The sequence below is a fragment of the Oncorhynchus masou genome, chromosome 15, assembly GCF_036934945.1.
Source record: "Oncorhynchus masou masou isolate Uvic2021 chromosome 15, UVic_Omas_1.1, whole genome shotgun sequence".
NCBI lineage: Eukaryota > Metazoa > Chordata > Actinopteri > Salmoniformes > Salmonidae > Oncorhynchus > Oncorhynchus masou.
Window position 1 is genome coordinate 19,967,974 of NC_088226.1, and position 72,089 is coordinate 20,040,062.

At 42.5% G+C, this 72,089-nt stretch overlaps 1 protein-coding gene and 1 non-coding gene across 3 annotated transcripts; both read right to left on the reverse strand.

The window, feature by feature from the left end:
* Positions 1-3,637: 3,637 nt before the first annotated feature.
* On the reverse strand, positions 3,638-45,195 carry LOC135555841 (sodium channel protein type 4 subunit alpha B-like). Of its 2 annotated transcripts, XM_064988602.1 has the most exons (26): positions 45,007-45,185; positions 35,078-35,264; positions 34,734-34,871; positions 34,284-34,404; positions 30,523-30,610; positions 30,254-30,382; positions 28,412-28,503; positions 27,746-28,030; positions 24,143-24,206; positions 23,818-23,959; positions 23,394-23,606; positions 20,218-20,320; positions 19,485-19,723; positions 18,846-19,019; positions 15,652-16,008; positions 14,419-14,868; positions 12,322-12,430; positions 11,606-11,760; positions 11,344-11,517; positions 11,057-11,179; positions 10,088-10,369; positions 9,755-9,808; positions 9,519-9,656; positions 9,266-9,370; positions 8,628-8,898; positions 3,638-8,494 (listed from the first exon to the last, which is right to left on the reverse strand). In XM_064988602.1, the coding sequence occupies exons 1-26, from the start codon at positions 45,102-45,104 to the stop codon at positions 7,221-7,223; spliced, it is 5,565 nt and encodes a 1,854-aa protein (XP_064844674.1). In that variant the 5' UTR covers positions 45,105-45,185; the 3' UTR covers positions 3,638-7,220. The 2 variants fall into 2 exon arrangements, with proteins under 2 accessions (XP_064844674.1, XP_064844675.1); XM_064988603.1 differs by lacking the exon at positions 3,638-8,494 and having other exon boundaries at positions 8,691-8,818; positions 45,007-45,195.
* On the reverse strand, positions 13,462-13,516 carry LOC135556970 (U7 small nuclear RNA). The gene has a single exon (XR_010458100.1). It is a non-coding gene; the product is annotated as a U7 small nuclear RNA (small nuclear RNA).
* Positions 45,196-72,089: the final 26,894 nt, after the last annotated feature.

A 72,089-nucleotide genomic window follows, 5' to 3' on the forward strand; every position in this document is an offset into this window, starting at 1 on the left:
TACAGTGCCTTGCGAAAGTATTCGCCCCCCTTGAACTTTGCGACATTTGCCACATTTCAGGCTTCAAACATAAAGATTTAAAACTGTATTTTTTGTGAAGAATCAACAACAAGTGGGACACAATCATGAAGTGGAACGACATTTATTGGATATTTCAAACTTTTTTAACATATCAAAAACTGAATCATTGGGCGTGCAAAATTATTCAGCCCCTTTACTTTCAGTGCAGCAAACTCTCTCCAGAAGTTCAGTGAGGATCTCTGAATGATCCAATGTTGACCTAAATGACTAATGATGATAAATACAATCCACCTGTGTGTAATCAAGTCTCCGTATAAATGCACCTGCACTGTGATAGTCTCAGAGGTCCGTTAAAAGCGCAGAGAGCATCATGAAGAACAAGGAACACACTAGGCAGGTCCGAGATACTGTTGTGAAGAAGTTTAAAGCTGGATTTGGATACAAAAAGATTTCCCAAGCTTTAAACATCCCAAGGAGCACTGTGCAAGCGATAATATTGAAATGGAAGGAGTATCAGACCACTGCAAATCTACCAAGACCTGGCCGTCCCTCTAAACTTTCAACTCATACAAGGAGAAGACTGATCAGAGATGCAGCCAAGAGGCCCATGATCACTGTGGATGAACTGCAGAGATCTACAGCTGAGGTGGGAGACTCTGTCCATAGGACAACAATCAGTCATATATTGCACAAATCTGGCCTTTATGGAAGAGTGGCAAGAAGAAAGCCATTTCTTAAAGATATCCATAAAAAGTGTTGTTTAAAGTTTGCCACAAGCCACCTGGGAGACACACCAAACATCTGGAAGAAGGTGCTCTGGTCAGATGAAACCAAAATGGAACTTTTTGGCAACAATGCAAAACGTTATGTTTGGCGTAAAAGCAACACAGCTCAATACCCTGAACACACCATCTCCACTGTCAAACATAGTGGTGGCAGCATCATGGCTTGGGCCTGCTTTTCTTCAGCAGGGACAGGGAAGATGGTTAAAATTGATGGGAAGATGGATGGAGCCAAATACAGGACCATTCTGGAAGAAAACCTGATGGAGTCTGCAAAAGACCTGAGACTGGGACGGAGATTTGTCTTCCAACAAGACAATGATCCAAAACATAAAGCAAAATCTAGAATGGAATGGTTCAAAAATAAACATATCCAGGTGTTAGAATGGCCAAGTCAAAGTCCAGACCTGAATCCAATCGAGAATCTGTGGAAAGAACTGAAAACTGCTTTCACAAATGCTCTCCCTCCAACCTCACTGAGCTCGAGCTGTTTTGCAAGGAGGAATGGGAAAAAAATTTAGTCTCTCGATGTGCAAAACTGATAGAGACATACCCCAAGCAACTTACAGCTGTAATCGCAGCAAAAGGTGGCGCTACAAAGTATTAACTTAAGGGGGCTGAATAATTTTGCACGCCCAATTTTCACATTTTTGAATTGTTAAAAAAGTTAAGGGGGCCAAATACTTTCGCAAGGCACTGTATTTTCTTTCACATCGTCCTTTCCAGCATGGTTCCAGCAATTATGATAGATCTGTGACCAGGCTGGTGCACTACAGCTCGGTTTGGCTTGGTCTGGCTTGGTCTGGCTCAGCTCAGTAGTTGGTACAGGATGTGTCTCCTGAGTGGAGGATGAGGGTCAGATGGGTTCATGGGAGAGGCAGGCAGGCAGGCAGGCGCCATGCAGTGTGGCAGACACCCCATGTACACTTGGACCCAGAGGGTGTGAGAGTTTGTTAGGGAATCAGTTCTCTCTTCTGGTCAGCTCCACAAAGAAAAAGAGGAATCTGAGAATTGTTTTACCAACTGAAGACGAGGTCTAAATCTCACACCTCCTGTACTGTGTACCTGTTTATGAATGGCTCTTCCTTCAATATCATCTGCACTCCACAAACATCATGGCGTTACCTTGCATACTCAACCACGTGCTATTCTCATTATTATTTTTGAAATGTGTATGTTCTGTTTATGACTGTGATACCTGTTTGAGGTTTATGTTATTACACATTTCTACAGGCTTTAGATTTGCTGGAACCAGGCTGGAAAGTACAACATCGTTGAAGAGGCCAGAAGGAACTTAGTATCTCTGGTGAGCAAGGGTTTGAGAACGGTAGGCAGCTTCCTTCGTGTCCTCTGGAGCTGGTTGTTCAGTTTCAGCTAGTCTAGATTAACACATTCTGTTGGGTGAAGAGGCTGAGTGGGGTTGACTCAGAGACGGGCAGCCCTATACGCTCACTAATCAAGTTGCATAGGGCCACACAAATTACGCAAGGGCCCTGCCTCCCCTAGTGTCAAAGTGTCAATGTTTTCAACTTCGATGAGAAGATGAAGCGGAACTGTCCTTCTGGTCACAAAAACAGAAAGAAAAACACCATGAGAGTGAATTGCGGGAACAGCAATCGGATAAATTTTGTTCTCTCCTCTACAAGTTTGATGTCAGCAAATAACAGTAACAGTTAAGTTGATGTGCTAGCTTGCAGTGCATCTCTCTCTAGTCTGTCTGTCTTGCTAACCTAGCTGGGCAGTGCATCTCTTGGTCTGTCTGTGTCTTGCTTGCTTTTGATTTCTTGCCAGCCACTTCCTGGGCTGTGTTCTGTGACTTTGTGTCTGACAAAAGTGAGATTGAAATACAACTATTTATTACATTTGATAAACTGCAGTTCGGAAAAGATAACCGCGTCTCGCGTGAACATACGTTCATATGCGCTTGCACGAAATTAAACTCGCGCTTTCCAGCAACATCCTCTGTGGGGACCAGTCCAGACAATATATGGGCGTTTTTGGCACTCCTCATAGGCGTACATAATTTAAAACAAGACAATGATTATCTAGTCTCTCAGTCAAGGTTTAGTTACAACTCTGGACTAATACAAGATAGAAAGCAATGGATTGACATTGACTATTGATTTATATATTGAATTTAAAACATTGATTAGCTGGGCATACTGGGCAATATGGATGCACATCTCTCAGTAAATAATAACCATCAAGTGTTCAGTCAAGCCATAGTATAAATAATATTTTATATTTGGAAATGTATAAAAGGGAATCTGGGGGAGCCAGTTTGAATGGGCCTGATGCAGATGATAAAATTAGTAATAGTATTGTTATCTATAATTTACAGGTGCTATGCTTAAGTTTGTCAGTAGAGGAGATGCTGGATCATTAGCCAGTACAAGCACAGACTCAGTTGATCCACATCCAGTACTAACACAGATCCAGTACTGGCAGCTTCAGCAAGCACTAACACAGACCCAGTTGAAGTACAGGCAGCCTCAGAACATACTAGCTCAACAAGAGGTGTACAGCCAGCATCAGATACAAGTAGCTCAGACCCCAATAGAACAGTTGCTGCTCCACCAAATGACCCAGCAGATTGGCCCCCAGTCTTAAAATACTTCATGAGGACTGGGTTAGTGTGCAGAGGTCCATTCAAACCAGGACTGGATTTTTCTTAGCCTGAAGACAAGTCTAGAAGAGGTTTCCATTCAGGTTTATTACAGAGACAGCTGTCAAATTGGGGAAAAGATGACCAGGACCTGGCTTTCATACTCAATCAAAAACAACACAGTTGTAACGGTTTTCTTGACTTGAAGGAGAGGCGGACCAAAACGCAGTGTGGTTATATTGATTCATGTTTAATAAAAAAAGATAAACACGAACACTACAAAACAATAAACGTGGAAAACCAAAAACAGCCCTATCTGTGTGTGTGTGTGTGTACGCTCGTGAAGAGGGGAGGGATTGTGCTTGGTTATTGGAGGGCAACTGCTCCAAACCCAACGGGTTCTGATTACAGTACGGCTGCTGCGGCAGTCATATGCCTGCTGGGTGAGATGTCCTGAAGGCACAGCTTGTTTTTTGTGTGAAGTGAACACAAAAAAGTGCAGCACCTGTAACACAGCACTCTGTTTTTTTTTTGGAAACGTAGTGCTGCATTGACGGCGTTGGCAGGAAACAAACAAAATGTTTTACCACTGTTTAATTACAAATCCTGTTTTCTCTTGAGTGTAATTATACATTCATCATTGAACAAATAAATTGTTTCGCTTTTTACCATACTGTATTCAGGTCTTACCGACAGCAGCATGAGGGAATTTTACGACATTTAGTGCATGATATCCTTTATACTGTAGTATTTTACATCACAGATAAAGCTATGGTATGGCTGTGAGAACTATCTAATCGGTATCTTTGAGGCACGATAATAAGATGAGGGAGTATTTATGGACTGGGAACTAAGTCCTAACACCATAGAAGGTTTAAATAGCTATCTGACTGCTGGTTAAGCACCGCCCACAAGAAATAGAAAGATTAACTAAATCTAAAAATTCCGAAATGCGAAAGATATTGCGTATACTCTTGTACTCCAGGGGAAAAAATGTCACATCTGGAAATTGTTATTGGGAACAAAGGCGCCATGACTGGTAAAAGTGAGATACTTGAAAGCTACTCATGTTTGGCAGGAACGTTGTGGCTTGTATAGTTGTCCAGCAGATGGCATACAGCATGCTTGTGAACAAATACATCATAAAGATCAGGTACTTTTTGTGAAACAATACAACTGGCAGAGCATCCAAACACATCTATCTTTTTTTTAATTAGAAATGTATTAGAATGGTTAGAAAGTAAAATTGTAAAGCATAATATGTACTTCTGTGTATTTGCCTTTATAGTCTATCATTACATGAATTAAACACTATTCAGATCAATAATACCAAGTAATAATCTCCAAACTCCTCCATAGTTGAGCAGTGAACTTACAATGTTTACAGGCTACGCTGACAGCACACATTCAGCCTCAGTAAAAAAAAAATGCAATATAGCCGTCCTTCTCTATCACTTTTACACAGTATTCGTTTCATAAACAATGGTGCATGACATCTATGTTATTTCCATTTCACAATTCCAAGGTCCTCAGCAGAGATTGTGTAAGATACTGTACACATTTAGGTGAGATTGATATTAAAGTATAATTAAAAAGTAGTTAACATCACACCTTTTAATGAATAAACTGCGTTCCTAACAAGGCTTCAAAGTGCTTTCACACCGTATTCCCATGATTAAGACATTTCTGTGTTAAGACTTGTATGGCCATTTTAGCTGAAGCTTTTATCCGAAGTGACTCAGTTAACACATGTGGTATGTGCCCCTTGTGAAAACCAAAAACAACAACTCTGGTGTTACAAGCCCCATGTTCCAATAAACTGACCAGTACATTTTCAGCACATTGTAAAAATATGTCATTATTCATTTCTATCATCATACTGCTTAATAGCACAAATAATTGCAGATTAAAAACCGAACAATGTTAGTAGTACTTGTATTACTACAGTACTTGTGTTACTACAGTAGGTTAGTTGTGTTACTACAATGAGAAAAACTCATAAGGAAAGTTAATTTCCTTAAAAATATAATCAAAGGAAAATATACCGAAAATTAAGAAATTCGACAATAAAAGAATACTTGACAGTGTAAAAAATTTGACAAATGAGTTGTTATTCAGCAGAATTAGTTGGGATAGGTGTGTGTGTGTGTGTGTGTGTGTGTGTGTGTGTGTGTGTCGTGGAACGGTTGATTGAGCTAATGTAGGCTAATGTGATTAGCATGAGGGTGTAAGTAACAAAAACATTTTCAACATCTAAAATGCGCCTGGGCTGGTAAAATACATCATGGCATTTCAAAGACGATAGTACAAAAAATACAAAAAAAACGCATGTTTTTTTCTTTGTTACATCTTTTACCAGATCTAATGTGTTATATTCTCCTACATTACTTTCACATTTCCACAAACTTCAAAGTGTTTCCTTTCAAATGGTATCAAGAATATGCATATCCTTGCTTCAGGTCCTGAGCTAGAGGCAGTTAGATTTGGGTATGTAATTTTAGGCGAAAATTGAGAAAAAGGGTCCGATACTAATTGCAAACGCAAATCCTTTCTCAATCTGTTTTCTAAACCTGTTTTTTCATTAACGTGTTCTCATTTTCAGATGTTAAAGGCACAGGTCATATTTGTAACTAAATATTGTTTGGGTAAAAAAAATATAAAATACCTTGTATATACTCTAAATCCCAGTGTTGGTATTTTCTTTAATACCTTAAAAAATGAACACACAAAAGTGTTGGCCGAATACGTCAAACCAAACTCCAGACCAATAATAACTTCAAAATAGAATTGTATTCAATAAAACATATTTTTAACATTTTTCTTTGACATTCTTGTACTGGTATTTGGAAAATTATAGGGAAGTCATAAAAGTTTAGATTAAAATGACATATGTACCAAAAGTCAGATTCCATATGAAAAATCTATAATATTCTTGAGAATCCTGTTTTGAAGTCATATTTCAACTTTGAAGATACAGATGAGATTATTGCTTGCCTTTGTCGTTGCAATTAATACTGCAAGTGCAGTAGAATATGTTATATTTATTTAACTAGGCAAGTCAGTTAAGAACAAATTAAGAACAAATTCTTAATTACAATGACAGACTAGGAGCAGTGGTTTAACTGCCTTGTTCAGGGGCAGAACAACATATTTTTAACTTGTCAGCTCAGGGATTCAATCGAGCAACCTTTCAGTTACTGGTCCAACGCTCGAACCACTAGGCTTCCTGCCAACCCAACAAACAGTTGAATAAAAAAGGTATACAAAATACGAAAAGGAACATATTTATTAAATTACTTTCAGGGGACTGAAAGTATATTTTTGTGTTAAGAGTAAAACCATAGGAGTCAGGTCCCTACTCACTTGTGAGATGGAGTTTAATTCACTTATTATTATCTTATACATTGCTAACTATCTCTTAGGTTATTTAATTCTCAAATGATCTCAACTATATATTACAAGGGGTCTGCTACCACAACTGGGCTTGCATCCATGAATGGGCCCAAACTTTCAACTCAGGCTTTGGTGATTGTCTTGCCAACAATAGCTATGATTTCTCAGTCAATACATTCCAGGTTATCATCAACATCAATTAACATTGACTGCTATATTCGTTATACCATCATCTCTATGCAATCGCTTAGATTCAGTGGGGGTGGGCTCAATGTGTCCCTCAAAGACTTAGTTAGCAAGAAACTCAGACTCTGACCCAAGCCAAACATACCAAAGTTGGACTTTGGAGATGAAGAAGCGGTCTCATCGTCAAAGGCAGAAGACCATGATGATGAAGTGTTTATCCATGCACTAGCTATTCAAACATGGGACTCTTTGAGCTGTGAGTTATGGGTTGAGGCCGGGATGACAAAGGGGGCAGAGTGCGAGATGATCTCGTTCTGAAGCTCCACAGGCGGTGGCGTTTCAGTAGTCACCACAGGAGGTTGTGTCGCTGTCAGTTCTTTTCCCTCCAGTTTTACATAAGAATCCACATCTACAACGGTTTCATCCACTCCGAGTGATTGTTGGCTTTCATACAGTTTGCTCATTCTGATGGCAATCATTCCTTCCTGCTCTGGCGGCGCTTCGTCCTCCTTGGTTAACTCTTTCTTCTCATGGTACTTGTAGGAAGCGAGTTTCATCGAACTTCTCAGCAGATGCTTACAATAGGCTCTCTGAATAACAACAGCTGCTACCTCCTCCTGCTTTCGCCTCAGGGTGGTGGTGATTGGCTTGAATGACACTTTAAAGGGGTTTTTGGCCATGAACTTCTCCTCCATGCTCTCCTTCATGGCATCCATCTCCCCTGATTCTCCCAGCACCTCTGTGGTCAGTGCCAGCAGGATGTCCAGACAGTGGATCTTATCCCCAGGGACAATGGGAAGGTCCATGGTGATCAGCTTGATTGCGTTGGGTTTGGGGATCCTGAGCGGGTCTTTAAGCGTGTCACAGAACTCCGACAAAATGTTGAAGGCGATGAATTGTGACGCGTCAGGGTCGAACTTCTCCCAGGTCTCATAGAACATCTCAAAGTCTTCCTCACACAGCGGGTTGCCGCTCTCCTCGATGACAACATTGAAGTTCTCGAGAATAACGGCAATGTACATGTTGACCACAAGAAAGAAACACATGATGATGTAGCTACAGATAAAAAGAATTCCCCAACCAAGGCTGCTGCAGTTGCCTCTTACATCTGTGCCTGGATTTTCAATGTACAGGTCACAGTTCGGAGGTGTACTACTCATCATGGGTGAGAGGACACTGTCCCAACCGGCTGAGGTTGTGATCATGAACAGACAAATGATACTGTTGCCAAAAGTTTCAAAATTGATCATATCGTCTATTCCGGCCTCCTTTTTGACATACGCAAAGTTGGACATTCCAAAAATGGAGAAGATAAACATGATGAGGAAGAGCAGGAGCCCAATGTTGAAGATAGCTGGAAGTGACATCCTCAGGGAAAACAACAGTGTTTGGATGCCTTGAGCTCCTCGGATGAGTCTCAGAACTCGACCAATCCTGGCCAGTCTTACGACACGGAAAAGTGTAGGTGAGACAAAATACTTCTCTATGATGTCTGCCAGCAGTACACCTGGAATGGAAAAAATAATAATAATTCAGTTTTCATTCTTATTACTATGTTCTTCAATCATGTTTCATTTCAGCAAAAATAAAGAATTCTGTAGCTACACGACTAATGTATACAGTCTTTTCCTCATATTCACCAAGGATGGAGAGAATGACGACGACAAAATCTAAAATATTCCATCCGACGGTAAAATAATATTGCCGCAATCCGATCAACTTGAGGATACACTCTGCGATGAAGATGAAGATAAACACCAGGTTGATGAAGAAGAGGATGCTATTCTTCTCCTCGCTCTGGTCATCCGTGTCCACCATCATCGTTACCATGCTGAGGCAGATCAGCACAAAAATGAAGATCTCGAAGAATTGTTGGTTGATCAGGTCATAAATAATGCCTGCAAATTTGTTCTTCAACCGCCAATCAATAGAGACCAAGAGAAAGATAGGACAAAACAGAGTGAATTAGAGGTATGTTAGGTCAATGACATGGTCTCTATACTTTGGAGGGAAAGTTATCTTCATAAGGGAGGAACAGAAGCGGACAAGAGCAGATAGTGATGAAGCCTGGCCAATACCTTCTCATTGAGTGGTCCGTATTTAACTTAAAATGTTCTTCTTAAACGTTGCTGATGATACACTTCTATTTGAACTAAGAACACTGTCACTTAACTGATGTGTAAGGGCTGGTATAGCATCTAGAGTAGATGGTATGGAATACACACTCTTTTGTTCTACATCTTTAGGCAATTTGCCAGTAACTCAAGCAGGTGCTTACCTTGGGTCTAGGAATGGGTTTCTGTAGCTTCTTGGAACCAAGCTTTTTCATGGCATTGTAGTATTTATTCTGTTCCTCTGTCATGAAAATATTTTTCCCTCCAAAGTATAGAGACATACAGTTATTTTCATGTGCATGTCATCTAAAATACTTGTAATTTATATGTGTATAGTATTGTTGTGATAATGTTTTAGAAAGGCTTGCATGCTGTGTTTGCCATTTCGTGATATTATGCTTTAGGAAGGCTACTTATCTTCTTTTTTTGCTGGTTGAAATTGTCAATAATGACACAAATGAAGAGATTCAGCATGACGAAGGTCCCAAAGATGATGAACATGACAAAGTAGATGTACATGTAAACATTATCCTCATACATGGGTTGCTCTCCCACCTTGTTGACAGAGAGGATCAAATCATACGAAATTAGGTTGTTTTCATACTCATTTCAAAGTGTATAATTATTATTACAGTATTGAGGAATTGTCTTACAGTACGTGAATCCACAGCGCTATACATTATATCCAGCCATCCTTTAAATGTTGCCTGAGAGAGAAAAAAATGAAAAAAATGTATGCTGTAAGAAACAGTAGGCTGTTTCAGTAGGCATACATTACAATAGGCATACATTACCACTTTAAACAACTTCAACTATACAACAGAACTTCAACACCTGCATTGCTTGCTGTTTGGGGTTTTGGCTGGGTTTCTGTACAGCACTTTGTGACATCAGCTGATGTAAGCTGAAGGTTTTATAAATACATTTGATTGATTTGATTGACTAGTAGGCTATATGATTAGTAAGCAACCTGTTTTGAAACTCACTACTTGCAGGAGGGAAAGGTAGCCCATAGCCACGTTGTCAAAGTTGATCTTTGAGTTCATCCAGCGCACGTCGGCATTACCCTCTATTAGTTGGACGCATTCGGTCCTGTTGTTCACAATGTCAGCAGAGAACATCTCCTCAGACGTGGTATTGAAGCAGTAGTAGTACTTCCCAGCAAACAGGTTGACTCCAATGATGCTGAAGATGAGCCAGAAGGTGACGCACACTAGAAGCACATTGAAAATGGAAGGAATGGCCCCCACCAGAGCGTTCACCACCACCTGTGGAAAGGAAATGATATGCCCAAATTTGAGAGAACCTGCCAATCAAATCTCTAGTAAAAGCAGAGCTTGTACAGGATGTAAAAAGGATTCATGTTGAACTGCTGAGACTAATTGGAGTGAAATACTCTTTGCATTGTTGATCAGATCTCGAAAATGTATCAACAAATGCATTTAATTTCTAAGGCCACAGATTTACATGTTCGGGACTCATCAAATACACCGCTTCTGTCACATCCTGGTCGAAATATATTATGTTTATTCTTCATTTATTCAGTCAGGCCTGGGTGTGACATGGGTTATTGTGGTGTGTTTTTGTTTTGGGGTTTTGTGGGATGTCTAGCGTTAGTCTATGGCTGCCTGAGGCGGTTCTCAATCAGAGTCAGGTGATTATCGTTGTCTCTGATTGGGAACCATATTTAGGCAGCCATATTCTTTGTGTGTTTCGTGGGTGATTGTCCTTAGTGTCCTTGTTCCTGTATCTGTGTTAGTTTACACTAGTATAGGCTGTTTCGGTTTTCGTTACGTTCTTTGTTTGTAGTGTTTGTATTTAGATTCGTGTTACGTTTTTGTTCATTAAACATGGATCGCAAGCTACACGCTGCATTTTGGTCCGACTCTCTTTCACCGCATGAAAGCCGTTACAACTTCTCTTATTTCAGTTTTCTCGACTTGTAAAAGACTCACCTTCATTCCCTCAAATCTGGACAGGGCGCGGAGGGGCCGCAAAGCCCGTAACTTTCGAAGAAATTTGATTGACCCAAGTTCAGCGTAGCCCAGGATGTTAGCCGTTAAACTAATCATAGACACCTAGGAGATTTGGGATGTGATGACAACATGTGAAGATTAGCTTTCTCAAAGGAACTGAAATTTTGATCATTTATATTGATGAAATATTACTTATATTTGTTGAAAATATAAAATATGACTAGGATGCACTACACAGATGGGCACGGGCTATTACTTTGCCTTACATTCACAATGAGGAAGTCCAGCCAGCACCATGCATTTGTGAAGTAGGCCTGGAATCCGTAAGCCACCCACTTCAAGAGCATCTCAATAATGAACACGTAGGTGAAGACTTGATCAGCATATTCCAGGATGACTTTTATGGTCCTGCGCTGTTCAATGTGTATGTCTTCAAAAGCCTGTGAAGAATTGAGCAAAATATCACGGACAGCTGTTTCAAAACACCATATGTTGGTATCCGCATTGCACTGAAAGAAGGCATCTCACCAAAGCTCCACTACTCATCAGGATCATGAAGATGATAAAGGACTGAAAGTAGTTGTGCTCCACAATGAGGAAGCATGTCTTCCTGAAGTTCCACCAAGTTTTTCCTTTCCCTGTGGTGATGTCACAATCAAGGCAAGGGCATCGTCCAATACATGCTACCAGAGATTTGAGGAAGGAGAACATATGAGTAAGATTAGGCAAAACATCCCTCGCACCCCATCTACCAGTACGGTCCACATTTGTCAAGTCAGGCATTTCAGAACCAATGCAGGTGAAAAAATAACGCTCATTTATGGAGATGAGAGTGGTGCTAATGAATTCATGTTCACTTAAAATGTATTCTACCATTTGAACCATACAGGGAACCTCCACTTAAATAGGCAGTATAGTCATTGTCTTATCAGCCAGGGAAATGCAACATGACTCAATCAAAACTACACTATGTAAGTGAGCCCTGCTCTCTCTCCCGCTCTCCCCCTGAACAACTAAATAAATCATTGTAGGTTGATGTAGGTTAACTACAGTATTCTGAACCAAAAAAAAATGCAACATGCAACAATTTCAAAGATTTTACTGAGTTATATTTGTGGGATCTTTTATTTCAGCTCATGGAACATGGGACCAACACATTACATGTTGCATTTATATTTTTGTTTCATGTATATTGACTCCCATGGAGTTACAGCATCAAGCCTGTAAGAGGGAGATCCTCTTACTTGCAGTCCAGCAGTTCTCAGGGCTGGTGGGGTTTGCCTCTTCTTTCTCCACTTCCACACTTGTCCTGCAGATCAAAGAGGCATTGTCCTGTGCAATAGGTTTCCTTCGCTGTAGTGACAGAGACATCTGTATTAGATCATCTGGGATATCCCATTTGTAGCTAATTTTATAGGTAAAAAAACACACAAAAAACAAAATGAGAACTATCCCTTTAATTAAATTGTATCTTGAACTCAGAGTTTAATCTAGGTTGGTTTGAGAGATATGAAATGTCATATCATCAATTTACTATGACCTTTATTTAGTCACTGTTTTGAGCAGATGGGAAACAGCACAACATTATATAGGTTAGTAAGAGGATGAATGATTTAAGTTACCTATGTGCCTATAACTCTTTGCCCAGTCACATATTCATATGGTATCTCTTTCACATACAGTGCCGCTTGTCACAATATATTAAATAGTAAACACACTGTGGGAAAGAAGTAGGACATAGCAACTGTTGCCCTACAGTCTCTTTAAAGTTTGTAAACATGTCAGTTCCAAAATATTATTCAACCCCTGCACAGAAGAACGTAAATATAAATTGTAATTCAATAATGTTATATGTTAACTGTGAGTGGCCTGAAGTGTTTCCTTTAGGAGTTTGTGCAGCCGTTGCAGAGCAAGAGGAACAACTACTTCAAGGTCTGAGCAAGGACAACTACTTCAAGGTCTGAGCGAGTGATGTCACTGATTGAAACGCTATTAGCGCGCACCCTGCTAACTAGTTAGCCATTTCACATCAGTTACACCTACACTGACTAAAGCCTGGTGACGCTGGGCCAATTGTACACTGCCCTATGGGACTCCCGATAACAGCCAGATGTGATACAGCCTGGATTTGAACCAGGGACTCTTGTGGCACCACTTGCCCTGAGATGCAGTGCCTTAAACTGCTGTGCCACTCAAGAGCCTCGACTAAAGTCTGCAAAAGCAATACATTGAATACTATAGTATTTACTGTAGTTATCTGTAGTATAATTAATATAGTTAAAGAAAACTGTAGTGTATAGTAATTAATGTAGTGTTTTTGCAGATTGTATTATACTGTAGTATTTACTGTAGTGTTTTAGTTGCACTATCTTTGACATAGAATTGAAGGCTTTCTCCTTGAGGAAACCTACTGGAGAAATACTAAAAGTGCAAATTTTCAATAACATGTAGGTAGGTCGGTAGGACTGGGGTCTGAACGGATAGTTCAGAGCTACTCCTCTTTTCTATAACTTATAGGGAACACAATGTATGATCTATACTTGGCATGTAGGTTTCTCACTTGGCACAAATTGGGATATGGGGGAGGGGAATGGGCCGGGTAATTACAAATGAAATACTGTAGTATTTACAATAGTTTAAAAAATGTGGTGTTTTTGCGGACATTACTGTAGTATTTACTATAGTGCTTTTTAGTGGATAATATTGTAGTATTTACTATAGTATTCTACAGTATGCTAAACCATTATATAGTAAGTACTACACATGATCAAGGGATACTACAGTGTGTAGTATAGTATTCCACAGTATAATACATATTACTACAGAATTCTATACTAAGTACTGTAGTATTATATATTTTATGTGGGTAGTCTACCCTGCATGTCAGCAGCAGACAGATTTATTTTGATTGTCACTGATTGTCAAAATACTGTAGTTTGCTTAAGTTATTTGGCCATGACTATAAGAAATCCCATAAAATGTACCAAAAGGAAAAGGTTATTTATCTTATCAGCATTGCAATAACACTGATACTGAATAGAATAATACTAGCACCAATAATATTGCAAATGATAACAATATATGAAGTGCATGTGTCTGCTTGTATATCGGTTATTTCTCTTGTCAGTATGAAGCCTTAGTCTTGATTACTCTATATTGTTTGTAATGAATGCTCAAAATGTAACCCACTGGGCACGGACGCCAATTCAGAATCTATTCCACGTTGGTTCACCGTAATTTCATTGAATTGACATGGAAACAATGACGACTCAACCAGTGTGTGCCTAGTGGGAACAGATGTCGGTGTCAAGTTTTACTCATCAATAATGCCAAGGTCTTACCTTAGCATCCTCATTTGTGCCTTCTCCTTTCACTTCAGAACTGTCATCCTCATCATCATCAGACTCCATTTTGGCAATAGGTACATCCAGGGTCAAATTCACATTTGCAAGAAATCCACTTGGGTTAACATCGTCCAGCATTTTGAGCTCCAAATCAGCCTTTGGGTTGTCACTGGAATTTATATTTTTCAAAGCCAAGCTGTCCTTTGGGAGGCCGTCCAAAGCCCCATTACTACCCCCATTACCGTCAGCCCCATCTCCATCCTCTTTAGGCTGGTTGCCTATGATAATGCAGAACTGCTTGATGACGTATGCCTTGGCCCAGTCCATGCCCCTGGTAATCCTGCTGGTGGCGATCTGCAGGTTGTTCATCTCCCCGTCCTCCTCTGGAGCCGCCAGGTTGTAACGGCTGAATGAGCTCAGCAGAAAGGTCAAGAAGAGGTTCAACACCTGGGTGGATAGTTAGAACAACTGAATTTTTTTAGCACATCTTATTTGTTATTATTGTCCCCGATGTTCTTGAGCCAGGGTAGTGGAATTATTATGTCAATTTATTCTGGTTAATATTGTCAAAAGTTTTCTAAAAGTCAGACAGTAAGCGTGTAACTTTAACTCTCAATAGTATCTAACAGTGGTATTGGACTTGCATGACCTCAAACACCTGCTACATCATCAGTAGACTTAAGGCTACCCCCTCCATGAGTCCTGTAAGCCCCCTGCTATTTTATCTATGCCACCTGCCCCAGTGGATCCCCAAACACCCCAAGGTCAGAACTGCTGGCACATATCATGGAACTAATAATAGCCTCTCCATTGAGTGAATGGTGTGTGTCCTATTCAATGCCACTACTAGTCAATGAGATTCTCCCGGGAGTTCAGACAGAAAGCCATGCTTGTCTTTGGCACATTGTTTGTTGTCAGGTTTTTGATAAACTGGCATAGCTATTTCCTCTCTTCATCCTATGAATAACTAAAGAGGAAACACAACCAGTTTTGTTAACGGTGAAGGACCGCCTGGTATCCATCAAAAGAATGTGAAGCTGGCATAATCTACTCATTATCTAACAGCAACATAAGAGCTGCATCTGTGGTATGTGCACTGTATGCATGGAGTGCTCCACCAAACATGCTCCCTGATCTTTCATGTTATGTGTATTACACCTTTTGAATAATCCATTAACTAACTAAACACCAAAATAGTTCAATGCCCACCCTCCAGTGCCCATCACTCACCACTAGTTTACCGATGACCATGACCATCATGAAGAAGACGAGACAACTGCCCTGTCCAGCCACCTCCATGCATTCCCACATGGTCTCGATCCACTCTCCGCACAGCACCCGGAAGATGATGAGAAAAGCGTGAAAGAAGTCATGCATGTGCCAGCGGGGCAGCTCGCAGTCCAAGGAGATCTTGCAGACACACTCTTTGTAGCTCTTGCCGAAGAGCTGCATGCCCCCCGCGGCAAACATGAAGATGATGATGGCCAGAACCAGAGTGACGTTAACCAGGGTGCCCACTGAATTACTGATGATCTTGATTGTCATGTTGAGTGTGGGCCAGGATTTGGTCAGCTTGAAAACACGCATCTACCCCCAAAACAATCAGACATTATACATTATAAGGTTATATAGGGCTGATTTCCCAGAAACTGCTTTAAAAAATGTAATCCAGGACACTGGCCCAATAAACAGGTTTGCAGAGTTAGTATCACTTTACTTCATATTATCTTGCATTGGGCTGCAAAAGGAGGGTATATTACTGGTATCTTTTAAAGTTTACCAGTAAACTACCAATATTTTTTAAAACTTTCTAGTTTTTTCTTTTTAATTCGAATGATATCTAATTTATCTAAGATCTAATGATCTTTTGGGTATTTACTGAACAAAAGTATAAACGCAACATGTAGTGCTGGTTCCATGTTTCATGAGATTAAATAAGATCCCAGAAATATTCCATAAGGTACAAAAAGCTAATTTCGCTCAGATTTTATGCTCAGACTTGTTTTACATTCCTTTTAGAAAGCATTACTCCTTCGCCAAGATAATCCATTCACCTGGCAGGTGTGGCATATCAAGAAGCTGATTCAACAGCATGATAATTACACAGGTGACCCTGACTTTTGTCACACAACGCCACAGATGTCTCAAGTTTTCAAGGAGCATGCAATTGGCATGCTGACTGCAGGAATGTCCACCAGAGCTGTTGCCAGAGAATTTAATGTTCATTTCTCTACCATAAACCACTTCCGATGTCGTTTTAGAGAATTTGGCAGTATGTCCAACCAGCCTCACAACCGCAGACCATGTGTAACCACGCAAGCCCAGGACCTCCACATGCTGCTTCTTCGCCTGCGAGATGGTCAGAGGCCACCCGGAGTGCTGATGAAACTGAGGAGGAATTTCTGTCTGTAATAAAGCCCTTTTGGGCCTAATTTATTTATTTCAATTGACTGATTTCCTTATATAAACTGTCCCTCAGTAAAGTCGTTGAAATTGTTACATGTTGCACTTATATATTTTTTGGCATTTATAATATAGTCTAATAAGGTGATTTTTTTTTAAAAACTTAGTGATGTTTAATATGAGGGTTTCAGCATGACATAGTTGAAGTTGGAAATTTACATACACTTAGCCAAATACATTTAAACTCAGTTTTTCACAATTCCTGACATTTAATCAGAATAAAAAATCCCTGTATTTTAAGAATGTGAAATGTCAGAATAATAGTAGAGAGAATTACTTATTTCAGCTTCTATTTATTTCATTACATTCCCAGTGGGTCAGACGTTTACATACACTCAATTAGTATTTGGTAGCATTGCCTTTCAATTGTTTAACTTTGGTCAAACGTTTCAAGTAGCCTTCCACAAGCTTCCCCCAATAAGTTGGGTGAATTTTGCCCCATTGCTCCTGACAGAGCTGGTGAAACTGAGTCAGGTTTGTAGGCCTCCTTGCTCGCACACACTTTTTCAGTTCTGACCACAAATTTTCTATAGGATATAGCCACTCCAACACTTTGATTTTGTTGTCCTTAAGCCATTTTGCCACAACTTTGGAAGTATGCTTGGGGTCATTGTCCATTTGGAAGACCCATTTGCAACCAAGCTTTAACTTCCTGACTGATGTCTTGATTGTTTCAATATATCCACATGATGCTGCCACCCCCGTGCTTCACAGTTGGGATGGTGTTCTTCGGCTAGCAAGCCTCCCCCTTTTTCCTCCAAACATAACGATGGTCATTATGACTTCTTCCCTGCTGAGCGGCCTTTCAGGTTATGTCGATTATAGGACTCGTTTTACTGTGGATATAAATACTTTTGTACCTGTTTCCTCCAGCATCTTCACAAGGTCCTTTGCTGTTCTTCTGGGATTGATTTGCACTTTTCGCACCATAGTACATCCAAAGTCATCTCTAGGAGCATGAACGCGCCTCCTTCCTGAGAGGTATGATGGCTGTGTGGTCCCATGGTGTTTATACTTGCGTACTATTGTTTGTACAGATGAACGTGATACCTTCAGGCATTTGGAGGTCTTGGCTGGTTTCTTTTGATTTTTCCATGATGTCAAGCAAAGAGGCACTGAGTTTGAAGGTAGGCCTTGAAAAACATCCACAGGTACACCTCCAATTGACTCAAATTATGTCAATTAGCCTGTCCGAAGCTTCTAAAGCTATGACATAATTTTCTGGAATTTTTCAAGCGGGTTAAAGGCACAGTCAACATAGTGTATGTAAACTTCTGACCCACTGGAATTGTGATACAGTGAATTATAAGTTAAATAATCTGTAAACAATTGTTGGAAAAATTACTTGTGTCATGCACAAAGTAGATGACCTAATTGACTTGCCAAAACTATAGTTTGCTAACAAGAAATGTGTGGAGTGGTTGAAAAACAACTTAAGTGTATGTAAACTTCCGACTTCAAATGTATGTTTAAAAAATATTTTCACACCTATTTATTTGACCATGTCAATACATAGTGTTTTACAATGTCTTTATCATAAATGTTGTAGAGTCAAACTGATGGCAGATGTGAAAAATTGTCAATAGTTGGAAGAGTTGATAAAAAAAGAATGCCATTGTTGATTAGATGCTTCTTTCATTAGGCTATTTTCTATTAAACCATATAGTCTATCCACTAGAAACTCAAGGACAATATGGACACAGATATACAAAATGAATAATATCAATACATAATATACAAGTTCTTCAAGTATAAATGACTGAAGTTACCACAGATTGCCATAGATGACCTGCTAATTACCCAAATTACAGAAGATTCCGGTAACTTTGGTAAATTACCCAGTAGTTTTCAACCCTACTCTTGTAACTAGTTTATGAACATGTATTGATCGATCGTGATTGATTCTCACTGCACAGTTACACAGAGAGTATGATCTAAATTGTGGGTGGAGGGACCCTCACCAGACGGAAGGAGCGAAGCACGGCAAGACCCTCGATGTCGGCCAGCCACAGCTCCATCAGGCTGATTGCCACAATGATGCTGTCGAAGATGTTCCCCCCGACCTGGAAGTAGTAGTACGGATCCATGGCGATAAGCTTCAGCACCATCTCTGCTGTGAAGATTCCTATGAAGACCTGTACAAGAGATGAGAGAGGCGGGGCCTAGTGAATTCTATTGAAAACTGTGCCGTGTGTAGATATGTAGATTCTCATGGTTTCTGCTTGCACTGTAAACCAGCGTTTTTAACATGATCATTTTGAGAGAGAGATTTTTTAAGCTGTTATGCCTGCAATCCCGATACCGGGATCGATATGACATTCAATATGATTTCAACTCAGGATTTTGCCTGCCAATATGAGTTCTGTTATACTCACATACATCATTCAAACAGTTTTAGAAACTTCAGAGTGTTTTCTATCCAGTACCAATAATAATTTGCAAATATTAGCAACTATGACTGAGGAGCAGGCCGTTTGATATGGGCACCTTTTCATCCAAGCTACTCAATACTGCCCCTGCAGCCATAAAAAGCTAAGGTACCCCTATCATGGCAAGAGAAGGGGTAAAGTGGAAGAGCATCATTAAGGAAGTTAACTCACCAAGTTCCCCACACTCAGCATTTCTTCAAACTCTACTGTCATGGGGTAGTGCTCCATGGCCAAGAACATGATGTTGAGTACAATGCAGATGGTGATGACCAAGTCCATGAATGGGTCCATCACTATGAAGTACATCCACTTCTTGAAAGTCACCCAGGGCACACAGCAGTTCCATTTCAGGAAGACGTCTGAACACTTGTACCAGCAAGGTGGACAAGGCCTCAGTTCCTCCTCCAAATCTGTTGAAATGAGGGTAAAGGAGGAGGGTGTTAACATCAGAGTACATTTTGTGAGTTTTTGTTATTTTGTACATTACCCTGCATGATAAGGATTTTTTATGGGTTCATGATTTGTTTTCATTCAACCTTTATTCATTGTTTGCAGCACCTAAAGTTCAAAAGTATTATTAAAGTCTATGTAGGTCCTGAAAAGTATTACTTGTCTTGATCACCTAAAGTTCAAACGTGTAAGACTGTGGGTTGTAGGTCTTATTGCTGAAGCAGCTGAAACAATAACTCATCAGTGCATTAGATGGGAAACTTTGATGATGAAACTGCATAACTCATAAAAGGATATAAAAGAAGCCCTTGCTCTAACACAGGAGCCAATTAGAACACAGGTATGGGTGGATATCGCAATAACAGTCCTATACATCACATTCCAGTCCCACACAAAGATTCCTTAGGACATTTCATTTCTCGTATACAGATCCATTGCAATTTGTGACAGTTACCGTCCATGGCATCTTGGCTGTAGACACTGGGTGAACTGGGTGTCTTCTTCTGAAGGCCTGCTACTTCCAGCTGGTCCTTACTCCCCTTGGGTCTACTGGCCCTCTTCAACACAACAGCAGACAGTAGAAGAAAGAGAAACAAGACAAACATCACCAGGCGCATAGCAACACACTTAAAAAAAATGTTTTGTTTACCTCTCTAGGGTATGTGGCGTCCCACCTGGCCAACATCCAGTGAGATTGCAGAGCCCCAAATTCAAATACAGAAATTCTCATTATAATAATTCAGAAAAGATACAACTATTTTACATATGTTTAAAGATACATTTCTTGTGAATCCAACCACGGTGTCAGATTTCAAAAATGCTTTATGGCGAAAGCATAACTTACGATTATTTGAGAACATAGCCCACCAGACAAATCATTACAAACAGTAACCAGCCAAGTAGAAGAGTTACACAAGTCAGAAATAGAGATAAAATTAATCACTTACCTTTGATGATCTTCATATGGTTGCACTCAGAAGACATTCATTTATTCAATAACTGTTCCTTTTGTTCGATAAAGTCTCTTTATATCCAAAAACCTCAGTTTTGTTTCCGTGTTTTCTTCAGTAATCCACAGGCTCAAACGCAGTCACAACAGGCAGACAAAAAATCCAAATAGTATCCGTAAAGTTCATAGAAACATTTCAAACAATGTTCACAATCAATACTCAGGTTGTTTTTAGCCTAAATAATCAATAATATTTCAACCGGACAATAACGTCGTCAATATAAAAGGTAAACAAGAAAGGAACTCTCTCGGTCGCGCACATGAAAAAGCTCTGTGACACGGCAGGGTCCACTCATTCAGACTGCTCTTACTCCCTCATTTTCTGAAACAATTTCTAAAGACTGTTGACATCTAGTGGAAGGCATTGGAACTGCAATTTGAGTCCTAAGTCAATGGACACTGTAATGGCATTGAATAGAAAACTACAACAAAACAAAAAAATCCTACTTCCTGAATGGATTTTTCTCAGGTTTTCACCTGCCAAATCAGTTCTGTTATACCCACTGACACTATTTTAACCTGTTGAAACTCTGGGGGCGCTATATCATTTTTGGATAAAAAGACGTGCCCGTTTTAAGCGCAATATTTTGTCACAAAAAGATGCTCGACTATGCATATAATTGGTAGCTTTGGAAAGAAAACACTGACGTTTCCAGAACTGCAAAGATATTTTCTGTGCGTGCCCTAGAACGTGAGCTACAGGCAAAACCAAGATGAAACGGCATCCAGGAAATGAGCAGGATTTTTGAGGCTCAGTTTTCCATTGTCTCTTATATGGCTGTGAATGCGAGAGGAGTGAGTCAGCCCTTTCTGTCATTTCCCCAAGGTGTCTGCAGCATTGTGACGTATTTGTAGGCATATCATTGGAAGATTGACCATAAGAGACCACATTTACCAGGTGTCCGCCCGGTGTCCTGCGCCGAAATTGGTGCGCAAAAGTCAGCTGCAAGTATTTTTCCACAGAATTCAGAGAAGAATGCAGGCTTCCACGAACTGCATATCAATGAAGAGATATGTGAAAAAACACCTTGAGGATTGATTCCAAACAACGTTTGCCATGTTTCGGTCGATATTATGGAGTTAATCCGGAAAAAGTTTTACGTTGTAGGTGACTGAATTTTCGGTTCGTTTCGGTAGCCAAATGTGATGTACAAAACGGAGCGATTTCTCCTACACAAAGACGCTTTCAGGAAAAACTGCACATTTGGTATGTAACTGAGAGTCTCCTCATTGAAAACATCAGAAGCTCTTCAAAGGTAAATGATTTTATTTATTTGGTTATCTGGTTTTTGTGAAAATGTTGCGTGCTAAATGCTACTCAAAATGCTAAGCTAGCTTTGCATACTCTTACACAAATTAGTCAATTGCTATGGTTCAAAAGCATATTTTGAAAATCTGAGATGACAGTGTTGTTAAGAAAAGGCTAAGCTTTGAGCAGAGTAGGCGCATTATTTTCATTTTATTTGCGATTTTCAGAAATCGTTAACGTTGCGTTATGCTAATGAGCCTGAGGCTTTAGTCACGATCCCGGATCCGGGATGGGGAGTTTCAAGAAGTTAACAGTGTTGGAAACTTTACAGTGTTTTCTATCTAAATCTACCAATTATATGCATATCCTATCTTCTGGGCCTGAGTAGAAGGCAGTTTAATTTGGGCATGCTTTTCATCCAAAATTCCAAATGCTGCCCCCTACCCTAGAGAAGATAACCCCCTTATTTTCTCCACAATTTCAATCTTGTCTCATCGCTGCAACTCCCTAACGGGCTCGGGAGGCAAAGATCAAGTCATGCGTCCTCTGAAACATGACCCGCCAAACCGCGCTTCTTAACACTCGACCGCTTAACCTGGAAGCCAGCCAGCCACACCAATATGTCGGAGGAAAGACTGTTTACCCGATGACTGAGATCAGCCTGCAGTCGCCCAGCCTGCCACAAGGAGTCACTAGAGCGCAATGAGCCAAATAAAGCCCCCTGGCCAAACCCTCCCCTAACCCAGATGGAACTGGGCCGCCCTATGGGACACGGCCAGTTGTGATACAGCCCGGTATCAAACCCGGGTCTGTAGTGATGCCTCTCAGGAGGCTAGCAGCCCACTTTTTCAGAGACAAACCGAGCCTAACCAATCCAAGCTGTACTGAGTAGGTTATGCATTCATGCATTGGTTATGCATTCATCATAGTTGCTGAAACTATCCTGAAAAGGAATAAACAATATGAATAAACAATATCCGAGCCAGCACAGTTTGTTTCAGGTCGGCACATTAGTGTGAAAAAGGCCATAACATCAAGAGCACAGCTGTCTTAGATGTTCTACTGGACGGTGACGTCTGACTGCCAACAATTTCAGTGTGTTCATGGTGTTCATGATGCCTGTCAGTCAAATAATCAGTCAATCACTGACCAGAATCAAGCAAACTAAGGACGAGAACGACCAACATGAGAAGTAATCTGCAAATGAACACAGAAATGATTACTAGGACCTTTTTGTATTTATCCAGTTCGTCAGACATTTTAATCTAGAGTTGAATCGACTATCTAAATCTTACTCTTTCAACCATCATCTGATCAAAGAGAGCAATTAATTGTTTCAAAGCGCTTCACATACATAGTAAGTTGATCACACCTCTTTGACCTCCGCTTCTCTCCTTTCCTTCAGCTGCACCATGATCATGGCATACTCCTCCTCCTTCCCCTTGGCCTCGGCCCTGGTGGCCTCGTTCTGCTCAGCATGCGCTCTGGCCACCACAGCTAGGATCAGGTTGATCAGGTAGAACGAGCACAGGAAGATCACCACCACAAAGAAAATTATGTAGGTTTTCCCTGCTGAGCGAAGAGTCTATGGGTAGAGGGGAAAAATGGCCAGTTAACTCACCAGTAAACCGAGTGAGTACTCTTTCTGTATCAATATCCCTGATGACATATAAGATTGCAATCTCTCAAATTCAAATCTAGCCTACCGGCTGATGTTACAGACGTAGATTTCAGGAAATATCAGGAGCTATTAAATCTCTATGTCATAGTCATCGGAGCACATGATGTATACGCACCAGCTGGAGTAGATTTTCCCAGAAGTCCTGTGTCATGAGCTGAATTAGGGCAAGGTAGGCCCATCCAAAATTGTCGTAGCTTGTGTATCCATAGTTGGGATTCCCTCCGGCCTTCATACACGTGTATCCTTCAGGACATATTCTGTCAAAATGCCAATGAATAGGCACAACAAATGTAATAGGACATATGGTCTTCAGCATTCAAAGACATGTTGAATTTGAACTATGTTGAAATTCTTTGCACCATGTATTGCATTATCAATAGAGAAAAGGTAAGATTATAAAGCTACCCATATGCTCAACTCTGATATCCCAAAAAACCTACCCAGTATCAGAAGCGTTTCCACAAAGAAGAGGGTCTAACATTCCAGGAAGGAAGTAATGGTTTGCTGGAAGAAAACAGAGAAGGGACCTCCATTAGAGAGTGCATCAAGTTGATATACAGTGCATTCGAAAATATTCATCCTCTTTCACTTTTTCCACATTTTATTACTTTACAGCCTTATTCTAAAATGCATTGAATAGTGTTTTTCCCTCATCAATCTACACACACTACCCCATAATGACAAAGCAAAACAGGTTTTTAGATTTTTTTTGTGCTCATTTATAAAAAAATGTAAACATAAATATGACATTTACATAAGAATTCAGACACTTGACTTTATTGAAACCCCTTTAGCAGCAATTACAACCTTGAGTCTACTTGGGTATGACGCTACAAGCTTGGTACACCTGTATTTTGGGAGTTTCTCCCATTCTTCTCTACAGATCTGCATCACATCCGGCAGTGATTGGGAGTCCCATAGGGCGGCGCACAAATGGCCCTGCATCGTCCGGGTTTGGCCGTCATTGTAAATAAGAATTTGTTCTTAAACTGGCTTGCCTTGTTAAATAAAGATTAAATAAATAAATACAATTAAAAAAGAAAGATCCTCTCAAGCTCTGTCAGGTTGGATGGGGAGCTACACATCTATTTTTCTTGATGGCTGGGCCACTCAAGGACATTCAGAGACTTGTCCCAAACCCACTCCTGCATTGCTTAGCTGTGTGCTTAGGGTCATTGTCCTGTTGGAAGGTGAACCTTCGCCACAGTCTGGGGTTCTGAGTGCTCTGGAGTAGGTTTTCATCAAGGATCTCTCCGTACTTTGCTCCGTTCATCTTTGCCTCAATCCTGACTAGTCTTCCAGTGCCTACCGCTGATAAACACCCCCACAACATAATGCTGCCACCACCATGCTTCATCGTAGGGACGGTGCCAGGTGTGACGCTTGGCATTCAGGCCAAAGAGTTTAATCTTGGTTTCATCAGACCAGAAAATCTTGTTTCTCATGGTCTGAGAGTCTTTAGGTGCCCTTTGGCAAACTTCAAGCGGGCTGTCATGTGCCTTCTACTGAGGAGTGGTTTCTATCTGGCCACTCTACCATAATAGCCTGATTGGTGGAGTGCTGCAGAGATGGTTTTGCTTCTCTTGAAGGTTATCCCATCTCCACAGTGGAACTCTGGAGCTCTGTGTGTGTGATCATCAAATTCTTGATCACCTCCCTGACCAGGGCCCTTCTCCCCTGATTGCTCAGTTTGGCCAGGCGGCCAGCTCTAGGAAGAGTCTTGGTGATTCTAAACTTCTTCCATTTAAGAATGAGGAAGGCCACTGTTCTTGGGGACCTTCAATGCTGCAGAAATGTGTTGGTACACTTCCCCAGATCTGTGCTTTGATACAATCCTGTCTTGGAAATCTAAGGACAACTCCTTCGACCTCATGGCTTGGTTTTTGCTCTGACATGCACTGTCAATTGTGGAACCTTACATAGACAGATGAGTGCCTTTCCAAATCACGTTCAATCAATTGAATTTACCACAGGTGGACTCCAATCAAGTTGTAAAAACATCTCAAGGATGATCAATGGAAACAGGATACACCTGAACTCAATTTCAAGTCTCATAGCAAAGGGTCTGAATACTTATGTAAATAAGGTATTTCTGTTTTTTCCAAAAAATGTCAAGAAACCTGTTTTCGCTTTGTCATTATGTGTCACGACTCCCACCGAGGTCGATCCCTCTCTTTTATTCGGGCGGTGTTCGGTGGTCGACGTCACCGGTCTTCTAGCCATCGCCGCTCCACCTTTCATTTTCCATTTGTTTTGTCTTGTTTTTCCGCACACCTGGTTCACATTCCCTCATCAGACTGCATGTATATTACATTCTGTTCCCCCCATGTCTGTGTGTGGAATTGTTTGTTGTTACGTGTATGTGCAGTTCAGACTGGTTTGCGCCTGGTTATGTCAACCCGTATTTGTTTACCTTTCTTAGTGCTGTGTGTTTGTTCACCATATTAAAGGGCTCCGTTTGCTACTCAATTCTGTTCTCCTGCGCCTGACTTCCCTGCAGCCAGTTACTACATTATGGGGTATTGTGTGTTGATTTCTGAGGAATTTGTATTTATTTAATACATTTTAGAGTAAGGCTGTAAGGTAACAAAATGTAGAAAAAGTCAAGGGGTCTGAATACTTTCCGAATGCACTGTACTTATATAAATGTATGTTTTTTACATATTTATATAGTTATTATATACAGTAATATCATATAGTACTGTGAGAAAATCCCAATTAATAAATGTAACCTTTCTGGCGTAGGCGTTCTGCTAGCGACCCACCTCGACAACATCCGGTGAAAATGCAGAGCGCCAAATTCAAAATACAGAAATAGTCATAATAAACATTCATAAAAATACAAGTGTTATACATCGGCTTAAAGATTAATTTCTTGTTAATCCAGACGCTTTGTCAGATTTCCAAAAGGCTTTACGGCGAAAGCATACCATGTGATTATCTGAGGACATGCTTACAAAAACATACAAACATTTTCCAACCAGGTCAAGGAGTCACAAAAGTCAGAAATAGCGATAAAATTAATCACTTACATGTTTGTTTTGTTCAATAAAGTCCCTCTTTATATCCCAAAAACTCAGTTTTGTTGCCGTGTTTTGTTCAGTAATCCACTGGCTCAAAGGCGGTCAAAACATGCAGACGAATACATCCTACTAGTACCGGTAAAGTTCGTCAAAACATGTCAAACGATGTTTATAATTAATCCTCAGGTTGTCAATTGTCTAAGTAATCAATAATATTTAAACTGGACAATAGCGTATTCAATAGAAAGGAAAAACAACGAAGGGCGCGCACTCGGTCACGTGCACAAACCAGCACTGCATGATTCTACAGTCCACTGAGAGAAAGGTCTCATTCTTCTTCATTTTTCAGAAAACAAGCCTGAAACAATGTCTAAAGACTGTTGACATCTAGTGGAAGCCATAGGAACTGCAATCTGTGTCCTAACCCATTAGATACTCTATAGGTATTCAATTGAAAACCACCCACATCAAAAAAATCCCACTTCCTGGATGGATTTTCCTCAGTTTTTTAGCCTGCCATATCAGTTCTGTTATACTCACAGACATTATTTTAACAGTTTTGGAAACTTTAGATAGTTTTCTATCCCAATCTACCAATTATTTACATATCCTAGCTTCTGGGCCTGAGTAACAGGCCGTTTACTTTGGGCACGCTTCTCATCCAGATGTTGAAATACTGCCCCCAAGCCATAAGAAATTGGTTCAGTAAGTCATTATCAATTCCCTGAATCAATGACCCATCAAAAGCCTGTCAGTACCTTAATCATTGATGTATGCATTGAAGTCCCACTTGCTGTTGCTACCTTATGTGTCATTATAGCCAATAGCTTTACTGAAGCATGCATTTATAAAATGTCTTATTCAAATGTGTATACTTCTCATAGAAATGTATATACTTATTTAAAACTATCATACTGTAAGTGCCATGATAAATTCCCAATTAATATAATATAATAGTTCATTAGGCCACTATCACCTCCCCTTCCACAAGTCAATGTGCCATCAAAAGCCTGTCAATACCTTTATCGTTGATGTATGCCTTGAAGTCCCATGTGCTGTGTCCGGTGTTTGTGTCATTGTAGTCCATAACGTCATTAAAACCATTAGCCATAGCGATGTTGCCCATGTAGGTGGAGTTGAAATGCCATTCACCAGAGGGCCAGTGAACACACTTCTGCTTCAGGGTTCCCATGAACATTTGCAGGCCGATCATAGCGAACACAGCCAGGCAGAACACTGTTAAGATCATCACATCAGCCAGCTTCTTCACTGACATGATCAGAGTGCCCACAATGGTTTTCAGACCTTTAAAATAAATTAAAATAAACATTAAAATAATATGTGACATGTAAAACTATTTATTGAAGAATGAATAATACAATGTTGAGAATATTTGATGTGCTTGATATCCTTGTTCTCTGTATGTTGTAATTAACAACCCTTTTTTTATTGTGTACATTGCAGGGCATTGTGCTTATAATATAATAACAGATGCCATTTACCAGATGCCTTTATCCAAGGTGACTTACAGTAGAGCTGTAATACAAACTAAAACAACCCTAGGGTTGCTTGCACTGCACACTTACCATCTGAGCTACACAGGACCCAAAGCAGGTGTTCAAAAGCAGGTGATGCAGTAAACAAACACACCCCAGTGGGATTTGGACCTTCTTATGTGACACGTACCGGGAATTACAGTGATTATTTTAAGGGCTCGGAGTACACGGAACATCCTGAAGACAGACACGTTGCCCAGGTCAACAAACTCTGTGAGGTACCTGCCGAGCACAAAACACAACAACAGAACCACACATTAGAATAGAGGAGTTGACAGTTGATGCGTCAGTTGAACAAAAATCTGTTCCGTTTCATGGACTTTTAATCTACACTTAATTCAATACCATTGGCTCAGTTGTTATTCTAACATGGAGGATCAGAGGGTTGCTATGGTAAAATATATGGTTTCGCGGAGGATATATTTAGCTCAGGGCAACTATCGACTTCGAGAGCCAAATGGCAGTGTTATTTGTAAACCGACTGCAGAGGGCAGGAGTGTGACTGGACCAGTAAGACACCATATATGGAGATTTAGTTATGAAGTGGCATACTTCATGATGTGGATGTGACACACACGCAAAAGTTTCAATGTTTGAAGAAGGATGACACTTACAAAAATACATTTGAAAGAAACTAGATCACATTAGGTTCCACAGAAAGAATCGGTTTCATATTTTGATAGTAGGATCCTTAACCCACTTATATCAACAGCCTACCAGGAACAGTGGGTTAACTGCCTTGTTTAGGGGCAGAACAACTGATTTGTACCTTTTCAGCATGGGGATTGGATCCAGAAGCCTTTCGGTTACTGGCCCAACACTCTAACCGCTAGGCTACCTGCCGTACATGACTGAAACTAGCCGGATGAGCTTTAAGGTGTTACTTTTCATCGGGGCTCCAAGGCCATATACAGTACAGTATCTGCCCCTCATATACAGTACTGTGTCTGCCCCTCAAAAATCATAGTGCAGCAATTTGGAGCACCACAGACCTTTAGTCACTTGGTACTGGGACAAAGAAAGACGGGGAAGGAGGTAAACACGTAGAAATAGACCCGGAGTGTGGTGTGTGACCTTCCTTTGCAAGTGGACAAATATTTTCATTCTGAGGCTCCATGATAAAACAAGGCAGGTAGTGTAGAAGGGCATTATGGAGAGAGAAAGAGTGAGAGAGAGGGATGGAGAGATATATTTCATATTTTAGTAATTTAGCAGATGCTTCTACCCAGAGCAATTTACAATTAGTACTCCTTAGCCAAACAAAATAAAACAAAGCTGCTTAAAAGAAAAGGAAATACATGCAAGCTTTGCTATGTTTACTAAAGACTAGTCAATCTGAGTCACAGAGTTCACACTTTTAGTAAACTTCTGACATTGGACGAGACACTGGGCAGGGAACATGCCCACAATAATGACAGGGAAGTGTCATGGTTGCAGAGAGTTCCATTTCAATACAATCAATTCAGGAAATGGATTGACATTCCATTAATTAATTAAACCTTTCCCAATATTTTGACATTGGTGAATACTGAATTTCAACTCATTTCCTGAATTGACTGATTTGAAATAGAACTCGACCTAAGGTGAGTGTACAGGTGTGAGGAAGAGGGGACAAGTTCTTTCTAGGTGGTTTTCACCGGGTAAAGTTGTATTCTAGGTGGATTTGACCAGGTCATGGACATGGATGAGGAAGTAATCATCGTATTTGATGTAGTAGACAGAGGGTTTAGAGCGAGAGTACATGGGGTGCTGGGGCCTGGGGGAAGGAGAAGTAAGGAGCAGACATGGCCAGGGTCAAACTCATTAAGCCATTGGAGATGTCCTTTGACCTTCCTAACCTTTGACCTTACTTCTTCACTCATGCACACAGACACACAAAGAAACACACGAATACACACACATTCTAATACCTGTCCCTGTGTCTAATGTTACTGGGCTGACAACTAACAGCAATCACTCTCCCAATACTCACGTCATGCTGATCAAAATGAAATCCAGCCAGTTCCATGGATCTCGAAAGTATGTGAAATCTCCAACACAGAAGCCACTGGACAACACTTTAATTGTTGCCTCAAAGGTATAGATACCAGTGAAAACATATCTGCAATACAAAAAGAGGAGGAGAGAGAGAAGCTGTATAAAATAGCTTTAGGTGAAACTTTGTAGTGGTCAAAATCACTCTCAATAATGTTATAGTTTTCACAAAGCATTAACAATCTCCTATGTAGGTTTGAAACTTACTCAACAGTTTTACTCCATGCCGGAGGGTCACTCATCGTCATAAACGCACAGTTGGACACGACTGTCAACATGATGAACATGCTAAACAATGTACCCACATTAAGGAAATATCATGGAGTTACAATGGTATTCAAATCTAATTCTATCGACCAATTTAATTAGTCCAATTTTTAAAGAACATTTTATTTTTATTTATATCTTCTGATTCATATGAATATAGTAATCAGTAGTGGCTAATGGGCGACATACTTGATAATAAAAATCTTTAATAATAATAAAACGTTTAAAAAAATCATTGCCATTTTCCATATGGATCGAACGGCGGCTTCTAATAAGAGTAGGGGGAGAGTTATGTTTCCTCATCAACAATTCATGGTGTACCGAAATTGAAAACATCTCGAGCTCCTGTTCACCCGACCTGGAGTTTCTGATGCTGAAACTGTAACTGTTGCCAAATAATTACATTACCATATATGGCTAAGGATGTGTGAGTAGGGTGACTCGCTTAGCAGGTCTCAAACCCACCAGCACCAATGATGAACACCCTAGCCACTGTCCCAATAAGGGACATCTCTAGGGAATATCCAGAAGAAACCCTAAACCCTAGGCACTTATGTAGATCAGAAAGAACTTAATATGCGGAAGGAAAAGGGTGAATGCACTTTTAAGTAAATCTCAGCTGTTTATGTGTACCATTCAGAGAGTGAATTGGCAAGACAAAATATTTTAATAGACTTTGAACAGGGTGCCAGGCACACCAGTTTGTGGGAAGAACTGCAACGCTGCTGGGTTTTTCACGCTCAACAGTGTCCTGTGTGTATCAAGGATGGTCCTCCGGCCTCCCGGGTAGCGCAGTGGTTAAGGGTGCTGTAGGAGGGCTTGGTCGGTAGGGATGTCCTTCTTTTATCGCGCACCAGCGACTCCTGTGGCGGGCCAGGCGCAGTGCGCGCTAGCCAAGGTTGCCAGGTGCATGGTGTAGCCTCCGACACATTGGTGCGGCTGGCTTCCGGGTTGGATGTGCGCTGTGTTAAGAAGCAGTACGGCTGGTTGGGTTGTGTATCGGAGGATGCATGACTTTCAACCTTCGTCTCTCCCGAGCCCGTATGGGAGTTGTAGCGATGAGACAAGATAGTAGCTACTACAACAATTGGATACCACGAAATTGGGCAGAAAAAGGGGTAAAAAATAAATAAATAATATATATTAAAAAAAAGGATGGTCCTCCACCCAATGGAGGACCATTGTATATTTGCACGGTAGAATTCAATGGCAATATGACATTCTTACATGTTCTATATTTGAGCTGCATTTGAAAGAAAAAGTTTAATTGAAAACAATATCGGTATTGTTGAATTGGATTTTCATAATAGCAAGCTAGGATTGATTGTTTGGTTAACTGAACTAGCAGGTCTGTTTGTTTGGTTTTCAAGCAACAACTGTAGCTATCTGGTAAACTTGCTTGCTACCTCAGTGAATGTTGAACCCATTTCTATCAGCAAATGAACACATTTCTCATGGCAAATGTGTTCAATTATAGCCATGGTATAAAATGGATAATCAACTCGGGGCTCTATGTGTTCTCTGGAAAATAATGCAACTCCGTGGAAGGTATTGCCCTTGTTGATTATCCCTTACATGGCAACCATGGTCTGAGTATGTTTTGTGGGACATTGATGGAAAATTCTACTAACCCTCAGAAAACTGGACATGAATGTTCTTGCAACATCCCATAGAACACATCTAAAACATTAATGTTAAATATTCTGTAACCACGTTTTTGATCAGTTCTGTTTGACATTAAGTGAATGTTCTCCTATCTTCACCACCAAAACTTGGTAAAAAGGTTCTCAGAAGGTTTCTGCTAACACAAATTAAATGTTCCCTTAACCAACGGAAAATTGGACACTCAAACATTAGGGGAACATTACGGGTAACATTACAAAATTGTTAGCTGGGATGTATATAAAAACATCTGTGATGCTTATAAAGCCATCCCCCTTCCCCACTTCGGCCAATCAGATCACGTCTCTCTGTTCCTACTCCTTGACTACCAAGCAGCAAATCAAGACGGAGACACCAATACAGAGAATAGTGAGGCGCTGGACAGAGGAGGCAGATTCAATGTTGCAGGACTGTTTTGAGAATACTGATTGGAATATGTTCAAAGATACATCCACTCAGGACTCATCCATTGACATTGACAAATATACAACGTCAGTCACAGGCTTCATTGTGTTGATGTGTTGATGATGTTGTACCCACAATAACAATCCTGAAATACCCAAACCAAAACCCTGGATGAATGGAGATATCCGTACCATGCTGAGTGCCCGTACTGCAGCATTCAATGTTAGCAGAACAAACCCAGATGACTCGGTGGCTTGCGACACATACAAGGCAAGAAGGTATGAGCTCCGCAAATCCATTAGGGGAGAAAATAGACAATACAAAATGTAATTGATGTTCGACAACTCAGAATCGTCAAGCAGGTGTCAAGGACTAGACTATCACGGACTACAAAGGCAAATCCAGCTGTGTGGTGCCCACCGAAGCCTCCATCCCAGTTGAGCTTAACACATTCTATGCTCGCTTCAAAGCAGACAATACCGATCCATCCTGGAAGAGTCTAGCTGCTCCGGAGAACCAGGTGCTTTCTCTCTCCGAGGCTGATGTGAGGAAAACTTTCAAAAGAGTGAATACTCTGGCCCAGATGGCATCCCTGGCCGCATCCTCAGAGTATGTACTGACCAGCTGGCGGGTGTCTTTTCTGACATCTTCAACATGTCTCTGTCCCAGGCTGTAGTCCCCACCTGCTTCAAGGAGACTACCATACGTCCCATTGCCCAAGAAAAAAGAGATGACGTGTTCAAATGAAGTGCTCAAGTGCTTTGAGAGGCTGGTCATGGCCCACATCAAGGCCAGCACACTGGACCCACTCCAATTTGCCTACCACTCCAGCAGATCCACAGAAGATGCAATTTCCATTGATATTCACGCGGCCGTAACACATTGGAACAGGAACGCCCATGTGAAGATGCTGTTCAACACCTATTCTTTCTTCCAAGCTTGACACCAAGCTCAGAGCTCTGGGTCTGGACACCACTCTCTGCAACTGGATGCTGGACTTCCCAACGGGCAGACCACAGGCTGTGAGGATTGGCAACAACCCCTCCTCCACACTGACTCTTAACACAGGGGCCCCCCAGGGGTGTGTCCTCAGCCCTCTGCAGTACTCCCTGTTCACCCACGACTGTGTGGCTTTGCACAACACCAATTCGCAATGCCACTCAGGTCCTCTTCAAATACTACTGCTGCACCATCGAGAGCATCCTGACCGGTTGCATCACAGCCTGATACAGGAATTGCTCCATCCATGAGTGCAAGGCCCGACAGCGAATAGTGAAGATGGTCTAGTGCTCCCACCCATCCAGGACATCTACTTGAAACGGTAAAGAGGAAGGCCAGCAGCATCATCAAGGACCCCGCACATCCCAGCCACGAGCTGTTCACTCCCTTACTGTCGGGCACATGGTATCAGAGCATAAGGTCTGATACCAACACGCTCAGAGACCGTTTCTATCTACAGACCATCAGACTGCTGAACACTTCAACTGGACTGACCACCAGCGCTGATTCTCTTTACCTTAGCACACATGCACACACACTATACTAGCACACTTCTTGGACTCTGAACATGCAGCAGGATGCTAAGTTATATTTATTTATCATGTTGATCAGTGAGATACTTGTATCGAAAAGATATGAATGCATGAGAATTTTGATGGATCCTCTTCTGAGAATACTGAAGGGAGTCAGAATGTAGCAGGCAGGCTCAGCATTGAATCTGAAGATTGTATTCCTTTTGGTGATGACAATAAAGGTCTGAAAAACAAGAAGTAAAGATTAGTGAAGAAGTATTTGAAGTCCAATATTGTCTTTACTTTAATTGAATGTATTCATGTTTGTCTCAAGGATATGAGCAAAATAGAGTTGGCATGAATCATGTATCATGATACATCAATTATTGTTGTAATCCGAGGGCATTTACCCTCTGAATAATAACCACATAATAATATTATTTGGAATGTGTAAGTCTGTCAAAATACACATCGAATTTGAGCTTATTGCAAAGGAAATGACTTTGTGATAATGTCTGGTTCTGTGGACACTCAGTCCTCAGGCTACTAAGGGACCGGGGCTGCAGTGCTCACTTTGTGTGATTTGTAGAAAGGATCCAGTTCCTCCAGGGGTGTGTTGAACAGCTCACATGGTGGGTCTCCGTAGATGAACGGCAGGATCTTGCCGGTCTCCAGGTCGACGGCTGGCTTTGGCAGGTCCCGCTCTGCCACCTCCGAAGAAGAAGGTACAAAAAATATGATCACTAAGACGTTACCATTTCTTACTAGCACTGAATTTGCGGATAGCAGCTATTTTACTTTAAATGGCTTGACTGTGATATGTGGTCATTTGAACTACCTTATTTGAATCCACTGATTGTAAAGTCACTCTGGAATCTGGACAAGTGTCTGCTAAATTACTAAAATGTTAAATTTACCTCAATGTTCAGGGTCTTTTGTCTCTCCTGCTCCTTTGCTTCCTCGGCCATCCGCCTATCAATCTCCACCAGCGACTCAAGGGTGAAGTGGCGGAACACTTCGGTGCCTGTGGGAGGGAGCAGGGCGACCATCTTGGCATTCTGCTGGGTGAGGGATGCAACCACACTGGGGTCTCTCAGCAGTGGGCTGTGAGTTGGAGGGATGGATAAGGAAGATGAAAAGATTTAGACACAAAAATGGAAGTTTAAAAAATACATCTTTAAAACGCATTATTTTAAACAACATGTTTTGGCATAAGGGAATTTTATGGAGAGGGACAATTACACAGAGAAATTATTGGATGAGGACGCTGTGCAGCAGCTTCAGCTGAAATGTGAACTCAGACATGTGGGTCCTTTTCTGTGTTTTGAGCAGCCATGCCTTCATCAGCACGTTGTACAACAATCCGTAGCCATGAAACCACTTTACAGAATCCTCTTCCCCTTTTGTCAATGGAAACTCCTTTCCAATGACAATATGACTTCTAAATAATACTATTTTGACAAAAACCAAGGCACTGTGGCTGGGGATACTACGTCACCACCAAAGTCTAAGGGTAGACCTTGAAGGTTCTAGCCCCTTGGGTGCTGCCATATAGTTACATTAGAAGTGCCCATCCAAGAATGCTCAAGCTCATTGTCCACGGATAAAATTACTTCAAATAACATTATATGTACAGTAGCTAGGTTTGCAAAGGGTCGGAAACTTTCCGGTAAATTTCCATGGGATGTTAAGCCCGGGAATTTGGGGAATCTTGCTTAAATTCATCAAAAAAGTTTGCATATAACAGTGAACCTTTTTCGTGGGATACACAGAAGGTAATTCTAGGTATTGTTGCTGGCACACGGGGAGTGTGGCAGAGTCAGGTTGGAGACCTGAGCCCACTCCTCGTGCTTACCGGAAGAAGCGCAGTACTGGTCAGGCACCATGTTATGCGGTCAAGCGCACGGTGTCGCCAGTACACACTCATAGCCCGGTGGGCTATAGGCCAGCCCCCCGCAAGTGCCAAGCGAGATTGGGCACCCAGCCAGGGCGTGTTGTGCCAGCCCAGCGTGTTTGGTCTCCGGTATGCAGTTTCGGCCCAGGGTATCCTGCGCCGGCTCTGCGTGCTGTGCGTTCTATGCCTGCGCTCCGCCCGTGCTGGGCGAATGTGGGTATTGAGCCTAAGGGAGAGGTGCGAGTGGTATGCACCAGATCTCCAGTGCTCACCCACAGCCCGGTTCAACCTGTGCCTGCACTCTGGATGGTCCGGGCTAAAATGGTGATCCAGCCGGGAGGAGGGGTGCCAAGGCTGCACACCAGGGCTCTAGTGCCCCCCCCACAGCCCGGTCCATCCGGTGCCTCCTCCAAGCACCAGGCCTCCTGTAGGTCTCTCCAGCCTGATGGGTCCTGTGGCAGCCCCACGCACCAGGCTGTCTCTCCGTCTCCTCCCTCCAGGTGCTCCCGCCTGTCCAGCGCTGCCAGAGTCTTCTACCTGTCCAGTGCTGCCAGAGTCTTCCTCCTGTCCAGTGCTGCCAGACTCTCCCTCCTGTCCAGTGCTACCAGACTCTCCCTCCTGTCCAGCGCTGCCAGAGTCTCCCTCCTGTCCAGCACTGCCAGAGTCCCCCTCCTGTCCAGAGCTTCCAGAGTCTCCCTTCTGTCCTGAGCTGCCAGAGTCTCCCTCCTGTCCAGAGCTGCCAGAGTCTCCCTCCTGTCCAGAGCTGCCAGAGTCCCCCTCCTGTCCAGAGCTTCCAGAGTCTCCCTTCTGTCCTGAGCTGCCAGACCCGCCCGTCAGTCAGGAGCTGCCAGAGCCGCACGTCAGTCAGGAGCTGTCAGAGCCGCCCTTCACTCCGGCGCTGCGGAACCTCCCGTCCGTCCGGTGCTGCCGGAATCTCCCTTCCATTCGGGGCCCGCTGATAGGGTACCCAGTCCGAGGACGGAGTCGAGGGTCGCCATTCTAAAGGCGCCACGGAGGCGGGTAGAGAAGCGGGTAAAGACTATGGTGGAGTGGGGTCCACGTCCGTGCCAGAGCCGCTACCGCGGACAGATGCCCACCCGGACCCTCCCCTATAGGTTCAGGTTTTGCGGCCAGAGTCCGCACCTTTGGGGGGGAGGGGGGGGGGTACTGTCATGTTCTGAACTTAGTTCCTTTATTATGTCTTTGTTTTAGTTTGGTCAGGGCGTGAGTTTGTCTATTTAAATACTTTTTATTTAAAGATGTCGATGTATTCTGTTCAGTTACAAAAAACTGTCTCATATGTTGTTTGTGTATGAAACTATGTAAAAAGAGAGAAACGACAGAAAACTCCGGTTTTTCAGGAAGTGTGCTTCATATTGTTACCAGGTATGATTGACAGAATATTGTAGCCAATAGTCATTCGTGTTAAAGGTGCGTCGTTCGATTTGGTAGTATGAGCCAATCGTAGTGAGATAAATATGAAGGGGCTGTGATGATTTTATAACAGAACTTTACACTACATACATTTTCCATGATCTTAATTTCGAAACACACACCAATTTATTTTTATTTCACCTGTTCCACGTCGAGGGCATATTTTGAGTTTGTTCCAACTTCATTCATCTTATGATTTGAGAGCTATTATCTTGACAGTTAACTTTAGCATTGCTGATCAATACCCCGTGAAATGGAGCCACATTTGGTTAGTAGACATATTGTTTGTTGAGTAAGTGATGTTATTTCCTTAACAGTAGCCCAATTATGGACGGAAGGAGCCAAAAGTGACTCTTTTATAGTCCAAGGACCGTACATGTTCTGTTTTAAAGGCGAATTGGTTCGAAGTTTTAGAAACAGAAATCCTTCTACTTTCATGTCACATCAAAAATAATTTCACAAATGCAAAATACACTCTTACTGTGTACTGTTTTAACAGTTGCATCGGACAGTATTTTTCAGTTTGTGGCGTCTGTCTTCCGTTTACACAGATGGCTAATTAGCACAGGTAGTCCACTCTGTCTTCCATCTGTTTTTCATAAACAAGTGCTGTAACATGAAAATATTGGCAGTGTGGGAACCCTAACCCTAAAAAGGCATGTATCAATTAAAATATTATTTCACTCATTTGAAAGAGAAGTTCCTTATGCTTCCAAAACCGGTGTTAATGTTCAAAACGTGTGTAATGGAACTCGGTCATGATCATGGGCTAACCTAACAAGTATAGGCATCTGTGCTTGTCATTTTTTGGGACATGTCAGCATGGCTCTTAGTTAAAATGGAACGACAGTAGACCTATTGCGGGTTGAGTTCAATTTTGCAAGTAAAATTAGTTGGACCACTTTTACTTGAGAGTACACTTGTCAACAACTGCTTTACATGGTTTGGGAGAGGGAAGTATCTAAGATACTGTAATGATCCTAGCGTTGGTAAGCACGATTACCGCTCCCCATGGGAGCTAGCCAGAGCTGCCGCTTTCAAGGAGCGTGCCAGCTGTTTCGGATGACTGTGTGATCACGCTCGCCGTAGCCGATGTCGGCTAGACCTTATAAACAGGTCAACATTCACAAGGCTGTGGTGCCAGACGGATTACTAGGACGTGTATTCAGAGCAGATTACCAGGGCGTGTATTCAGGGCAGATTACCAGGACGTGTATTCAGGGCCGATTACCAGGACGTGTATTCAGGGCCGATTACCAGGGCGTGTATTCAGGGCCGATTACCAGGGCGTGTATTCAGGGCCGATTACCAGGGCGTGTATTCAGGGCCGATTACCAGGGCGTGTATTCAGGGCCGATTACCAGGCGTGTATTCAGGGCCGATTACCAGGGCGTGTATTCAGGGCCGATTACAAGGGCAGGTTACCATGATGTGTATTCATGTGTGGACCCACAGGCAAGTGTCTTCACTGACATTTTCAACCTCTCCCTGACCGAGTCTGTAATACCTACATGCTTCAAGCAGACCACCATAGTCCCTGTGCCCAGGAAAGAGAAGGGAACCTGCCTAAATGACTACCGCCCCGTAACACTCACCATTAGAAATTAAGTGTTTTGAAAGGCTGGTCATGGCTCACATCAACACCAACATCCCAGAAACTATAAACCCACTCCAATTTGCATACCGCCTCAACAGATCCACAGATGATGCAATCTCAATTCCACTCCACACTGCCCTTTCCCACCTTGACAAAAGAGATGTGAGAATGCTGTTCATTGACTACAGCTCAGCGTTCAACACCATAATTTCCTTAAAGCTCATCACTAAGCTAAGGACCCTGGGACTGAACACCTCGATCTGCAACTGGATCCTGGACTTCCTGATGGGCAGCCCCCAGGTGTTAAGGGTAGGCAACAACACATCTGCCATGCTGATCCTCGACACAGGGCCACTTAGGTGTGCGTGCTTAGTACCCTCCTGTACTCCTTGGGACTGCGTGGCCAGTCATGGCTCCAACACCATAAAGTTTGCTGACAACACAACGTTGGTAGGCCTGATCAACGACAACGATGAGACGGCCTATAAGGAGGAGGTCAGAGACCTGGCAGTGTGGTGCAAAGACAACAACCTCTCCCTCAGTGTGAGCAAGACAAAGGAACTGATCGTGGACTACAGGAAAAGGAGGTCCATTACAGGCCTCCATTCTCATCGACGGGGCGGTGTCAGAGGAAGGCCCTAAAAATTGTCAAGGACTCCACCCTAGTCATAGACTGTTCTCTCTGCTACCGCGCGGCAAGCGCACCAAGTCTCGGTCCAAAAGCCTCCTTAACAGCTTCTACCCCCAAGCCATAAGACTGCTGAACAAATCAACTGGCCACCCTGACTATTTACATTGACACTGCTACTAATCACTATTTGTTATCTATGCATAGTCACTTTATCCCTACCTACATGTACAAATTACCTCGACTAACCTAAAATCCCGCAAATTTACTTGGTGTACCCCCTTATGTATATAACTTTGTTATTTTGTATATTTATTTTGTATATTTAGTAAATATGTTTTTAACTCTTGAACTGAATTTGTAAGTCGCTCTGGATAAGAGCGTCTGCTAAATGACTTAAATGTAAATGTAAATGTAAGTTTGGGTGGGTATGTTCCTTTTTCTATTTTGTGTTTTTGTGTTTGGCCTGGTATGGTTCTCAATCAGAGGTCATGCACAGGGGGTCCAAAAGGGTAACAGTACAGGCAGGGAAAAGGCTAGTAACGTAGTCCAGGAGATCAGTCAATAGGTAGATAACAGGAAATCCGGCTACTGTACAAGCAGGGAATAGGCAAAAGGCGTCGTTAGTAAGGCAGGCAAAAACTATCATACACGAGAGGAGTAAATCACAGGAAAAACAGAGCTCTGAAAGACGTGTGTCACAAAACAAACAATACCTCACAGTGATGGGGTGCAAAGAACTGAACTAAATAGTGTGTGGTCATGACATACAGGTGTGTTAGAATTCAAGTGATTGGGATCTGGGGAGTGAGCTGAGTTCAGGGGATCTAGGTGTTTGAGAGTGTGTGCTGGAAAGTGGGCTGGAAAGTGAGCTGCTTTCAGGGTATCTACGTGTTTGAGGGTGTGAGTTAGATGCAGACGTTACCATTTTCACATACAGTGCCAAATCATATGTGAAGAATGCAACAAAGATGCAGAATCATCTGGCCAAGTGCATAAAGTTCCCTCAGAGCTCACAACAAGCAACCTCTGACAAAAGTCAATCGAGGTGAAAATGATGAATCAGACACCTTATCGATAGCAACAGCTCATGGTCCTCCTGGAATCAGAAGTTCTTTTGACTCAATGGAGGAACGTAGTCAGAGAAATGCTGATGAAGGTCTTGCTCGAGCTGTATATGCAACTGGTTCACCTCTGATGCTCACAGGCAATGTGTATTAGAAGAGATTTCTTAATGTTCTTCGCCCAGCATACGCCCCCCATGAAGGCTGCTTGGTCTAAAGTGGAGGAGTCCTACCGTCACATCACACCCATTGGCTGTGCTGGTCATGCATTGAATCTGCTCCTCAAGGACATCATGGCACTAAAAACAATGGATACACTCTGCAAGAGAGCCAAGGAAATAGTTAGGTGTGTCAAGGATCGTCAAGTAATAGCAGCAATCTACCTCACCAAGCAAAGTGAGAAGAATAAGAGTACCACATTGAAGCTGCCCAGCAACACCCATTGGGGTGGTCTTGTCATCATGTTTGACAGTCTCCTGGTGGGGAAGGAGTCTCTCCAACAAATGGCCATATCACAGTCTGCCGATATGGACAGCCCCAACAAGAGGATCCTCCTGGGTGATGTATTTTGGGAGAGAGTGGTAAGCAGCCTGCAACTCCTGAAACCTACAGCAGTAGCCATTGCACGGATTGAGGGAGACAATGCCATCCATTCTGATGTTCAGACTCTGCTTGCAAATGTAAGAGAAGAAACCCGTACTGCCCTGCCCACTTCACCGTGGCTCCAAGCAGAGGAAACTGCAGTTCTGAAATACATCAAAAAGTGTGAAGACGTCTGCCTGAAGCCCATACACGCCGCAGCGTACATGTTGGATCCTAAGTATGCTGGCAAGAGCATCCTGTCTGATGCAAAGATCAACAAGGCCTATGGTCTCATCACTACCATGTCTCGCCACCTTGGCCTGGATGAGGGCAAGGTTCTTGACAATCTGTCGAAGAACATTTCCAAGCAAGTGCTTTGGGATGGAGATGCAATATGGCAGTCATGCCAACATATATCATCAGCCATCTGGTGGAAGGGACTTTGTGGATCTGAGGCTCTTTCCCCTGTTGCCTCCACCATCCTCCAAATCCCACCAACATCAGCCACCTCAGAGCGCAACTGGTCCTTGTTTTGGAACACACCCCAAAGCACCCAACAGGCTGACCAAAACAGGGGTTGAAAAATTGGTGGCCATCCTGGCAAATTTGAGGTTATCTGAGGTTGACAACTAGCCATCCTCAACAGGGTTGGAAAGTGACAGTTGAGAGGCCTCAGATGTTCAAGAGGTGGACATTGAGGAGGTCCAGGGAGAAGACATGGAAATGTTTTTGGGAGATGCAATGGATCATTGGGGATCATTCCATTTCCCTTTCTTTTGTTGTTCAGTGAAATCATCCCATGTGAAGAGTCAACTCATTTAATTAAAGTTAAATTCGTAACTAAATTGTTTTCTAAAATGTCTATTGGGATTTAATAATTTGCCATTATGTCTACTTATGATAAGGTAAAAGGTTTACCATATGATATGGTAAATATATGGTAAATGTATCCAATGCAAAACATGTACATTTAAATGGTATTAATATTAATCTGCATATATTTCCGTTAATTCCCATATATTACCGTTAATCCCCACGTAAAGTTTCCACCTCTGAATATTCCCCAAAATGTGCAACCCTAACAGTAGCTTTGACTGGACTGATAATGTCAACATCATACTTTCAAAATCTTAGCAAGCAGTCATCATCAAGAATCAAGTCGTCAATCTACTAGCAAATCCTTTTTAATCCTTGTCATATGAAGATAAATATTAACGAGAAATTATAGATAGAATGTATCGGTGTTCATAGGCCATTGGACATAAACATTACACAACAAGTTGGAAATTGCAAATTCAACAGTGACTTGTTTGGAAGGGGTCAGTGACAGTAGCTAACTCTGCAAGTATTGCAAAGCAATCACTAGCCTGCTATTTAGTGGAGTGGCTGTGTGGTCCTAAATCTGATATTAAGGGGCTCTTTTCCAAGTTTAAAATGATAAACATTTAACATTGGTCGTGCTGTCAATGAAGCATGATTTGTGCGCTCAAAACAACTGTTAACTCTGAAAACTTGACTTCAGTGAGTTCGAGACAAATAGAAAGTCAGGAATAAACAAGCTCCGACTGGGAAAATACGTTTTGAACGGTCATCCAACTCAGAATTGTAAATCCGGCATCTTTCTAGTGTCACGGCGGTCGTCGGAAGGAGACCAAGGTGCAGCGTGGTCAGCGTACATTTTCTTTTATTAGAATGTAAATGTCGTCAACAAACAAGAAAACAAAGCAACGACCGTGACGCTTAACAGGGCATTAGTGCCACTAACAAAGACAACTTCCCACAAAGAAAGGGTGGAAAAGGGCTACCTAAGTATGGTTCCCAATCATAGACAACGATAGACAGCTGTCCCTGATTAAGAACCATACCCGGCCAAAACATACAAATACAAAATCATAGAAAACAAAAACATTGAATGCCCACCCAAATCACACCCTGACCAAACCAAAATAGAGACATAAAAAGCTCTTTAAGGTCAGGGCGTGTCATCTAGATTCAAGTGAGCACAGCACAAAAAGGTGAGTCCAAAAATGTATTGTATGCTGCTGCATAAATGATGTAATATGCCAGGGAGATATGTATAATGTAGTTAAGAAAGTAATACTAAGAGTCTGTTGAGTAGTAAGATGTTAGTAGTCCATGTGCCTCACCCTAATAGTTTGATCTATTTACAATTCTTAATTTCTCCTACAGTTCTGCCGTGGTGCACATATAGCCTATAACATGTTTAAGATAAACGTAATCATCAAATATTGTAAGAGCTTTCATTGTCTGCTTATATGCCCCCTTTATTTATCCTACGGTTCTGACTTGGTGGACAGGGAGACCACCATTTCAAATGTGCTAAACAAATAGTTAGATTGACGATGTACATCCTAGCTCGCTCATTAATGTCTTAATCGAAATTACGGATTGCCTCTTATCCGCTTGTCATCCACTTATGCCATAGTTTGTACATCTCAATTGTCATTAGAAGCTAAAATTGGTTATTTAGCAAGTCAGCCATGAACTGTTTCGCTGCCAGACAAGGCTCCGCTGATCGCCAAGTGTAGCAGTGGTAAGATGTTGGGACTGCTGTTAGGAGAGCTTTATGTAGACCCTAACAGTTTTTGGGCACAGTTTGTTACTGTTATAGTGATGTGTGGTTTTGTGTTGTGTTGTGGCTTTGCTGGCATGCATCACAGTTTAGTTTATTGTTTTTCCCCATTTACATGCACTGATGCACGCACACACACACAGATGTCACCCTGGGTTACTGAACAACAAATTTAAAAAACAATAACCTATTGTCACGGTTTTCTTGGTGTGAAGGAGAGTCGGACAAAAATGCGGCGTGTTTATTTAGATACATCTTTAATGAAGATGAAACACGATCAATACAAAAACGTGAAAACCAAAACAGCCTAAACTGGTGCAAACTAACACAGGAACAAGGAACAATCACCCACCAAAACCCAACACCAAACAGGCTACCTAAATATGGTTCCCAATCAGAGACAATGACTAACACCTGCCTCTGATTGAGAACCATATCAGGCCAAACACAGAAACAGACAAACTAGACACACAACATAGAATGCCCACTCATATCACACCCTGACCAAACAAAACATAGAAACATACAAAGCAAACTATGGTCAGGGTGTGACACCTATGTTCCAGTTGATAATACCAGGAATACAAATTTGTATCATATAATTTCTCAAAACTTCCAGTTGCAATAGCCTGCTATTCAGTGGAGTGGCTGTGTGGTCCTAAATCTGATATTAAGGGGCTCTTTTCCAATAGTTGTAAAATAACGTGTTCAACATAAGTATTGACCAAATCCTGGATAAAATCATCACAATAGTATCTATGTAGATAATATTTTACTTAGCACAACAAAACCTGGCGACTCTGGCTGAAACAATCAAACCCATTCCCTCTTGCATACAACCACCAATGTGGTCCATTCAATTTAGGATATTATGAGCAATTGAATTATGTTCCATTTTATTAAAGTTTTTTTCTGAGCGTACCAACCATGTTGATAATTGAGAACGGACTACCATCACATCTATAAGGACAAACAGAGAACTTCTAACTCACAACTTAACAGTGAGACTGTGAACCCCAATCACCACCCTCCTGAAATGTGTATATCCACTTACAGTAGACGAGGACATATTTTCAGGTCTTTAGCTTTCTTCCTCCGAAAGGTCCTGTTTCTCTCCCAGGCTTCCAGCAGTGTTATCTTTCGGGTCGGCATGACAACAGAGTCCTCCGCTATCCTTTCACACTACGGTTGTGCCTTTCTTTACACATAGAGCAGTTCTGAAGGAACCCCTTTGCTGGCAGTCCCTTTTAAACTGCTGGATTAAGATGAAAGTTCCACCTCCAGCCTCAGTCGGGTCGAACAAAGTTCCCATTTTTCTTGTTGCACGTCCGCCCCCATAGTCCAAGTTCTCCACCCTTTTTACCCATGGATGGGTCATAGCAGGGGCACAAGGACATTATTCTACTGAATGGAGGCACTTCATGATGGATTGTTCTTAGAGAAATGGATCACTGGGATACATTCAAGTCACTGAGCAGACAGTCTAGAATGTAAATAGTGAATTGTTGCAGAAAGCATCCTATGTTATGGCTCGTTAAATTGTCTTTAATGTTTATTACTACAATTACTATTACTGTTAATTGCAGCTGCAAGACTTATTTGACATGGCAACAAAATGTGTATGAAATCTCAGTATTATCAAGTTCAAGGATAACTACATGTTCACGACCGCAGCACTTCGAGACGTATGAAGCCTAAGTACAGAGCTGTCAGACTGTCCCATATTGTCCACAACTCGAGGACAGTGATTTTGTCCTTAGATGGACTGTCCCTAATAGTCCCTATCGACTTCACAAGGATGTGATTTTATCCACACAGGGGCTGTGCTCAGTGTGAAAGCCTGCCCTGCGCCAGGCTCAGCTTTGGATCACAGGAGGATTAGAGATCGTAATTGCAACATAATTGCAACATGAGGGATTGCCTCTGAGTTAAGTCAGACAGCTAATTATTTTATGCAGTTTGCATAGCTATAATGGCTGAATATGTACTTGTTCTACAATATTTTCTAATATTTGTTTTTATGTATAATTGTTGGACTACAGACTGATCATTTGATTATCTCCCCAAATCTATTTACCAGTAAGCATGTTAGGAAGATAGCAATTGTGTGAGGTTATATCCAAAGCCCAGAGTCTTTGCTGAAAACCTCAATAATAAAATGATGTCCCTCTGCAACAGAACATCAATAGTGTCCTTTCTTTAGTGGCCTCTTTGTTGTGGCTTTCTGGGATAGATCCAAGCATTCCTGATTCCCCCAAAGCCACCGGTCAAGTTCCTGACTCATTATGGATGCATGGACAGAGGGAAACAAATCCAGAAATATTGAGAGGCCTGAGACTTCCCAGAATTGACTGGACTTGCCTAATCAGTAAACCGTTCAGAACATTCCTTATTCTCCTCAGCATGCTACTGGAAAGGGGAAGACTTGTTATCGAACACATTGTTGTTAGTTAAAAATTTAAGATTTAAAATGGGCTTCCTTTACAGGAATAGGGTATGCCTTTAAATAGCAGAAAACAAATAATTCAGTCAACGTTCATTCCGGCTTCAGACTGTGGTGACATCGTTTATATGAAACCATTAGACGCAGTTTATCATGGCTCACTAAGCTTTATTATGGGTTCAGTACACATCACCTCATTCTGTATCAGAAAGTCTGGCCCTCTGTTAAGTCTCGTAGTTAATGGACTGTTCTATTTTTGTTTATAAAGCCCGCTTGTGCAAATTTCTGCCATACCTGACTTCATTGTTAAATTACAGACATACGAGTCACCAGCCCCGATCACAGGGATGGTTAACTCTGGAGATTCCTTCGGTCTTCACTGAGTTAGGTACAGCAGATCTGTGTTTAGTTCTTTTGCATCTTACTTGTGTAATGATCTCCAGAAGTCTCTAAAGTTTGATGTTCTGGTGCCTTTAGTGTCACGCCCCGATCTGTTTCACCTGTCCTTGTGATTGTCTCCACCCCATCTGCTTATTTTTCCTGGTCTATTTATCCCTGTGTTTCCTGTCTCTCTGTGCCAGTTCGTCTTGTCTTGTCAAGTCAACCAGCGTGTTTTTCCTGTGCGCCTGCATTTTCTTATCTCTCTTTTGCTAGTCCTCCCGGTTTTGACCCTTGCCTGCCCTGACTCTGAACCTACCTGCCTGATCATACTGCCTGGCCTGACCTTGAGCCTGCCTGCCACTCTGTACCTCCTGGACTCTGACCGCTTGATCTTTTTGCCTGTCCACGACCATTCTCTTGCCTGCCCCTTGGATACTAATAAATATCAGGAGACTCAAACCATCTGCCTCCCTTGTCTGCATCTGCGTCTCGCCCGGTGCCCTTATACTTTAGGTCAGTTCAGATGGCTGGTCGATAACTTTTTACTGAGGAAATGTCTTTTGTTTTTCATGATAATGTTTTTGTCACACCCTGATCTGTTTCACCTGTCTTTGTGATTGTCTCCACCCTGCGCTGTGTCGTTATAGTTTTGTTAGTTGCTTTTCTTAAATTGCTTGTAAATATTGTATGTTTTTTTACCACATTGCAATTGTAAATATTGTGAATTTGTATGATTGTGTGCAGGTCTGCATTGTAAAAGAGGCTTTTATCTCAATGGGATTTCCCTGTTTAAATACAGTTCAATAAAATATAATTCCATCCAATGGTCAATTTACAATAAGAACCATTATTACAAAATACAATTGTTATTGCTATCTGCAACCTAATTCATGTTTTTGCTTTCTCTCTCTCTTTCTCTCTCTGGTGCCCTTTTTTCACTCGTCATGGCGAACATTTCATCTTCGAAGCTGTTTAATCAGATGTAGGCCATGTAACCTGTATCTTGGAGATATTCTGGCACGACAGTAGTAGTATCTCCAAGACACAGATTACAATGCCATTTAATGTCCTGACGCTATAAATCTTGACAGCATATTGCAGGTGGTATTCATCTGAGATGAGTCATCTTCAGAGATGAGGCGGCTGGAGGCTGTGTGGATGGAAGACGTTGGCACTGCATCAGATAATGGTTCACACATGTTCACTGACCAAATGTTGTGAAACTCCAAGGAGGCCAGCATCACATCATGGACAGGATGGGTGTAATACAAATTTGAGCAAGATAGATCTCTTAAGGCCAAATCGTAACACAAGATCTGTGAATGGAACTCGAATTTTGGAGAAAGTCTATTTGACATCATTGCATGTTTACACAGAAGTCTGAGTTACACACGGACTTTGTGCTAATTGAACTGTTATTATACAATGAATTTACAAAACCTTAAGAACACCTGCTCTTTGCATGACATAGACTGAATCCAGGAGAAAGCTATGATGCCTTATTGATGTTACAAATCCATTTCAATCAGCGTAGATGAAGGGGAGGAGACAGGTTAAAGAAGGATTTTTAAATCTCAAGACATGGATTGTGTATATGTGCCATTCAGTGGGTGAATGGGCAAGACAAAAGATTGAAGTGCCTTTGAAAGGGGTATGGTAGTAGGTGCCAGGCGCACCAGTTGTCAAGAACTGCAATGCTGCTGGGTTATCACAGTCAAAAGTGTCCCGTGTGCATTAAATTGCTGAACATAGGTATACTAAGATATGGTAGGAGACACAGAGACACATCTTAACAACCTTAAACAAGCATGCCCCTTTCAATTTAGAACCAGGAACAGATATAGCCCTTGGTTCTCTCCAGACCTGACTGCCCTTGACCAGCACAAAAACATCCTCTGGCGTTCTGCATTAGCATCGAACAGCCCCCATGATATGCAACTTTTCAGGGAAGTTAGGAACCAATTTACACAGGCAGTTAGGAAAGCCAAGGCTAGCTTTTTCAAGCACAAATTTGCTTCCTGCAACACAAACTAAAAAATGTTCTGGTACACTGTAAAGTCCATGGAGAAAAGAGCACCTCCTCCCAGATGCCCACTGCACTGAGGATAGGAAACTCTGTCACCACCAAAGATCCACTTTAATTGAGAACTTCAATAAGCATTTTTCTACAGCTGGCCATGCTTTCCACCTGGCTACCCCTACCCCGGTCAACAGCCTGGCACCACCCACAGTAACTCGCCCAAGCCTCCCCATTTCTCCTTCTCCCAAATCCAGTTAGCTGATGTTCTGAAAGAGCTTCAAATCTGGACCCCTACATATCAGCCGGGCTAGACAATCTGGACCCTTTCTTTCTAACATTATCTGCCAAAATTGTTGCAACCCCTATTACTAGTCTGATCAACCTCTCTTTCGTGTCATCTAAGATTCCCAACGATTGGAAAGCAGCTGCGGTCATCCCCCTCTTTAAAGGGGGGACACTCTTGACCCCAACTGCTACAGACCTATATCTATCCTACCCTGCCTTTCTAAGGTATTCGAAATCCAAGTTACCAAACAGATGACCGACCATTTCAAATCCCACCGTACCTTCTCCGCTATGCAATCTGGTTTCAGAGCTGGTCATGGGTGCACCTCAGCCACGCTCAAGGTCCTAAATGATATCATAACCGCCATCGATAAGAAACAATACTGTGCAGCCGTTTTCATCGACCTGGCTAAGCCTTTCGACTCACATCCTCATCGGCAGACTCGACAGCCTTGGTTTCTCAAATGCCTCGCCTGGTTCACCAACTACTTCTCCGATAGAGTTCAGTGTGTCAAATTAGAGGGCCTGTTGTCCGGACCTCTGGCAGTCTCTGTGGGGGTGCCACAGGGTTCAATTCTTGGGCCGACTCTCTTCTCTGTATACATCAATGATGTCGGTCTTGCTGCAGGTGAGTATCTGATCCACCTCTACGCAGACGACACCATTCTGTATACTTCTGGCCCTTCTTTGGACACTGTGTTAACTACCCTCCATACGAGCTTCAATGCCATACAACTCTCCTTCTGTGGCATCCAACTGCTCTTAAATACAAGTCAAATTAAATGCATGTTCTTCAACCGATCGCTGCCCGCACCTGCCCGCCCGTCCAGCACCACTACTCTGGACGGTTCTGACTTGGAATATGTGGACAACTACAAATATCTAGGTGTCTGATTAGACAGTAAATTCTCCTTCCAGACTCACATCAACATCTCCAATCCAAAATTAAATTTACAATTGGCTTCCTACTTCGCAACAAAGCATCCTTCACTCATGCTGCCAAACATAACCTCGTAAAACTGACCATCCTACCGATCCTCGACTTCGGCGATGTCATTTTCAAAAAAGCCTCCAACACTCTACTCAACGAATTGGATGCAGTCTAAAACAGTGTCAACCGTTTTGCCACCAAAGCCCCATATACTACCCACCACTGCGACCTGTACGCTCTCGTTGGCAAGCCCACGCTTCATACTCATCGCCAAAACCCACTGGCTCCAGGTCATCTACAAAATCTTGCTAAGTTAAGTCTCGCCTTATCTCAGTTCGCTGGTCACCATAGCAGCACCCACCAGTACCCACCAGCACCCTCCAGCAGGTATATCTCACTGTTTACCCCCAAAGCCAAATCCTCGTTGGCCGCCTCTCCTTCAGTTCTCTGCTGACAATGACTGGAACGAACTACAAAAATCACTGAAACTGGAGACACTTATCTCCCTCACTAGCTTTAAGCATCAGTTGTCAGAGCAGCTCACAAATCACTGCAACTGTACATAGCCCATCTGTAAATAGACCAAACAACTATCTCATCCCCTACTGTATTCATGTATTTATCTTGCTCCTTTGCACCCCTGTATTACTACTTTGCACATTCATCTACTGCACACCTACCATTCCAGTGTTTAATTGCTATATTGTATTTACTTCACCACCATGGCCTATTTATTGCATTAACTGTTTGTTTGTTTACTCCATGTGTAACTCTGTGTCGTTGTATGTGTCGAACTGCTTTGCTTTATCCTGGCCAGGTCGCAATTGTAAATGAGAACTTGTTCTCAACTTGCCTACCTGGTTAAATAAAGGTGAAATAAAATAAAATAAATAAAATAATGAAAATTACAGGCCTCTCTCATCTTTTTTAAGTGGGAGAACTTGCACAATTGGTGGCTGACTAAATACTTTTTTGCCCCACTGTATGTGTCTTTCCGTCTTTCATTTTGCTGAGATGTTTTTCCATTAACGGGGTCATATTTTGCCAGTAATTCAACCTCTTTTAAGAAGTTTCCATTATCTGGTTGGAAGAGTTTGTCTGATCAACCCCTGAATGCTAGGTTTCTTTCAGCCAGAGACTGGGTGATACTTATTAAATGTGAAAGGACATGCCGCAATCTCTTTCTTTCAGCCTCCAAAATTGCCTTTTGTATCTGGTCAAGAGTCTGTCCCCTACTTACGCACTTAGATCAAGTTCTCTCCACTTAATCATATTGTTTGAGTGTTCAGGACTACCCTACACTAACTCAGTCCTCATGAAGTCTATTAAGACTGGGGGCCAATCTGCTGGGTCATTTGGTGGAGCAGCAACTGTTCTATTAGAGTCTGACCTGCTTGTATCTGATGCTGGCTGTACACCTCTTGTTGAGCTCGTACGTGCTGAGGCTGCCTGTACTTCAACTGGGTCTGTGTTAGTACTTGCAGAAGCTGCCGGTACTGGGTCTGTGTTAGTATTTGCTGAAGCCGGCTGTACTGGGTCTGTGTTTGTACTGTCTGAGGATCAACTGAGTCTGTGCTTGTACTGGCTGATGATCCAGCATCTCCTCTACTGACAAACTTAAGCATTGCAGCTGTGAATTATAGATAACAATACTATTATTAATTTTAACAGCCGCATCAGGCCCATTCAAACTGGCTCCCCCAGATTTCCTTTTATACAATTCCAAATTTAAAATATTATTTATACTATGGCTTGGCTGAACACTTGATGGTTATTATTCACTGAGAGATGTGCATCCATATTGCCCAGTATGCCCAGCTAATCAACGTTTTAAATTCAATACATAAATCAATAGTCAATGTCAATCCATTGCTTTCCATCTTGCATTAGTCCAGAGTTGTAACTAAACCTTGACTGAGAGACTAGATAATCATTGTTTTAAAATTATATACGCCTATGAGGAGTGCCAAAAACGCCCATATATTGTCTGGACTGGTCCCCACAGAGGTTGTTGCTGGAAAGCACGAGTTTCATTTCGTGCAAGCGCATATGAACGTATGTTCACGCGAGACGCGGTTATCTTTTTAAGGTCCTTCTGGCCTCTTCAACGATGTTGTACTGTACTGTATTGTATGACCTGAACGGCTCTCTGCTGGCTCAGATAATATATTTTCACATTTGCCTTTCCAGCCTGGTTCCAGCAGATCTAAAGCCTGTAGAAATGTGTAATAACATAAACCTCAAACAGGTATCACAGTCATAAACAGAACATACACAAAAATAATAATGAGAATAGCACGTGGTTGAGTATGCAAGGTAACGCCATGATGTTTGTGGAGTGCAGATGATATTGAAGGAAGAGCCATTCATAAACAGGTACACAGTACAGGAGGTGTGAGATTTAGACCTCGTCTTCAGTTGGTAAAACAATTCTCAGATTCCTCTTTTTCTTTGTGGAGCTGACCAGAAGAGAGAACTGATTCCCTAACAAACTCTCACACCCTCTGGGTCCAAGTGTACATGGGGTGTCTGCCACTCTGCATGGCGCCTGCCTGCCTCTCCCATGACCCCATCTGACCCTCATCCTCCACCCAGGGAAAACACGCTGTACCCACTACTGAGCTGAGCCAGACCAAGCCAAACCGAGCTGTAGTGCACCAGCCTGGTCACGGATCTACCATAATTGCTGGAACCATGCTGGAAAGGACGATTAGAAAGAAAATAGAATTAATCCAGCACAGTATTGGTTTGTATTGGAATGAAAGCGTGAATTGCTTAAGTATCTTTTCTCCTTTACCCCACAACAGAGACCAACAGCTACAGGAACCCTAGAAACACACCAGGCTATCCCCAAAACCCAAATATCCCTTCACAGCACAAGTCAGATGGCCTTAAATGTCACACACAGCCCACGATCACCAGAGAACAAAATGTCCCCCTTCTAACACTGAGAACATTGTCCATTTCTATTTGTGTGTTGGCTCTCCTCGACGCTACAAGTGCCAAATAGTTTTCCCTTACAAATTGACCAAAAACTACATAAATTCACAAAGGATCCTCTTGTCTCTGCCAGTGACCACCATACAACAGCAGCCAAATTACAAAACAACGTGTTTTTGCCAACATCGTCCCCTCGAGGGAAGGCGAACAGGCAGATGGCACAACATGGGAGTCAAGGCCATAGGACAAGGACCATGGCCTCTCCACCAGCAATGTGACTTCAACAGAGGGGATAGTGCTGACAGTTAATAACACGGAGAATAAGTTACAACCTGATCTACATGTCTAATTAGGGCACTCGGGGAGTGGCGTAAGGCCCTCGGAGACATGCCTTCGTCTGTATTGGATGCCAGCGGTTCCGATTAGCATGGTTTGGTATAGAGGGCTTGCGTAGCAGCGGTCCAAGCTTAAACACATGCGTGCAGCATCTTTAACCCCCCCCCCCCCTTGTGGCTGGAAATGAAGCCATCAACTCTGTAAATAAGACAACTGGGTCTAGAGGGGCATGTGAGACAGGAGCCAAGCTGGGGGAGACAGGTGCAGGTGTCATCTAGCCCCCCCCCCCCGCAACATCTCCTCCTCTCCATCGCATGCACCTGTTTGTGGGGGCATCCTGCCAAGCACCACAGACTTCTGAGAAGATCTTACTCACCCATACCATATACTGACACTGTCATACTCACTCATACCACACGCAGACATTTTGTGTGTTTTCATCTTTGAATAACTGTCAGACAGACACACACACGCTTGCACACGTACACACACACATACACACACACATACGGAGACACTAGCCCCAAACACTTACCTTTCACCTGTAACTCTTCAAACCTGTTTCACTGGTGAAGAATCACTCTCAATTACACTTGCTGTTATCCTTCTAAGCCAGGTAATTCCCAAACAGGGGTACGCAATGCTGTCGGGGGTACGCTAAATAAAAATTTGAATCACATTTTCAAACAGTCCATTTATATTTTCTCGCCTGAGTAGCCTCTTTTCATTGCCAAAAATTAAAGTAAACCATCTAGTGTTCAGCAAAATAACAACACAATGCCAAATACAGGTAGCCTAGTCAAATAATGAACATCCAATCACATTAACCGTTACTCTCTCACGGGAATTCCACTAACGGTCCATATGTAGCCAAACGTTGCTGCTGCTCATGTTGGTATCTGCACTGATGGTGCAAAAGCCATGACAGGGAGACATAGTGGAGTGGTAACGCGCGTGCAAGAAGTTCCCCCCGACGCCATTTGGTTACACTGCAGCATCAACCAAGAGGCTCTTGATGCCAAGGGAATGCCTGACAGATTGAAATACGTTTTGGACACAACAGTGAAAATGGTTAACTTTGTTAAAGTGAGACTATATTGAATTTGCGGGACAAAATTGAGGCTATGATTAAGAAGTTGGAGCTCTTCTCTGTCTGCATTAAAAAGGACAACACACAGGTCTTTCCATCATTGTATGATTTTTTTTGTGTGCAAATGAACTCAAGCTACGGACAATGTCAAACGTCATACAGCGAAGCACATGGGTGACTTGGGTGCGCAATTAAGCAGGAACTTTCCTGAAACGGATGACACAAACAACTGGATTAGTTTTCCCTTTCATGCCCTGCCTCCAGTCCACTTACTGATATCTGAACAAGAGAATCTGATCGGAATTACAACATTTTATTTAATCAAAAGCCACTGCCAGATTTCTAGATTGGGCTGCACTCATTGCAGCCACATACCTATGTGAGAGTGGATTCTCGGCCCTCACTAGCATGAAAACTAAATACAGTGTGTGAAAGATGATTTAAGACTGAGACTCTCTCCAATACAACCCAACATTGCAGAGTTATGTGCATCCTTTCTCATTAACCTGTGGTGAGTTATTCATCATTTTTGATGAACTAATAAGGTTTTATATGTAAGATGGTTGAATAAAAAACAGAATGATTGATTATTATTATATTATTATTTGTGCCCTGGTCCAATAAGAGCTCTTTGTCACAAAATGCACACTCATTCTTATGTTTAATAAATGTATCGTATAGTGTGTGTGTGGCAGACTTACAATGATAGCAAAAAACGACATTTGAGAGTGCGCTGACCCTGGTGCTAGAGGGGGTACGCGGCTGGAGGTTGAATGTTTGAAGGGGTACGGGACTATAAAAAGTTTGGGAACCACTGCTCTAAGCCATTGCTGTCAAAATCACTCAAACCACCACACACACCCTCTGCCTGTAACAGAAGTACTGCACAGCCCTCACACACAAACCCAGTCTAATATGTGCCTCCATCTGACACCAACATGATGCACCAGCACGTCAGCACAGTGGGCCCCAACACAAAACCATACCCCAGAATGCCTAGCAGCCAAAGCCAGCTGAGAGGCATTTCCCCTGATGCAAATAGCACTAGAAAGATGGAGATAGATACGATACAGGTTGTCAGGATATAATGGTATCATCACCAAAGGGAATTCCCTACCAATCACAAACACAAACACAAACACAAAGTGAGATCCTCCATTGAGATGAGATCTGAGAACACACACAGACAGACTAACAGACACACAGACAGACGGACACACACACACACACACACACACACACACATAGGACAGACACACACACACACAGAGGCGGACATGTCTCCTTCTCCTCCGGTCTGAATTTATAACAAATCTGATGGATTTTCTACACAAATAAAGCCCAGCTAGCTGCCTACTGCAATAGGATGAGGCTTTAAAGACTTCAAACGACAGACAAATTTGCGATTATGCTGTGTCCTTTGACTCCTGACATGTGAATTTGATAAGCCCTTGATTGTTTTGATAGAGGCTTCCGGCTAGGGAGGTATCGTTGAATTCAAGTAAAGGAGTTTGAAAAGGAAGTAGACATTTTAAATACATTTTAATGATCGATACCAGGGGTATACAAATTTTATCCTATGAGGTCTGGAGCCTGCTAATTTTCCATTCTACCTGATAATTAGTTGCACACAGCTGGTGTCCCAGGTCTAAATCAGTCCCTGATTCGAAAGGAACAATGAAAAAACACAGTGGAACTGGCTTCGAGGTCCAGAGTTGAGTTTGTGGGATCTATACTATACTGGAAGTTCCGAATCACAAAGTGGTATGCACTCATCCATCATCCATGCAGTACTCTGTAAAACAAAAAGTTCAAACCTAATAAAGGGTGCACCCTCACTATGTGCAAGTTAAGACGCACTCTAAATGAAGCACGGCTGGCAAGACAACATTTCCACCATTGCATGCTCTACATCACGTTAAAGGTTACGTTCTGGTTATTCACTCACTAGAACTATTATGCTTTTCACACACACATACTGGTTGTAAACTCCTAATTCGTTTTCTGTAAGGGACACACAGTCGGCAACTGTGTCACAGCAGTGGCTATTGCATAAAAGCCATGCTATGTCCATGGCATGTTAACCTGCTGAGCATGCCATTTCTCCAGATCACAGTAGCCAGTACAGTACTTGTGTTATGGTATCTATACTTTGATCCAAGTTAAGACATCCCCATGAGTGTGTTTGTTGTTGCATGTTTACATCCAAGAGGAGCTTCGCATTTGGTAATGCGAGAAACTGCAACAGAATCTCAAATAACGGATTACCTACAGAACTGACAGAGAAAGATGGTTCGTTCATGCAATAACCAGCAATTACAGGCTATTGCTGGAAATGCTTGGCTGAATCCTAACCTCTGAACTTTGTCATTCGGCATATAGATGACCTGATTTTGTGTTATTGATAACCCAGTCAACTATAACACAGGTGGAAAGAAAAAACCTGATAAAGGATATATCCCACACTTGGTTGTTGTTGACATCCAAGCAAGTGGGGTCAGACCATAAATGGCCATGTACTGTATTAAGTGCACAAAACCGTGTTCAGAAATCCCTGCTAACAATACTATGAAATACAGCACACATATTTAGACCAAACCTATAGTCAATAATGTCCCCACATGCTTATAAACTTGTGTTCAGTATATCCCATAAGCTTTCAATGAACTAGTAACTGAAGCATAATGGTTAGGCTATGAAGCACTGGGAAATGAAGGACCTATGAACATCTTTAGGAAGCTTAATAATATACATGTTCAATATGCATAATTTAAACCATGATATCAGAGAACTGATTCACAAGACTAGTAAACGAATCAACTGTAGCCTACTTGGGTGAGACAGGTGTAGGCTAGGGTATGTATGAAACCGGCAATAGCCAATGCACTACACTTGTTTCTATAGATAGGCCATAAAAATTAACTTCAAGATGTCAGTGATTCAATTATTTACTTGGTAAGAATAAATTCAATCTTGTAAAGCCACTGGCCATGTTGTCATGATCGCACCAACACTGTAAACATAGCAAGAAGATTATGTGAAGTTCAAAGCCTCAACTGACAGGCTGACTTCAAAAAGTTAAACAACACTTTTCCTCCCAGCAAACCACCCGCTCAGTGGACCCTCAGCAGAAGACCACCGCAGTGCTAAAAGATGACATACAACTCTGTGTTTCTGTTTACCCAACCTGGTTTACCTTGTCCTGTAAAAAAAAGGTATTTCCACAAAAGCCAAGTAACCCCATGGCAAGTCTTCTTTCAAGCCTTCGCTGATAACCTTTCCTCCTTCTCAGAGACCGTTCACGCTGCAGGGCAGCTGTTGCCGACGCATGGGTGTCTTGAATGAAACCTGAGAGACTTCTCTCAGGTAGGATCATCACTTGCAGTAGTCCAAACTTTTCACACTTTGACAGCTGTAGTGATAAACATTAGCCTATCCATGACAATTGAGGACATGGCAGCGACATTTAATACAGGAATAATAACATAGTAACGCAGTCATAACTTGAGGAGTATTTTCGCGCACTGTTCCAAAACGTTGTGGGATGCAAGAGAACATTCAAGACTATCTATTTATATGGCTATCGACCGGCTGTCATTTAAACATCCTTAAAAACAATACAGGTGTTGAATATGCTGCTGCCTACCACTCTCACTGGCCTGTTTTTCTCTAGAGTGGCCTAGATAGATTGTCCATGCCAATTTTCAAGTGGTAGTCTTTCTAAAGCTATTTTTATAACATTTAACATGGTGTTATATATATTTAATGGACATTTGAGTGCCTGGCACTTGAGTTAATATACTCTTATACACTATGCATGCATGCATATAGGCTACCTGCACTCCAACTTATATAAAATAGCACATGCAGTCAGTCACTGCATTGGGTCAGTTTGTTTTATCTGGAGTACTTCTCCTGTCTTATCCGGTGTCCTGTGTGGATTTAAGTATGCTCTCTCTAATTCTCTCTTTCTCTCTTTCTTTCTCTCTCTCGGAGGACCTGAGCCCTAGGACCATGCCTCAGGACTACCTGACAGCTTGTCCCCAGTCCACCTGGCCGTGCTGCTGCTCCAGTTTCAACTGTTCTGCCTGCGGCTATGGAATCCTGACCTGTTCACCGGACGTGCTACCTGTCCCAGACCTATTATCTGACCATGCTGGTCATTTATGAACATTTGAACATCTTGGCCATGTTCTGTTATAATCTCCACCCGGCACAGCCAGAAGAGGACCACCCCTCATAGCCTGGTTCCTCTCTAGGTTTCTTCCTAGGTTTTGGCCTTTCTAGGGAGTTTTTCCTAGCCAACGTGCTTCAAAACCTACATTGCTTGCTGTTTGGGGTTTTAGGCTGGGTTTCTGTACAGCACTTTGAGATATCAGCTGATGTACGAAGGGCTATATAAATACATTTGATTTGATTTGATTTGATACACAGATCGGCTAGATTGCTAGCTACACATCCATATGCATACAGGTATCTTTATCCTCCACTGTACAATAAGCAAGAACATAGTTAGCTAGCTACGTTATTTCATCTATCTGCATTGCATATCAGCAAGGCAAGCTTACAAAATTTTACATTTTACAACCAGCCTGGTTTTCTGGTTGTTGAAGGAGTCCCTAAAACATTAAACAACCAGAATTACAATTTTATACTCATGTCACAACACCCATAAAGCTAACCAGCTAGCTAATGTTAGCTAGTCAGCTTGCTTGATAAATCACGATTTTCGTAAATTAACTTTATGATAAAAAAGATGCATAATCGTTTGTCTCTACATTAACTAACATATTCCTGTCAACTGTACATTCTTCTTGCATGATTCTTTATGACGTTATAATCGCTTACATTTGCTTCCATCCCAGTATTTCTGTCAGCCATCTTTGCTGAAGAAAGTCTCCAGCTTTGGGTCTCATAGTGTCAAATTCGTCATGGGAACCACTCGATATGATTGGTCATCGTCCAGCGGTCGCCGCTGGTGATTTGCATAAAGTTGGGAAAAGTTTATATTTTTCATAATTTCCCACGCCACCTTCACACCGCCCAAAGATCCCCGCCCTCTACGCTTCTCAACCGCAGTGCCTTGCGAAAGTATTCGGCCCCCTTGAACTTTGCGACCTTTTGCCACATTTCAGGCTTCAAACATAAAGATATAAAACTGTATTTTTTTGTGAAGAATCAACAACAAGTGGGACACAATCATGAAGTGGAACGACATTTATTGGATTTTTCAAACTTTTTTAACAAATCAAAAACTGAAAAATTGGGCGTGCAAAATTATTCAGCCCCTTTACTTTCAGTGCAGCAAACTCTCTCCAGAAGTTCAGTGAGGATCTCTGAATGATCCAATGTTGACCTAAATGACTAATGATGATAAATACAATCCACCTGTGTGTAATCAAGTCTCTGTATAAATGCACCTGCACTGTGATAGTCTCAGAGGTCCGTTAAAAGCGCTGAGAGCATCATGAAGAACAAGGAACACACCAGGCAGGTCCGAGATACTGTTGTGAAGAAGTTTAAAGCTGGATTTGGATACAAAAAGATTTCCCAAGCTTTAAACATCCCAAGGAGCACTGTGCAAGCGATAATATTGAAATGGAAGGAGTATCAGACCACTGCAAATCTACCAAGAACTGGCCGTCCCTCTAAAATTTCAGCTCATACAAGGATAAGACTGATCAGAGATGCAGCCAAGAGGCCCATAATCACTCTGGATGAACTGCAGAGATCTACAGCTGAGGTGGGAGACTCTGTCCATACGAGAACAATCAGTCGTATATTGCACAAATCTGGCCTTTATGGAAGAGTGGCATTTAAAGAAGAAAGCCATTTCTTAAAGATATCCATAAAACATGTCATTTAAAGTTTTTGCCACAAGCCACTTGTCCTGGAATCTGCCTGGACACACCAAACATGTGGAAGAAGGTGCTCTACTCAGATGAAACCAAAATTTTGAACTTTTTGTTTCATTTTTTGGCAATCAATGCATTAAAACTGTTTTTGTTAAATGTTTGGTTTGCCACAAGCCACTTAACACACCAAACATGTGGAAGAACAGCTCACTTTTTCACAATGCCTGAACACAGCTCATCATCACCACTGTCAAACATGGTGGTGGCAGAATCATGGTTTGGGCCTGCTTTTCTTCAGCAGGGACAGGGAAGATGGTTAAAATTGATGGGAAGATGGATGGAGCCAAATACAGGACCATTCTGGAAGAAAACCTGATGGAGTCTGCAAAAGACCTGAGACTGGGACGGAGATTTGTCTTCCAACAAGACAATGATCCAAAACATAAAGCAAAATCTACAATGGAATGGTTCAAAAATAAACATATCCAGGTGTTAGAATGGCCAAGTCAAAGTCCAGACCTGAATCCAATCGAGAATCTGTGGAAAGAACTGAAAACTGCTGTTCACAAATGCTCTCCATCCAACCTCACTGAGCTCGAGCTGTTTTGCAAGGAGGAATGGGAAAAAATGTCAGTCTCTCGATGTGCAAAACTGATAGAGACATACCCCAAGCGACTTACAGCTGTAATCGCAGCAAAAGGTGGCGCTACAAAGTATTAACTTAAGGGGGCTGAATAATTTTGCACGCCCAATTTTTCAGTTTTTGATTTGTTAAATGTGGTTCCTCTTCATGATTGTGTCCCACTTGTTGTTGATTCTTCACAAAAAATACAGTTTTATATCTTTATGTTTGAAGCCTGAAATGTGGCAAAAGGTTGCAAAGTTCAAGGGGGCCGAATACTTTCGCAAGGCACTGTAATTGCTTAATTGATTAAAGTGCTTGGTTCGTTCTGACGGGAAGTGCCAAACTAGCTGCCAAACTAACTGTGATTCAGAAGACCACCCATGCTAGATTACTGAGGCATAATTTATAGAACGGCAGGTAAGGGTGCTCTCGAGCTGCTAGACGTTCTTCACCATTCAGCCATCAAATTTGCCACCAATACTCCATAAAGGACACATCACTGCACTCTATACTCCTCTGTTAACTGGTCATCCCAGTAAACCCGTCACAAGACCCACTGGTCGATGCTTACTTATAAAACCTGTTAGGCCTCACTCCCCCCTATCTGAGATATCTACTGCAGCCCTCATCCTCCACATACAACACCCGTTCTGCCAGTCACATTCTGTTAAAGATCCCCAAAGCACACACATGCCTGGGTTGCTCTCTGCCAGTTCTCTGCCGCTAGCGACTGGAACGAGCTGCAATAAACACTCAAACTGGACAGTTTTATCCCCAATCTCATCATTCAAAGACTTAATCATGGATACTCCTACTGACAGTTGTGGCTGCTATATGTGATGTATTGTTGACTCTACCTTCTTGACCTTTGTGCTGTTGACTGTTGCCACTAATGTTTGTACCATGTTTTGTGCTGCTACTATGTTGTGTTGCTACCATGTTGTTGTTCTGTTGTGTTGCTACCATGCTGTGTTGTCATGTGTTGCTGCCTTGCTATGTTGTTTTATTATGTCTCTCTTTATGTAGTGGTGTGTTGTGTCTCATGTTGAGATGTGTGTTTGGTCCTGTATTTATATTGTATTTATTGATTTATTTTAATCCCAGGCCCCCGTCCCCGCAGGAGGCCTTTTGCCTTTTAGTAGGCTATCATTGTAAATAAGAATTTGTTCTTAACTGACTTGCCTAGTTAAATAAAGGTTAAATAAAAACTTTTTTTAATGCACAGAACTACTTTTGCACAGAAGTACTTTTGCACAGAAGTACTTTTGCGGCTCCGCCATCGTTTATTTGATATAGGCTAGGTTTAGACTTCTGGAATACTCTACGTGACAGTCATCCAAGTGTTGATGAATTAAATAGGTATTTTTTTGAGTATTGCACAGGCATTGTTTTTCAATATAGCTACAGGTATCATGGTAAATGAGTAGTTTGAAGACGCAGTCTTTTTCTATCCAACCATAGTATTTCATCTCACAACAAGACAAAGTCACATTGTAACATGGCAGTGTTCACCAAGCGATCCAAAAATCAGGACATCATCATCTTAAACCAGAAATCTAAACACAATATTTCTTTGGAGAGAGTTGATTTATAAGGAGTCTATTTGGGGATCTGTTCTTTGGCATAAAAAAAACACGATTCTAGAAAGTAGTCAACACACTTCAGTGTGTGTGACCATGGAACTGTAAGTCCATGGGATCCTTCATAAATCCTTCTGGTTTGTCAATAACCAACAACTACTCCCTTGGTCAGTACAACTCCAGTAATATAATCTATCAAAATTCGAGTGAGAACATACCCAGTTTCTCACCAAAGATCAAGACAGAACAAAGGACTTTATGAAAGAAAGCAGCCCAAATATATAAACAACAATTACACATTTTTATCCCATTTAGTAATGGGTCATGACCGTTCATATTTACCCTAATCTGTACTGTATCAGTACTGTGCCAGTATTCATCCCATTATCATTCTTCTTGTGGTGGATAAAAACAGAAATGAGGAAATAAGAATGAGAGAATAGTGTGCATTGTAAATGGACTGAATTAATTCCTTCACATGGATAACATGTATAACCCATTTTGACCCATGTATCATGCATATAATCAAAACAGGATGCCCCATCTTGTTTTCTCTTCCAACTGAAAGTCTTAGAAGGTCAAATATTCTCTGTATCTCAGTGTCTTGTAATGTAATTATCTGCTTCTCTCTCTATCTCTGTCTTTGTAACATATTGAGCACACATATTCTCAGAAGGCCTGGAGCATTCCTGCATTGACACTTGTTCCTGAAAAGACAGACTGCGTGTGGGTGTGGGTGGATGTGGGTGGGTGTGTGGGTCTGCTGACTCTCTGCCTCTCTCTGGTTGCACAAAGCTGCTGCAGGCATCATGTTTCAAAGAGTAACGTCTGGCGTCATGTTGGATACAGACCCATGAAAACTCAACAAAAATGAAACGTCCTCTCACTGTCAACTGCATTTATTTTCAGCAAACTTAACATGCTTACATTTTTGTATGAACATAAGATTCAACAACTGAGACATAAACTGAACACTTTTGACAGACATGTTATTAACAGAAATTGAATAATGTGCCCCTGAACAAAGGGGGGGGTCAAAATCAAAAGTAACAGTCAGTATCTGGTGTGGCCACCAGCTGCATTAAGTACTGCAGTGCATCTCCTCCTCATGGACTGCACCAGATTTGCCCGTTCTTGCTGTGAGATGCTAACCCACTCTTCCACCAAGGCCCCTGCAAGTTCCCGGACATTTCGGGGGGGGGGGGGGGGCTATCCCTCACCTTCCGATCCAACAGGTCCCAGATGTGCTCAATGGGATTGAGATCCAGGCTCTTCGCTGGCCATGGCAGAACACTGACCTTCCTGTCTTGCAGGAAATCATGCACAGAGTGAGCAGTATGGCTGGTGACATTGTCATGCTGCAGGGTCATGTCATGATGAGCCTGCAGGAAGGGTACCACATGAGGGAGGAGGATGTCTTCCCTGTAACGCACAGAGCTGAGATTGCCTGAAATTACAACAAGCTCACTCCGATAACGCTGTGACACACCGCTCCAGACCATGACGGACCCTCCACCTCCAAATCGATCCCACTCCAGAGTACAGGCCTCGGTGTAATGCTTATTCCTTCGACGATAAACACAAATCCAACCATAACCCCGGTGAGACAAAACCGCGACTCGTCAGTGAAGAGCACTTTTTGCCAGTCCTGTCTGGTCCAGCGCAGGTGGGTTTGTTCCCATAGGCGACGTTGTTGCCGATGATTTCTGGTGAGCACCTGCCGTACAACAGGCCTACAGTCTGAGCACTGATGGAGGGATTGTGTGTTCCTGGTGTAACTCGGGCAGTTGTTGTTGCCATCCTGTACCTGTCCTACAGGTGTGATGTTCGGATGTACCGATCCTGTGCAGGTGTTGTTACACGTGGTCTGCCACTGCGAGGACAATCAGCTGTCCATCCTGTCTCCCTGTAGCGCTGTCTTAGGCGTCTCACAGTGCGGACATTGCAATTTATTGCTCTGGCCACATCTGCAGTCCTCATACCTCCTTGCAGCATGCCTAAGGCACGATCACGCAGATGAGCAGGGACCCTGGACATCTTTCTTTTTGTGATTTTCAGAGTCAGTAGAAAGGCCTCTTTAGTGTCCTAAGTTTTCATAACTGTGACCTTAATTACCTACCCTTCTGTAAGCTGTAAGTGTCTTAACGGACGTTCCACAGGTGCAAGTTCATTAATTGTTTACGGGAAGCATGGGAAACAGTGTTTAACCCCATTACAATGAAGATCTGTGAAGTTATTTGGATTTTGAAAGACAGGATCTTTTTTGTCCACAGGAATTGTGAAGCTGTCACACTGCTATCTGATGAGTGCTGATAGCAGATATTTATAGAAAACAATTCTAAATGAATTACGCCTATTGCTTGAAGTTAGGAACATGACTAACAAGTCAATCTGGGTATGCTACATGTGTGTTGATCTCATTCAATGTTGCATCAATGTAATAAGGAAACTCATTCGAGTAGCTTACTGCAGTGCACAGACAGAGCACACTCAAATAGCACAACTCACTGGTAACATTGTAAAGACATTGCCCTCAGAAAATATGCTAATCAAAGCAGAGAGAAGCTTTTTCTCCCTGTTTCGAGATCCAAACGCTTAATCATACCGTTATTTCTGATTATTTCTAACTCAGTATTACAAGTAATAGATTTAAACCTTTACGTTTAAACCTTATTTCGAAAACTCCTGTTCGTAGCATGTATTTCTTTCTTGTTTAGAAAGTAATTTAAGTCATATAAAAGTCATCTTATACATCCCTTTCCTGCAGTCAATCGCCCTCTAGTGGTATCATGGGTGGAATGTTATTACTATTTTTCATAAACTATGTTGAATGGTTTTGTTATATTTCAGTCTTTTGTGATGTATATAGAGTGTAATATTGGGATGCAAACTCAAAATTGAATTTGTCAACTCTATATCTGGCATGTTACAGGTGCCTTTTTTTTAAAAGTCCATAACCATGTGTGTGAGTTGTATACTTTTGTTTAAAAGTAGATTTGTTTAAGACTACCATGAACACTCTGTGGCCCTGACTTACACCACTGCAGTGAAAAGTTTAAACCGACTTTAATCCATTAACTCTGATGGAACAAACATTTATCTCTGACGGAACAAACATGGGTTGAAGTATGGGGCTGGGCGCAATGGGAGGTTTTGGAAGTTTAAGGTGAATGACACTGCTTGGTGTCTTCTGGGATGGCCCAACACGCTCACCCTGTTACTGGACTGTTACCTGGAGCTGATCCCAGAACCAGCTGGAGGTCTAGATCTGACAAAGAGTCCACATTCCAGGAACCCATGAGCCAAACAGAGGCTGAGTCTCAAATAGCACCCTATTCCCTAGATAGTGCACCAAAAGTAATGCACTATATAAGGAATAGGGTGCCATTTGGGACACACGGAGAGCCTCAACTGGTGCACCCCGATCCTGCAAGCCGGATAAACAGACGGATGGATCTCTCACAATTTCCATCCCTACGGGTCAAGTAGACACGCACACAACCTTTAAAGAGAGCAGAGAGAGGAGATAGTTTATGTTCCAGACATCATACATGGAGTGGAATCCATTTAAGAGTATTGGTAGGATGGTAGTCATAGTTTGTAACGATTGTGTGAGATATTTAGGAGCCATGAATGGAACAAATTACATATTGAGTGTAGTATCCCTTACCGAAAAACCCCATGAATTTCACGTGATCACATGACAACATGTAAAAGCACATGTGGAAACATTGCATTTTCACATGTGAAAGTGCAAATTTGATTTTCACATGTGAAAATGCAAATCCACGTGAGAGTTAGGTTTTCACATGTGAATGTTTTTTACATGTGTTAAATGTAAATTAAATATTCACGTGAACATTTTCACATGACACTGCAAATTCCACGTGAGTCTGCAATTCACGTGAGGTGAAAACATGTTATTGTCAAGACTTCTAGAAGTAGTGGGTGGAGGAGTCAGGCGCAGAGAGCAGGGTAGTTAGATACGTGGATATATTTATTCCCAAAGCAACAGAGTATCGGTCAACGCCACACACACGGGCGCTAAAAGACCCCGTCCAAAACAAACAGGACGAAACAGTTCGGGAAATAAAATCCACAAAAATCACACACCAATAACAGAAAAACAAGCCCGCACAAAAGCCGACGGGCCTACCGGGTTTAAATAGCCCAAAACCTAAACCTAAACAAGAAACAGGTGCAATTAATCAGACAGCACTAAATGAAACAGAAAAGGGGATCGGTGGCAGCTAGTAGGCCGGCGACAACAACAGCCGAGCGCCGCACGCCGCCCGAATAGGAAGAGGCACCATCTTCGGCGGGATTCGTGACAGGACCCCCCCACCCCACCCCACCCTGACGCGCGGCTCCCTCAGCGCGCCGACCCCGGCCTCGAGGGCGACCCAGAGGGCGAGGCGCAGGGCAATCAGGGTGGAGGCGGTGGAAGTCCTTCAGGAGGGAAGGATCCAAAATGTCCCCCACAGGTACCCAGCACCAGGGTGATAACCAAGTCCTTGGCTAGAGGTGGGCCACCAGTATGTTGGCACCCCTAAGACCCCGCACTGTCCTTGCAATCCCTGGATGACCTGAAGAAGGTAGTGTGTGAGCCCACTGAATCAATTGATCACGGACACCACCAGTATTTCCCCTAAGACCCCGCACGTCCTTGCAATCCCTGGAGACCGGTAGGACACTGTGAAGGCGCAGGTTCCAACGCAGGTTCCAACGCCCGCTCGATGTCCGCGTCCACCTCCCATACCACCGGAGCCACCAGCCTAGAAGGTGGAAGGATGGGCGTAGGATCGATGGACCGGTCCTCAGTGTCATAGAGACGGGACAGCGCGTCTGCCTTAGTGTTGAGGGAACCTGGTCTATAAGAGATCGTAAATCTAAATCGGGTAAAGAACATGGCCCACCTAGCCTGACGAGGATTCAGTCTCCTCGCCGCCCGGATATACTCCAGATTGTGGTGGTCAGTCCAGATGAGGAAAGGGTGCTTAGCCCCCTTCAGCCAGTGTCTCCACACCGTCAGGGCTTTTACTATAGCTAAAAACTCCCGGTCCGCCACATCATAGTTCCGCTCCGCCGGACCCATCTTCTTCGAAAAGAAAGCGCAGGGGTGGAGCTTCGGTGGCCTGCCCGATCGCTATGACAGCACGGCTCCAACCCCAGCCTCAGACGCATCCACCTCCACTATGAATGCTAACGAGGGGTCCGGATGCCAACACGGGCGCGTCAGTAAACAGTGCCTTCAACCGGTTGAAAGCTCCGTCTGCCTCGGCCGACCACCGTAAACGCACCGGCCCCCCCTTCAGCAGTGAGGTAATAGGAGCTGCCACTTAGCCAAAACCCCGGATAAACCTCAGGTAGTAATTGGCAAACCCTAAAAACCGCTGCACCTCCTTTACCGTGGTCGGAGTCGGCCAATTACGCACAGCGTTAACGCTCCATCACTACCCCCGAGGTGGAAATGCGATAACCCAGGAAGGAAACGGCTCGTTTGGAGAACACACATTTCTCAGCCTTGATGTATAGGTCATGCGCCAGCAGTCTCCCAAGCACCTTGCGCACCAGGGAGAGATGCGCGGCGTGTGTGGCAGAATAGATCAAGATGTCATCAATGTATACCACCACACCCTGCCCGTGCAGGTTCCTGAGAATCTCATCTACAAAGGATTGAAAGACGGCTGGAGCATTCTTTAACCCATACGGCATGACGAGGTACTCATAGTGGCCTAATGTGGTACTAAACGCGGGTTTCCACTCGTCTCCATCCCGAATACGCACCAGATTATACGCGCTCCTGAGGTCCAGGAAAAAATTTGCTATACCCCTGTCTCGGAGATTACGGGACATATGTCTCCATAGCCAACGTCTCCTTCTGTGACAATGGGTACACGTGACTCCTGGGAAGTGCAGCGTTCTCCTGGAGGTTTATCACGCAATCCCACCGTTGATGGGGTGGTAATTTGGTCACCTTATTTTTACAAAAAGCGATAGCCAAATTGGCATATTCTATTGAAATGTGCACAGTGGAAACCTGGTCTGGACTCTCCACCGACGTGCCACCGATGGAAACTCCTATACACCTACCTGAACACTCCTCTGACCACCTCCATCAGAGTTGGAGCGGGAGAGCTGGGAGGTGGAACTGACAGGACCCCCTCTGAACGCCCACGGGCAGCTAACAGGTTGTCCAGCCGGATCGACAAGTCTATGAGCTCGTGGAGGGAGAGTGTGGTGTCCCGACAAGCTAGCGCTAGCTCCCTGCGGACGTCCTCCCGGAGGCTACACCGGTAGTGGTCCATCAGGGCCCTGTCATTCCACCCCGCACCATTGGCCAAGGTCCGGAACTCCAAGGTGAAGTCTTGCGCGCTCCTCGTCTCCTGTCTGAGGTGAAACAGTTGCTCACCCGCCGCTCGGCCCTCAGGAGCGTGGTCGAACACGTCCCAAAAACGGCGGGTAAACTCCAGGTAGTGGTCCCGAGCAGAGTCTGGGCCGACAGACAGCGTTGGCCCATTCCAGGGCTCTACCCATCAAGCAGGAGACGAGGAGGCTCACACTCTCTTCACCCGAGGGAGTCGGACAAACGGTAGCCAGGTAGAGCTCAAGCTTGAGCAAAAATCCCTGGCACCCAGCCGCCGCTCTATTGTACTCCCTCGGTGCGTGAGACGCAACGCGCTGGGACCAGATGATGACGGAGGAAGAGTGGGTTGCGTCGTCTGTTGGGGAGCTGGGGTGGATGTCGGGAGACTTCTAGACTCAAGACTTCTAGAAGTAGTGGGTGGAGGAGTCAGGCGCAGAGAGCAGGGTAGTTAGATACGTGGATATATTTATTCCCAAAGCAGCAGAGTATCGGTCAACGCCACACACACGGGGCGCTAAAAGACCCAGTCCAAAACAAACAGGACGAAACGGTTTGGGAAAAAAAATCCACAAATCCGCAGCTAGTAGGCCGCCGACGACTGCCGAGCGCCGCCCGAACAGGAAGAGGCACCATCTTCGGCGGGAATCGTGACAGTTATTAACATCTAAAATGTTATATATGCAAATTTCACATATTCTTTTGTAAGGTAAGTAATGGGAGTAAGTAATGGTATAAGTAATGGTATGGGCTGACATGCTGACCACACCGCATGCGCCATCACGCACATGCTGGTTTGACACCAGACTCGATCAGGACACGCAGGTTGAAATATCAAAACGAACTTTGAACCAACTATATTAATTTGGGGACAGGTCGAAAATAATTCAACATTTATAGCAATTTAGCTAGCTAGCTTGCTAGTTGCTAGCTAATTTTTCCTGGGATATAAACATTGGGTTGTTATTTTACCTCAAATGCACAAGGTCCTCTACTCTGACAATTAATCCACAGATAAAAGGGTAAACTGAGTTTGTTTCTAAAAGTCTCTCCTCCTTCAGGCTTCTTCTTCCTTGGATTTAGGTCCTCAGTTCATCTTTCAATCACCCACGTGGGTATATGCTCCTAAAAACAAATGAGTAGATGCGAGAGGCGGGATTTGCAGTGCGTCAAGCGTCACAAATAGAACCAAATTCTATTTTAGCGCCTGGCTATGCAGACTCTCGTTGACGTGCGCAAGCAGTGTGGAGGCAATGATTGAATAACATGTATGTGTACATTTATTTTGCAACGCTCACGCGACGCGGGTGGTGTGGTCAGCATGAGAGAGGATCAACTGTCATAACCGGCTGCCTCTTACTGCCAAGTCCCAAACCGCTAACATTATAGCTAACGTACAACGGTCGTGAGTAGCCACTGGTTAGGGTAAAGAGAGAGGAGCTAATAGTTCGAATGGTATGGAGAAAGCTAAATTTCTATCAAAATGTTTAGTAGTGAGTCACAAATAAAAGATGCGTTATGCGAATATAGAATGCAACTTTAAAATAAAACTCAGTCTGTATACAGTATATGCCCATATAGTGTCACAAACATATACCATGATCCAAAAGCAAAGATGTCATCATTAATAGATGTTAAGTACTCTATATGGGGAACTTTGAGTGGTTCTGTCCCGATTCCGATTGACATTTTGGTGTACAAAGTGCTCTGGGAACCTGGTAGGGTCTCGTGCCTTATAGTGCCAGAAAGCCTCATCTGTCTGCTCTCCTTTTTGTTCTCCTTCAAACATTTCTCATTTATTTAGAGATTGAGGGACAGCATAAGAATAAAAGAAAATGGGATTAATACGTTTTTAAATGTACATACGCAAATACATTTGATGACATCACTATTACTATTCCCACGTCACTATTAATATTTACTGAATAGTTGGTTAACGGCTTGTAAGTAAGCATTTCACGGTAAGGTGTTGTTGTATTCTGTTGTATTCGGCACGTGACAAATAAAGTTTGATTGAATTATTATGAAAATGTATGCGCTCACTACTGTAAGTTGCTCTGCTAAATGACTGAAATGTAAAAGAAACATGTATTACTTCATGACGTCATCTAGCGGATTCCAGCGATAACTGGAACAACCAACAGCTACTTTCCTTGAAAAATTATTTGCATAACTGCTCCAAAACACTACAAGATAGTAATGTTTGGTAACTAGCTAGCTTAAAGTTACATATATGTAACTTGCTCACCAGTGTAAATAAATATGCTGAAAATGTAGTTGAGGATCCCTGATCACCGTAAGGACAGCGAGGGATTTGTTGCTTGTAAGTTACTTTCTTGGACTGAGAGGATCAGCTGAGTCTCAACAGCAAACTTTATAGTTACAACGGTTCTGGTAAAGATAGAGCAGTTAATAGTTCAAATGTTTTTTTTAAATAGGGAAGTCAATTAAGAACAAATTCTTATTTACAATGACAGCCTAGGAACAGTTGGTTAACTGCCTTGTTAAGGAGCGGAATGACAGATTTTTACCTTGTTAGGTCAGCGATTCAATCTAGCAACCTTTCAGTTACTGGCCCAACGCTCTAACCACTAGGGTACCTGCCGGTATGGAGATAGATTTCAATCAAAATGTTTAAAATACATAAGGGGTAGGTTACAAATAAAAGGTGTCATCATTCTCTATATGGGGTACTTTGAGCGGTTCTGGACCGGTTCCGACTAACATTTTGGCAAACAAAATGCTCTGTGAACGTCAAAGGGTGCTTTTTAGTGGAAGGAACCCTCATCTGTCTGCTCTCCGCTCTCTCAGCAAAGCTGACTTGAAGTGTCAGGTTTCAGACCCCACATTTGAATGGGAGTGACGTTTAAGATTTTCTGGCCTAGCCACCAAAGCCACGGCCTATTCACCCCACTACCATCTAGAAAGCAGAGACTGTACAGGTGCATCAAAGCTAGGAAAGAGAGACTGAAAAAACATTTCTATCTCCAGGCCATCAGACTATTAAATAGTCACCACAAGCCGGCCTCCGCCCAGTAACCTGACCTGAACGTTAGTCATTGTTTTCTCGTCGGCTACCACCTGGTACTCAACCCTGCACCTTAGAGAGTGCTGCCCTATGCACATAGTCATTGAAACGGGTCACTTTAATAATGTTTACATACTGATTTACCAACTTCATATGTATATACAGTATGTTAGTCAAGGCTCATCCTATATACAGCTGAAGTTTACATACACTTAGGTTGGAGTAATTAAAACTCGTTTTTCCACCACTCCACAAATGT

Bases quoted from the DNA above. Each gene is read 5' to 3' on its own strand.
- LOC135555841 (XM_064988602.1), bottom strand. From the start codon at position 45,104: ATGCCGACCCGAAAGATAACACTGCTGGAAGCCTGGGAGAGAAACAGG. The intron at 16,009-18,845 runs GTGAGGGTCCCT...TTTTGGGGGTAG, and splicing joins TGCTTCGCTCCTTCCGTCTG to ATGCGTGTTTTCAAGCTGAC. The intron at 10,370-11,056 runs GTGAGTCTTTTA...TCCTTTCCACAG, and splicing joins CCAGATTTGAGGGAATGAAG to GTGGTGGTGAACGCTCTGGT.